The 70,517-nt window shown below is 49.8% G+C and overlaps 3 protein-coding genes across 3 annotated transcripts; all 3 read right to left on the minus strand.

The window, feature by feature from the left end:
• Positions 1-1,101: 1,101 nt before the first annotated feature.
• Positions 1,102-5,416, minus strand: RPS21 (ribosomal protein S21). The gene is made up of 6 exons (XM_082325813.1): positions 5,363-5,416; positions 5,083-5,177; positions 3,942-4,005; positions 2,052-2,123; positions 1,345-1,400; positions 1,102-1,164 (listed from the first exon to the last, which is right to left on the minus strand). Exons 2-6 carry the CDS (start codon positions 5,130-5,132, stop codon positions 1,155-1,157), a joined length of 252 nt encoding a protein of 83 aa, XP_082181939.1. The 5' UTR covers positions 5,133-5,177; positions 5,363-5,416; the 3' UTR covers positions 1,102-1,154.
• A 250-nt stretch (positions 5,417-5,666) lies between these two features.
• CABLES2 (Cdk5 and Abl enzyme substrate 2) lies at positions 5,667-30,428 on the minus strand (the record flags this gene model as incomplete). The annotated part of the gene is made up of 9 exons (XM_082326205.1): positions 5,667-8,852; positions 9,326-9,530; positions 10,863-10,969; positions 11,381-11,484; positions 12,253-12,418; positions 13,065-13,173; positions 14,676-14,753; positions 15,480-15,572; positions 29,920-30,428. 9 exons carry the CDS (start codon positions 30,426-30,428, stop codon positions 8,712-8,714), a joined length of 1,512 nt encoding a protein of 503 aa, XP_082182331.1. The 3' UTR covers positions 5,667-8,711.
• Positions 30,429-39,342: 8,914 nt separating this feature from the next.
• On the minus strand, positions 39,343-53,108 carry RBBP8NL (RBBP8 N-terminal like; the record flags this gene model as incomplete). Its single annotated transcript, XM_082325700.1, has 13 exons — positions 39,343-39,461; positions 40,725-40,851; positions 41,160-41,221; positions 43,305-43,413; positions 43,845-44,667; positions 45,712-45,875; positions 47,340-47,422; positions 47,952-48,112; positions 49,414-49,486; positions 50,587-50,699; positions 51,066-51,161; positions 51,688-51,730; positions 53,042-53,108. 13 exons carry the CDS (start codon positions 53,106-53,108, stop codon positions 39,343-39,345), a joined length of 2,040 nt encoding a protein of 679 aa, XP_082181826.1.
• Between the last annotated feature and the right edge of the window lie 17,409 nt (positions 53,109-70,517).

Genomic DNA, 70,517 nt, shown 5'->3' on the forward strand with positions numbered 1-70,517 from the left:
ATGAGCCAGAGACAGGGAACCGACAGAGAGGACACGCAATGTGAGCAGACACAGTATCAAACAGCTTGCATCCTCCCTCGATTCTGCTAGTAAGATAGCTAAAAAACCAACACATCAGCAGGTAGAAAGTCTATCTAGGGCTAGAACTGCTGATACACATTAAAGAGAGGCAGCTGCAGCGTTTAATGCTGGTAATGAAACGTACACCTTCCACAGATCGCTACATTTTATACGCACAGATTAGCGTTTTCAAAACAAGCCATTAAATTATTTGTCATTCTTCAGAACAAGAAATAGTTTTAACTTGACAAAATATACACTTGCATTAACAAAATATTTTTCTGGGTAAGCAGACTTCTGATGAACTCTAGGAAGCTTCACGCCGCGCTTAACACATTTAAATCATGGTAGTATCATCTCTAATAATAATAAACAACAGAGAAAAGCCAGATCTTAGTAGCCTGGCACATTCTTAAAAGAAAAAAAAAATCCACTTGCATCCTTCTAGCCCTTAAAGGGCTAGATAAGTAATTTATTAAAATATTGCCAAATAGTCAGAAGTATTTCTCCTTTATTGCCCTGCTTTTCAGCATCAAGGTATTAAATAAGAGTAAAAAGGTAAAATTTTAAGAGTCTCTCTCACACGGCAATCATCTGCTAGCATGTCAAGAAGTATTTCTGATAAGACAGTTATCCATGAATTCCAGTTTTAATAATTCACTTAGAGAACATGTGTCAATGGCAGAATAAATATTGTGAGCCTCTATCACCAGAAAAAACAATGAACTTTGATATCATAACCAAAAGAATCCCCTCAGTTTTTCCAGTGAAAAAGCAGCAAGCTGAATTAGGTTGCTACATTGCAAAATGTTCCATTACAGATCAAAAAAAAGGGTTGAGCTACAATTGCAAAACTTATTAAATCTGGAAAAGAGCGAAGCGGAAATTCTTGATTTTCAACTCTGGCACTGCTTTACAAGTTGATTTAAGAACTCATATGAATCTGTATATCTTTTGAAGACACACATTTCTAACTCTTTTAAGACTAGCTATAATAAATCCACCGATGTTTATGACTTGAACAAAAGACACAGCACAATATAGGTTTGAACTGTTTATTTTACATCAGATGTTCCATACCAGAGTTTCTTCAGTTAGAAGTTCCTAGAAGAAAATGAAACAAACATTGTTACAAACCAGTTTGCTTCAACAGCTCAAGTAAATATTTTTGACCAACTGTGTAATCATCCTATAAATACAATGTATACATTTTCATCCTAAAAGTTGGATTTGGGTATGGAAGTTACCCCTGGAAGAGCTGGAGGATAAGATAAACATACGTACTTGGAAACAATTCCATCATTTTTTGCCAGACGCAGAATGGAGTCATCCGATTCACCCTTTAAAAAAATAAAAGATGATTCTGAAGTGACCAAATAATTGCTGATATGCCTTAAAAAGAGAGGCAGCTGCAGCGTTTAATGCTGGTAATGAAATGTACAACGCCTTCCACAGATCGCTACATTTTATATGCACAGATTAGTGTTTTCAAAACAAGCCGTTAAATTATTTGTCATTCTTTAGAATAAGAAACAGTTTTAACTTGACAAAATATACACTTGCATTAACAAAATATTTTTCTGGGTAAGCAGACTTCTGATGAACTCTGGGAAGCTTCACGCGATGTTTAACACATTTAAATCATGGTAGTATCATCTCTAATAATCATAAACAACAGATAAAAGCCAGATATTAGTAGCTTGGCACATTCTTAAAAGAAAGAAATCCACTTGCATCCTTCAGTGATTTTAAAAAAAAATATAAACATACATAATTCTACAAACCAAAAGATTGAGGAAAAAACAGAAGAAACTGATTCTTGCAAGTGAATTAGCTCACATCTTCACTCTGTCTTCATTATCACCACAAAAACTCTTCCTCTAGAATGAGCTGAAGGCACAATGTGTTTTCAGGGCCAAATATAAATCTAAAAAACTACTAATCAATATAAAAAGAAGCACAATCATTTTGTAGCTCAAGAAAATACTTACCATTCTACGAATTGCTCCACAAATGGCGTATGTTTTGAACTGGCCATTTACTCTGCCTGTTACCTTGTCAACCTGTAATTACAAGTAAGTTACTCCATACAGATTCTTAGAAAATTCTATGTTCTTACATCACACTTGCCAAGCACTCAAAGATAAAAATTACTTGTTCAATTTTGCAAATATTTTCCTGCAAACTACAAAAACCCAAAGCAAATACTGAAGTTAGAAAGACAACTATAGAGTATCTTTTCATAGCAAATTTATAATTTCATAGTGCAGCTACAAAATGTAATGAATCACAAAGCATAACAAGAACACAGTACACAATGGTAGCTAGAAGAAGAAAATGCTTGAGTTCTAAAATAAAATGGAAAAGTTCAATGTAAAGTTTACTTGGGGATTTTACTGCCTTTGTCATTTTTTCATTTTCCTTTTAATTAAGGCCACTATTATGGAAAACTGAAGTGAAGGGGGGAAGGGGACAGTCTTGTTACACAGGTAGAAAAATGCCCAAGTTGAGAGACACAAATTGTCTCACTTCCTCCAGTTGCTGAGAAATTTAACAGGAAAAAAGACTAAGCCATATAAATAATGAAATTAAACGGTGTAGTCAACCCTGTAATACCACAAGTTTCTTTTCGAGTTCTGCTAATCCTGATCCTTTGAAAGCAAGAAATAGGGATCACTGAAGGAATGAAACACAGCGAACAAGAAAAGTATTTGCCTTAACATTTACAGGAAATTGCAAACAGAGCATTTTTTAAAATGATTTCTTAAGTCACGCAGATAACACGAGAGACTCAGTTGTTTAAAAATACAGGAATGTAGTCTTGTGGTCTCCCATTTAAGAAGAAATAAATCAAGCTATATAGCTCATTAGCTATAGGAACACTGTGTCCACAGAATTCCTGCGAGGTGAATACCAATAAACACATGGGAAAAAAAACCCACGCTAAAAGGAGTCTAAATTAACCGGAACCCACGTGCATTAACTGGGATCCTGCAGGAGTCAAGGTCTACTGTGGTTTTCTCAGCATCTATGTTAAGCTTCCTGGGATTCGCAATAACACTTACCTTGAGAAGATGAAATTAAACTTAGACAAGAACAAGTTCTTTATGTTACAGAAAGAAAACTAAATGTACAATACCAAGCCAATACAAATAACCAGCATGCCTCAGAAAAAATTCTAAGCGTATAATATCCCAAGCACTGAGTTAATGGAATGATAATGCCGCGCACAGAACACACGAGCAATCTCATTTTTCACCTATTAAGAGCAGCAGTGTCAAGTACTAATAGAAACGATTCAAGCAAAACACGGAAGATGGCATTTCAGTTAAGCAAAGTAGAACAGAAATAGAGTTCTGCTCTGGAGACTGTATCTTTCTTAAAGTTTGGACAAACTAGAAAAAGCACAGAAAACGTCAACAAGAATAAAAAAATAAAAAACAGGCTGCACAAGGACAGACTGAAGAACGGTACTTTCTTACAGACAGGTGAACATAGAAGGAATAAGAATCTCCCAGAAACAAGCATTTCTTCTCCATCTTTCCTTCAAGACAAGGAATTCTTTAATTTATAACTCGAAATATCTACAGTTAGGAAGTTGTATTTAGTCAGTTAAGCACCGGAACAGACTGTACAGAGCTTTACGACATTCCCTCTAATAAATAGTTTCCAATAGGCTGAAAAATAACCAGGGGTTACACAGTAATATACTTGTATGTTTGCAAGCCCTCCAGCTCTACATTTTTATGGTCTCTACTGAATTACTTGGAGACACATCACAAGCTGTTGTATTTCTTAACTTCTACCAGAAATTTAAAGGTGTAGCTTTCTCCTCACATACTTACACTCCTCACATACTTTCATACTGTTATGAAACTTACCTCAGAAATATTTATCTGAATAGAAGCATGATCCTTAGCACCAATTATTCGGTTGCTAGCAGAGCTACGGAATAAAACAACAAGATGTATTTAAACAAAAGGAAACAGACAGCGACAATGAAAAAAAACCTCTTAAAGCCAAATCTACATGCAAGTTAAGCTACACAAAAAGTTTAGACAGTAACAGTTTAAACTTTTAGTGCTCAGAAAATTCAAATGGAGTTTTAAGGACATTTAAAAGAGACTGTCACTTGGTAGCGTCATGCTAAGTTGCCAACTCTCCCTTCGCTTTGGTTTTTATATGTCCAGTTCGCCCCTGTACAGTGCACACAGCAGCACAGGCCTTCAAAACACACCGAATATCAAATTTTTCTTTTCTAAAGTGCAAAAGTGCTTAGGGACATGATTTAGTGGTGGACTTGGCAGCGTTAGGTTAACGGTTGGACATGATGATCTTAAGGGTCTTTTCCAACCTTAACAATTCTATGATTCTATAAAAAATACAGCAATCAAGCTAATTCATGAGAATACAGTTTCCATGCCTTTTTTATTGGGAGCCATTACAGCTGTCAAAAAGCACTCAGGTTGCAAACCCTCAGAAATGACAGGCTGTAAAAAACATTCAACTTAAACCTAATAAAATGCATACAAATGGTTTATTTTTTTAGTCTTTTCTTTTAACACACGCATCTACAAAAAGCTTCTCACTGTCCATTTACTATGATCTCAAAATTGCACTTCCGATGTGCTATCAAGGCAACAAGCGATCACTTCACAGGTTCGCTACGAGAGCCGGTAGCCCAGAAGCACTAACGCACTAACACACTACACTACACTGTAGGTAAGGCTATGCCAACACTAACGTCCTACAAACGCGCATTTACTGCTGAAACGAACCACACGAGCCGTCACTGCTGCCGTAAGGCTGGCAGTTGTGCGGCAGAAGATGCACAGTATTCTCTTCGAGTTTTTGCTTCACGTATTTTACATAAGATATTTAAAAATACGGAAAGAGATAGAAAACAGGGTGGTTTTTTTTTTCCCCCCCCAGATATCGGCTACTACAAAACCCCCTCCTTTCGCACAGACTGCGCCGGCTGCAGCCCCGCCGTCCCCGTCGCCGCCCAAGGGAAGCCCTCACCATTTCCGAGGGACGTAGAGGTCCACAAACTCCCCGGCGTCGTTCTGCATCTCGTCCGGGTTTGCCGCTGGGGCACAGGCACCAAGCGCTCAGACCTAAACGGACCAAGGCCGGGCTCAGGGACCGGCCGCGCCAGCGGGCCCGGCCCCGGCCTCATGGCGGCCCCGAAGCCGAGGGAAGAGCCGCCCCCCGCCGCCCCCAGCCCCCCGGCTGCCCCCCGGCTGCCCCCCGGCCCCCCCGGGCGCTCCCCTCCGGAGCAGCGACGCGGCCCCGCTCCTACCTCGCGTGCGGCGCGGCGGAAAAGGCGGCAACCCACCGGAAGCGGAAATAGGCCAGAGCGAGCGGGGGTGCTTCCGGCGTGGCGGCAGGACGTCAGCAGCGCGGGTGCGCGGCCGTTAAACGTCAGTTAGACGTCAGCTAAACGGTGGCCGTGGGGCGCCGTCTCCCTCCCTGCCCCGCTGAGGCGGCGGCGGGAGCAGGGAAGCGGCGCCGCCGCCCCTCGGCCTTCGCCCCCCCCCGGCGGGGGGCCCCGGCCCCTCAGGCCGCCGCTCGCTGCGCCGCCCTGACAGGACCCGAAAGACCATTCCGAAACAAGACGTTTGGTTACAAAACGTGTATCAAAACAGTTTTTATTTCACAGCATCTTAATTTCACAAGTTCATGGAGGGGAAAAAAAAAACAAACCAAAACCAACACGGAACAGGCTACAACTCAGACTTTTAAATAATGGAGTAAGACAAAAAACCAGTATTGTTTACATAAAAATGTACAGCCACCTATGAAGAGCGTTCTCCGTGCATCCTTACAGGGTACACAGCGCTGGAGCGCCCCGCGGCGAGAAGCAGCGTTTCTCTGCAAAGCAAGAGGAGCTGGGCTGCAAAGACGTAAAGCTGGCAGATCCATGTATTATTTTGTATTTTGCGTCCCACTTTCAGTTTATTAATTGGTAAGGTAGTAATAGTCCTTTGCCACATGGTGGCAGCTTTTAGGCGAAAAGATAAATACTCCCACACAGGACTGCAAGCTACGCTCTAGAAATAGAAAAATCAACACGTACACACACACGTTACCGTACCTCCGCAGAAGGACTGTTTCTGCACAGATACCACAACAGAAGTACCGACGGACAAGCCGCAGGCTACGCCTCTGGCCGGCATCGGCCCCAAACCCACGCTCTACCAGAGACATCGGCGCAGCGTCTGCTCCACCGCATTGTTTTTGGCCTGTGCTCCAAACAGCTTTTGAGCTCAAAAACACTGCATGTGCCCGAGCCAATGTTTAGAGTAACCTTTAGACAACATTCAGCATTCTGTAATTTAATGCTCCTTATCCTCACTTGTTCTTCTGAAAGAGAAAACAAAAGCTTGCCTTTCTATGACGTGAAACCAGAGTTTCTGGGAGTGTAACTCCAGCCCAAATGCCCACTGCAACTAGACAAACTTCCACTGAATAGAGACCACAAAAGTGTTGCAAACTAAAGTGCGGTTTTTTTCCTTAGATGGTGAGAAAGGAAAGTTAATTTTGTTACAGAAAACTCTTTATACGCTAAACAGAAGTTCCCAGAGAAAGACATTTTCTGACTTTGTTCACGCTAACTGAAGTGTTTTACTATTTCTGGAAACACCGTGTGAGAAATTTCTTTGCTCAGTTCTACCTCTTTCCCCTACTGACTTTAGGAAGTGGTGGACCGCTTTGTCTTCACCACCGTTTGCTAATTTGAAGGCTCGTTATACACTAGATGTTTAGTATTTCACTATTTCTTGCATGCAAGGACAGTTATATTCAGTAGAAAGTTTAACTAGTAGGCAATTTTTTTCAACCTTTTGGAAGATAACTGGCAAGCTTATCGTCTAACTTATTAGCTACCATCTCACTTATGGAGACTGGAACGTCCTTCTGTGTTAGCGAGAAGTCACAAGCATTTAAATTTTACACAAATAACTTGAAGCTACATACCGTTGAACACAGTTACAAAAGATTTGATAGTCACTCTAGTTATTACATATGAAAAATACATTTTGAGCCCTACTTAAAGAGGAAGGGGCTCCAGTAAAGTTTGCTGCAATTCTAATGAAGCCAAATGAGCTTCAGACAAAACACAGCTGAAGAGCAAAGACTCAGCTTTGTTTTTGCCTACAACCAACATTTAATACAAGGAACAGGAATTTACATTACTTTACATATTAGATAGCAGGTCCCTCACCTCAGTACGAGGTCTAGTATTTCATTTAGGAGTCAAACTTAAATCACAAATTTCTCAGTCGTAATAGCCAAGCATCAGTTTTGTTCCTTGCAAGTGGACACAGTTACTTGTATCATAATATTGCTTCAGAAAATAAACCCAAGAGCCAATATCACAGAAAGTTCCACATAAAATCAGAGTTCATTCCCAACCCGGACATTTTAAAAACAAATGAAGGAATAGCCAATGGTCAGGGAAGTTATTTAACCTCTGCGTAAGCATCAGAGCGCTGCTGGCACCAGCCGTGAAGTGGCTGTTCAGATGTGCAACGAATGCCAGTTTTATGAGGACCATCACAGTGATGCAATGCTTGGAAGAACGGAGTAAAAAAGTAGCATTTTAAATACTGAGCATGCTTTGTTTCATTGGCTTAGTTTGGCAGCAGTAGCTCTACTGACTTAAGTATTTGCTCAGAGCACGTAAGACCATATATAATACAGTCGTACTAAAAAGGTGCTTATTTCAGACTATGGAACACCGAAACAAAACCCATAAATGATACAGTTGACAGCAAACTGCTCTTAGTCAAGCGCTCATCTTCCATTGAAGAGTGAATTAGGATGGCAATCGCTTTGCTGCAACCACCTCGTTCAACACGTGGTATTTCATGACAGATTTTCAAACCATCTTTCCTTTTTAAATAAAATGTATATTTCTAAGGTATTAATAGTTAACTAAATTGGAACGGAGTAATTTCAACCTTGCTACTTACAGATCCATAGTACAGTAGAGAATAGATGCTCTGTGTATCATTAGTGCAGATACACTGGAATTGTTTTCCTTATATGCAAGGCCAATGCAGGTAAAGAATAAACGCCTATAGAAATTCAGGATTCCCCACTAAATAACATAACTAACTTAAAAAGCACTGGTACCAGACCAGCCAGTTTTAGGCACATCTTTAAAAAAATAAAGTATGCATTTCGTTAATGTAAAAATGCGAGAAGATTCTTAGAAACATCTGAACGTTATGGTGCACTGGAAGTGATGCTTCCTTTAGTTTCAAGGAATACAATAAAGGCTTAAAAAAAAAAAACCAAAAACACAATACCATAGTATTCTTCATAGGGAAGAACAGTTTTAGTAAAACCGAAAAGATAAATAAGGAATAATAAGCAGCCATGACAGCTGACTGGTGAATATTTGTGCTTTAAATGTCCAAAAGAAAATAAAGTTCAATAACTTTTCTCGTACCATCCCCCAGGCTTGGCATACGTGTCCATACTGCACACCTCAACAGTTTCATAACACGCTGCAGGCTTCAAAACTAGCTGTAGCCATGGCAGGACGCGCACAGCGGCACAGGAAGCCCAGTGGCAACTTCACCAGCAGCGTTCGGTGATACGATCCCCAGCGCCACTGGCTGTCGGCTGGAACGTCGCTTTGGTTAAGACTGTTGTGTGAGCCGTCTGTAATGAGGTAAAACTTGGTTTTCAGGAAGATAGAGAGCCAGTTCCAAAGCTACAAGGACGGTGAATTCAAAACCAATGAGATCTCTTCTGTTGAATCTGAATCTCTCTTCTAGTTTCTACGATAGTAATTAAAAAAAAAAAAAAAAAGAGGGGGAGAAAGAATCAGTTAATCCACAAGACACCAACGTGCTGTTAGATTCAGTCAGCATAAAACAGGAATCAGTGATGCACGGCCAGAACGATACCTACAGAACCAAAAGCGTTGCCAGGATTCAGACAAGTAAACCAACTTACCAGCTCAGCTGTGACACCCACACAACAGTGACATATGTTTGCCTGAGAAACAGTAAGCGCAAAAATAACCTCACTGTAGGATCAGTGGGACATTAGACTGCAGTCATGTAGTTTTAATGAATTAGGGAAAAAAAAAAGCATCAAGGAAGAGCCCTAATGAGACATAAAAACGACTGAAAGAGCTGGTCTTAAATGCAAGCATGCACTGCTGAAGTCTTGGCTTTAATCTTTGTCTTGTTCTATGAGCTAGAGAGAAGGTTCTGGCAACACCCGAAACAAGTCTCACGGTACTTACATCTATAAGGTGTTTAACTTCATGTTTCCTGAGATCACTGCTGATCTTGGCTGCAAGCAGAACGCAAGCACCAGCACACAGTTTGCGGTTCTGTTTGTTGAGTTTGCCTTGGAGGACGAGCTTCTCAAAGTAAACATAAGCCATGGAGACAGTAACCGGCTCCAGACTGCACTCTTCACTCAGGTTCCGCATCTCTCTCTTTAAACTAGGAATAGGAAAAAAGACACACTCTCAAACACGACAGCTTTTATGAAATGCTCTAGAAACACTGCAGGATGGGAACTCAGAAGAGCATATGGGCAAGACTCCTATTTGGAAAACCACGATGAGTATTATCCTAGACTGAAGAAGCCCAGCTGGCAGCAAGCTGGAGCTGATGCACAGGCTGATTTAACCTGGCTGACAACATCCGTTGTGGAAGAACAGTTCTGTGTCTGCCCATAAACACCTGGGGCTTAGCTGCCCCACTGACACACAGGCTGTTGCTGTATCGGTCCCTCTGGGCTCCTGAACGGGTTCATGATTCATGTCATAAGACTGAACCACCCTGACCTACAGAACACCACATCAAAGCTGTGCAGATCACAGCAGCTGCTGCACAGAGACCCGTCTACTACACACCTCGCCGAAGAATCAGGTCCGAGGGGGAAGGCAGACTGGTTTACACACTTCCCACCACGGCTGGCCCTTCAATTCAGCATACAGGCAAACTTTAGGGTGGATGCTACCTCTCAGGGCTGCCATCCATGCTACACCTGCAAGAAGGTACTGTGCAAGCACACTACTCAAAACAGCTACAAGGAGGAGTAGGCAGGATGCTGGCACAACACACTCTGACTCAGCAAGCCTTCCACTCAGAGTCGAGAGTTACACATAGCCCTGGTGATTCAGCAGAACCGTGTTTAAGCTGGCTATTTCAGAAGGCCCCGACTGCATTAACTGCCACGTAATACCAGCAAGATTACAGCTCTCAGAAGGCACAACAGTGCCTCTCGCTGATGAGCGGCCAGATGCATTTCCCAGAAGACGAGGAATTCTGAGTGGCATAGTCCTGCCTTCACGAAATGCTTTTCTTTACCGAGACTCCCCAGACTTAACACTCTTCTTTATCCTAGAATCTTGTTAGAGTCCACAATCATCAGTAAGTCTGGTAATTGAAAGGCAAAAACAGCCAGAGGGTCCAGAAGGACAATCCAGTTAGAGTGGGACTGCTCTACAGCCAAACAATCAGGTTACGAGTTATCTGTTTCAAGGCTAACACTGCTTCACTGTTAATTGGCTATGAGTGTTAGTACACCACAGTTGGTGAAACAAAACCCTTTTAGGCTGAACTATGAAAAGCAACTGTTACCCTTTCTCAGCATCCTAACCATTCCTGTACAGGGCTGTCATCCTACCGTCAGCTCAACTGGCAACAAGAGATTAGTGTTTAATCATATATACTATTAATAGATCTAGTATTTGCTCCATACAAGTGGAAGATAAAAGCAGCCTTGTACAGCGTAGATGTTCTCATTATTCAGTGCTTGTTTCTTACCTCCTAATTTTGCTCAGTGTCAACTTGATATGAGGAAACTTCTCTCTAAAGGTTTCATTCATATCCTTTTTAAGGTCCGAGGGTTTCACATATTCTATGACTGTAGTCTGAAACACACGAGGCAAAATTTATCATTTCTCTTGTGAACAGTACTGACAGCCAAACAACTGTTCCAAAGACACTAATGCAAAAGGCAAACCTGAGGTTTTTTATTCATAATTTAACATTTCTATAATGTCCTAAGTAACAGACCATGTTGAATCTCAACCACGACAAAATCTTAAAAAAAAAAATAGTAAGCAAATGGTTACAAGCAGCAAATGATAACATGGAGATACACAGCACATTGGTCCTCAACTTTGAGTGTACAAACTGAACTCGTTGTATTTTTCCTAATCAATTCTCAAAAAGCCACAACTTTTTCTTCCTAGAGGAACTTTTCTTCCTCGGGGAAGTTTTTTTAGGAGGATCTTCCAGACACTCACTCATTTCTCTGTTCGGGTAGGCCAGTCACTCACCATGTAAGAGGCAAAGATGAGAACACGTTTATGTTTCCCACAGGGCCACTGAGGATCATCCAGAAGATTTGGATCGTACTCTGCAGCCTCCCCAGCTTCACTTCCTGAGTGGAACAAGAAAAGCACAACACCGGGTCACGAGATACAGAGCCTTAAATTCCCTGCTTCCTCTTTAAAAGAGGTTTTCAAAGAGCAAACAGTAAAAGTGTTGGCAGACCCCATAGCACAGGCAAACTGCAGCTACAGTCACCTGTTTGCATTCCATGAACGCACCAGTCAGGTATTAGAATTAATAAAAACCCACACAAGCTCCTTCTCCAGCATGTGCCCGACGCACCATTTCAGACTTAGTGCAAGCTAACAGTTTGTCATCCACAAATATGCACAGAAAACACCTGCACAAGACTGAATTCTTTTGCCTATACTCTAATCTAGCAGAGAGCAGAGCTGTTAGGTTTGCTCTTTTACACAAGAGAGGGGATTCTTGTCACAAACTCTTTGGCTTATGCATTGTTACTGTGCTAGAAGGCAAGGAGGACCACCTATGTACACCAGATGTTTCTTGTGGAGTAATACAAAACTTCACATTTCCAAGGAAATGGCTTTGCATGCCTTGAATTGCACAAACAGAACTAGCCCAGATATAGAGAAGATGTAAGGAATGTGTGCAAGTCTCAGTCTTAAGGCTCATCGTTTATACCTCATTAACGAGCCTTCTTTGCTAGGCTGTGCTAAAAAGAGTCTCCTTCCAGCCGCAGCACATCCTTCCTAACAATGCACTTTACCATTTGCAATTGTTTCAGACAAATATATTCCTTTTATGTTTTTCTGCTGTGTGCACAAGTGGTGACAACGCTGACGGCTGTCCTTACCAATGTCTGTTCCTGCTGGTATCGTTTTTGCTGTCACAGGTTTATATCTTGATCCAGGCAGACTCCGTGAAGCACTAGCTCGACATGAGGGAACAGCGCTATGGCTGTCGGCTTTGCGAACAACTAGGGCATTGGTCGGATACAAGAATTTTGCATAGGATACAACCTTAAAGAAGAGAAAGTTGTAGTAGTTATAGGGGAAAATGTATGACAAAGCTTATTTCCAGACATCTAGGATTTTCCAACTCTGAGAGTCCCCTGGAGTTTGTATTTGGGAGTGGTGACCTTGAAGTTGTCGGACAGGAGGAAAGGGAAAATTTGGATGAGGAATGCCTTGCTTCCACAACTTCAGTATGGAAGTGTTGTAGAAGCAGCAAAGAAAAGGGGAGAATCATATCAGTAAAATTCCGGCAGTATATAAATTTAAACTAAAGAGGTATAAATTTCACCCATATTTCTATTAAAACATCACTCACATGTGATTGCCTGAGATACCAGAGTCAAATCAGTTCTCCAGAAACAGAGGCAGAAGTGATCACGGGCTTCAACAGCCTCCTCAGAAGAAGCTTTATTACAAGCCAAACATTTCAAATTTTAAGAATCAAAAACTTCCACTGCTCTGAAAAGTTACAGCTCTCACTTAATTTATGCAGTGCTTTGCCATCCATAAAGTGATTTGCTCCAGTATGAAATGGTCCCAGGGTGAAAGCAGCCAGCTTACCCATCCGCCCTCCCTGGCTCCAGTCAGTGGTTTGGTCATTGGCGTTACAGATCAAGAGACAAAAAAAAAAAAGAAAAAAAAATGTCCTTACCTTGCCATCAGCACCCAGCTCTACTCCTTCCAAACCAAGCACCATCTCAGTGGAGACGGAAACTCCCCCAGAAGGATGTCGTTGCTTCTGTCCTTCCATTTTTAGATCACTAAATGCAGATAAGAAAATGCACTATTAGAAAATGCGGCATAAGCCCAGCTTCCTCTACGGTCAACACCAGGTCCATCCGCTAGCTACAGCCAACAGCACCAGGTCAGAGTTCTACGTGAGAACGGTGCACTCCCTCAATCCCAGCTCCGAGAAAGCATTAATTTTTAAGCACTCTTTTCAAAATGCAGAGACATTAACTGAAGAATCAGATTTCATATCATTTTAACTCACATCTGTAACAATATACCTAGCAAATGTAAACTTTTTTTGATATGGTCTTTCTGCGTAAGACCATACCATTCATTAACACACAAATGCTCAAACACTGAACAGCAAACATGATTCATATTACTAGTTTTCCAGGATTAGAAACTTGCCTTTCAATTGCAATTTTCCAACCACTGCGCACACAAGTTCAAATTAAGAATTAAGGCTGCTAGCAGAACTCTGCTTCAGCGACGGCAGCATGCAGCTTTGTCACCTATATTCCACTGCGAAAAAGCAGCTTTCAGTTAAAGAACTGCATTGCCAGCTTACACACAAGCAAAGCAATCCAGTGCTCAGAACTGCTCCAAAATAGCTCCAGTGACCTTGCTGCTTTTCAATGAAGTGAGAGAGTATTTTCCCATCAACTATTTTTATGGCAAGGGTATTTGCATACAATACAATTCCCACCACTAAACATCCGTTTCCTTTGTCCATAAGTTATGTACAGGACACAAGTGACAACACAATTGTTTTGCCAAAAGTGCATTAGAATAAAATTAGTATTTTCTATGGTATACTTTTAGATCACAGACCTTTACAGAATCAACTTAGACATAACAAGAGACTGAGCAAAGCTGCAGGGAAATCCAGTTACCAGGTTCAGTTTCTTGTAAGTCATCACATTGACAGTTCTATACAAAAATGTAGTACAACACTAAAGGCAGTTTCAATCAGTCTAAACTGTTTCTGTTTTCCTTGGACTGCAAATAGGGACATTCGTGGCTTAGAGCTGAAAACCAGAAGAGCATCTTAAACTTATTTAGATGTAATTTCACTGTAAAACCTTGAAGGTTTCCAGTAAAGGCAACAGCATCCTTCCCTGATGCCCTGTATGATTTTTTGCAGACACAGTTGTTTGTTGCACTACAGATGGTTGATTTCTGACCACCTGAGGAGCATAGGAAATCCTACACAGCAACAAATCACATCATCTATTCAAAGTTGGTTTTAGGGATTTCACAGGACTGGAATGCTTTAAAACGTGAGGGAGCACCTGAAAAGTCTACCTTTTCCACTATTTTTCTCTTGGAGTCTGAATGAACGCTTTGACACTGTGGCAATGTCTGATTTTACTGCTCTGATAGCAAGCTCTTGTCCTTACACGTAAATGGTAATTTAAGTTAGTTCACCTGCTTCAAAACACGAGACCTACACCAACCACACTCATTTTAAAAGATCTTTTGCAAACAATAGACCAGACATTTCACAAAGCAGCAGTTAAAGATGACTCACCTGATCCGTAAACTCTCCCCGTAAGGTAGGATAGAAAAAGCCACACACAGTGTTCGTTTAGCACAGATTAACACTATCCTGTAAGCAGATGGGAAGAGATCAGGATAAGAATTAAAGATTCAGAAGTTATAAAGCAGCTTTTTATGGAACTTGAACACGGAACTCCTCTTAAATTGCTCTATAGGTTACACAAATACTGCTATGGATTTTATGTTTTCAGAAAGCAGCACAAAAGCAGAGGTTTCATTCTGACCCTGTAGGCCCTTAGAGCCAAGTTCTGTATCAAACGCCAGCGTTCAGTAACTGCCATCACCTTGGGAGCTCCTCGTCTTTAAATACATATATCTATATTTACGTAATTTTTACATAAACCTCGTGAAAAGATGTAGGTAATATTTTACATTTAGATGAAGTCTCACACCTCTATTAATAATAAATATCAACGCGCCCCCTCCTTTCTCTTCTGCCCAGTAACTATGAGCCACGAATTTGGCTACACCAAGCCATTCTCCTTAAATCCTCCTCAGCTCTAACCTCTGTGTGCTGGAGATAAGAAGGGCGTTAGAAGCGAGTGATTTAACCTCCTCAAAGCAGGATGGCAGAACCATCAGAATATTGCTGCAGATGTAGCAGATATGAGCACCTACTGCCTTCGATAGAAGTATGTATAAAATTAACAAGACCCCAAGGACGTCACGTTATTCCCACTGACATTAAATGGCTAACTGCATTGAACTGGAGCCTACTGCTGAGCACAGCCTATTTCACTTGAGTCCAGGAGGCACCTTGATCTCCAGAAGTTACCTGCTGTTCTTGGTGTCATACTGCCTCATGTTCTTGATGAAGTGCATCTTCTTCAAACTTTTGTGTCTTGGAGACCCAGATATATGCTTGGTTCTGCAATGATAAAAAACCACCACCACCTGTTAAGTGCTCTGAAAAAAGAGTCATGCCAGTTGTATGATCAGATGGCAGCACTAGCATGCAGGACCTCAGATATTGGCGTGGAAGAGGGTGGAGGGAGGAGAGGACTGCATGCAACGAGTTGAGATTAATGCTGCTTTTGAAAAAAGTACCTTCGTACACTGGCATATTCCACTATGTCTTCTAAAAAGTCTAGAGAGCAGCGCTGGGAGATAAAACGCCTTCTGTAAAATGTACAACACCACGAAGAGTGAACAATATTAGTTCATGGCCTCTGAGTTTATGAACTGCAACAGATCTATGAGCTCTTAGAACAAATGGCAGGTTTTTTGGATTTTTTTTCTTTTTTTTTCTTGGAAGAGTGCTTAACTAAGAGTTTCAAGTTCTAAAAAGGCCAAGAACTTGTCTCCCCCTCCAGGGCCCCTGAAGTACATATTTATACCAACTTCATTAACAGGAGCATTCACTGTCTTCAGCACATAAAAACACCTACCTATAAATTAAACACCTAAAAAGCTTCCAAATACTCATTTAAAATCTTACAAGAAATATTGCAAAAAGCGCCCCCTCATCAAGGCAAGGGAGTGAGTCATTTTATACCAATCTATGGACAGATACAGATATCTGTATGATGACCAAATATCTGTGTATTCCCGATTCAGAACACAGTTGTCTCCAGCTGTGTTGAGTCGGCAGACTGAGAGTCTATGACGGTAGCTCAATAAAATTGACGGATCTCTCCGGAAAACAATAGAGAGGGCTATTAGAGGAAGCAAAGAGTATTCGGTACCCATCTGAAATCCCAGAATGGAAGATGCAAGGAGAATAATAGTAGGAATCATGTGAGTTATTGTAACACTAATAGGATATTACATTTAAGCAAAAAAAATAGACTTTGCCAAAGTAAGATACATTACTATTGTCAAAGTCAAGACATTCTTTGTTGGCAGAGATTTACAAATGAATTGTGAAGCTATGACTGCAATTTCCATAGGAACAATGCACCCAGATTCAACTGCCACCAGCAAAACGCTGACACTACAACTATCAGATTCCATACTTTCTGCTTGTGTTCAAGCGTAGACTGTGCTACATTTTTAGCACAAGCCACATGCATTCAAGTCTAAGGTTTTCTTCCAAAGTGACATAGTAACTCAACTAATGGACAATACTGCCATGGAAGTCAACGTAGAAGCACCGTACGAGACAAAAGTTGCAGGACTGTGGTTTGACAAGATCTACCTTTGGAAAAAAATTCAAACTTTAAACTGCATCAGAGCTCTGGCACCCACGAGCAGCCAAACCGCTCAGACAGACTGAGGCCAGGCTCTCACGCCTGGAAGTTAACATCCAACACCAAAGCAAAAGCATGGCACCTCGGGTGGGTGAAATGGGGGTGTGGGGGGAGGTGAGGCCAAGAAAAATGGGATTTATTAACTGTTAACAGCTATGGAAGAGTTTTTACACAGCAAAGTCATTTGTAGCTTCACTTGATTCAAGTTAAAGATCAAAAAAAGCTACCTGGGATTAAGTCTGGTCTTGGAAGCCCAGCACTTCAAGATTTTGAAACAGTTGGACAACCTGCTAATCCTAGTGACTTTGCCTTTCCTCCTCTCCAGCCTGAGATGGGTTAGAAAGCAAATCATACTATTTTCTCGCTACAGAAGAGCTACACCAGAGTTCTGGACACGCACAAAATCTGTCTGCTTTTTCTTAAGCATGGTGTCTAGAAATGCAAATTGCCTGAGTGACAAAACAGGGGCTTTCACCTCTTTTTCCCCTTCTTGCAAGTTATGTCTTCTCTTCTGAGCTACCTGGAGCTATTGCCAGAGCTGCCTGCCAAAAACTGTGCCAGTGCGATGCATCCCTCTGCATGGCACATTGCCATTACAGGCAGCGTCGCCGATGCACAGGACTTGCTATAAAATTATGGATTTCTGCAACAAGCGGATTACCAGCAACAGGAGCACTTGCCCCTCTTGCTTCAAGCTATACCAGGAACACAAAAGCCAGCACTTTCCTTACACATTGACATAAATGTTACTTAAAACTGCTGATCCGCAGACAAGCCTCTGCAATAAGGCCTCTGAAGTTATTCCTGTAGTTGTACCTACCATATCGAGAGGTTTTGCAAAATGACACTTTGGTCTGAGTATTCCTGAAACCAGGTTAGTTCCTCATTCCTCACTACAAGTTCATGAGAAACAATTCACCATTTTCTCTGTATTTTCAAGTACATAAAGAGAATGAACGCCAAGCCAAACTAATGAACATTTTTCTTCTTCCCAAAGTCTGCTTACAATCTCCTTAATAAAATATAACTAGTGCCCTTTCTCTGTGAATTTCTAATAACTTATACTCCCATATAAAACTTAATTTTTTTCTCCTAGAAGGAAATCGTCTTCAGATTCTCAGCAGCGCTGTTCAGGCATTCTTAAAAGAAAGAGAGACCACAACTCAAACAGGTAGGAGGATGCAAAACTACTGTCCCTTTCTGTAAACACAAGAGAGGTGAATCCTCCCACAGGACTAACACCTTCAGTACTGCTAGAGACTGCCTCCTACAAATCAACAGCTATTAAGGGTGCTACTGAAGAACATTCCTGGCACAGCTTCAATGCCCTTCATCAGCCCTTCAGTTTTAAAATTATTTTTTTTTTGCTTTTCAACAAGAACTGCACAGGAAAGTCTAACGCTCTCACATACACATGGTTCTCCAGTCTACCTTGGCATCTAACCTGCAATAAAAAAACACCCTTCATGAAACACAGAGACCAATCTCAAACCTCCTGGCATGAATGCAGTTGGTAACGTCCCCAGTCTCCCTCCCTTCCTAGGGGAGACCTGGCTGGATGCAGACAAAGAGGCCAGCAAAGGGGAAACACAGCCAACGCCAACGACAATAGGCACTGGTACAAAAAAAGCACGTAGTTCTGTAAAAGGATGCAGGTGTAACTGGACGGATTGGGCGAGCCACGGCTAGACCCTCACTAGTAACTCCACGGTGCTGTAGGCACAACTGCCCTCAGGGCCAGCGAGGGGGTGCTCACCACCACGGTGGAGACCCACCCGGAGCGGTACGCCTTCTCAACACCACCTCGTCTTCTCATTAACGGGGAAAAAAGTGACAAACACCTGAACCTGCCACTCCGTAAGAGCGTATCTGGAAGTAAAAGCCTGCTGAAGGCAAGATCCTGCCCCTTGACTCAAAACCACAATGACTCATCCCCACTCTGCCAGCAGGAAACTTCATTTTTAGCTACGCTTGTAAGTAATATTTTCTGTCCTCGAGTGAAGCTGTCACCTTGGAGGAATCCCAGATGCTCAGCAAGTCACTCTCCCTCAAATCTCAAAACAGGGTGTACATAAAGAGGTCTCACTAATCCAGTTAGAGTACCTGAAACAGCTTGTATGCTCAAGGCAACGTTTTACAGCAACACAGCTCCCTCACTGCAGTCCAAGAAAGACTTGCTAGATTCCTCAGTACGACTAATGTACAGAACTTCTTTATTACGTAGTGCAGCACTTGGAGTATGCTGCAAAACTTAACATTTTTTGAGTAGTCTGCACTTGTTGTTATGTATACACACATATATATATTTTCTTTAGCTTGAGTGCTCTTCTCATGCAGCCGATCCACACTTCAACCACAGGCAGCACTGGATCGCTTCGCGGCTGCTAGCTTCGATGAAAAAATGTCGAGTCACGTATCCCATGCTAAGCAGCTTCACCTAGGATAACACTTCTTGCTTGTGCTCTGATCCACCGGAACGCAAAGGATTTTAAGTAGTTTACACAGGACGTTTGTTGCCAAATGCAACAGAAATACTAAAACAGAATACCAACATCTATACGTGCACTGCAAGTTACCTTACACACACCCTTACCAACATGCTACCTAACAATTAGAAATCTAAGTATCCAATATTAAAATGTTGATGAGTTCTGTGGAGCAGGCTGCCATTTCAACCGTATCCTAAAGAAAGTTCAAACACGCCTGTTCGCCAGTACCAGCTACGTCCTTGACGAGCCATAGAGGGCTTGCTTGTTTGTACGCCCTTGGCCAGGAGCTCACTTTTGGGTGCTTGCCCCCCAGCATTTCAGGAGTCAATACAGCAGGACCTTCCTAGAACTTTGACATTAAAAACAGCAACTGTGTTTACAGAGCCAGCACCTCCGAGGGGACCCACCAAGAGGGAAAACAGACGCAGCACATGCTCAGAGATAAGGGGCTATCAAGCAGAGTAATTCTGGATTACGTCTTGGCTTGTTATCTCCGTGTGCACACATGGATGCACACAATCCAACACCGCTGCCAAATCCCTGATGAGCTAAGCGTGCACTTAAAAAAAGCCCACAAAAAAAAAATCTTGTGTTCAGATAAAAACCCAACAAATTATGTTCAGAGTTGCATTTTGACTCCCACCCTGGGCAGCAGGAGCCAGCCCACACAAATATCCTTTCTGATGGATTTCCCACTGAGGAAACTCAACTTGAGTGCTTCCAGCTTCAGAGTTGTCCTCTTCTGGTCCTGCCAGTGTCCCACCGAGCACTGGCAGAGAAACTGTCTGCAAAGGGTGAACAGCAACGGACAAACAGCACACGGCATCCCCGGCTCCGAGGCTGACACAGCTCTTAAGTGTTCCCAGCAGAACAGGGCACAGCTAAGATCAATCTATGTATAGCACCGGTAATCCCTACGTGTCCCATCTTACGAATTGAAAGGAAAAAGCTGGTTAATTCACAGCTCCAGATTAAACAGCGACCTTTCCGATGGCTTGCCAAGAGTGTTTCCCCCCTTCCCGTCCATGGGCTGGGCTCCCTGCAGACACCCAAGAGGACAAGGGTAACGTTTCAGGATGTTGCTGTAGTTGGAAGTGTCCAAGTTGACCATTCTTTAGCAGATATTAGAGTTGAATGCAAAAGAGATACCAGCCCTGTGCTATCAGACATGGCTTCAGGCAGAGGCAAGCCTCTTCCACGCCTGCTCCTGGGCCACCGTGTCCTCTGAGGGACAGCGGGGCAGCTCTTGGGGCACCCGGGTCCCTGCTCAGCACTCCCAACAGCCCTCATGAACCTCATTGTAACTTCTAATGTTGGTCTTCAAATTGCAGTGGCCAACGATCCTACTTAAGCTGCTGCATGCAGTTGCCATTTGGGCATTTTGAAGCTTTTCTCTGTTTCGCCCTTCTGATTCCCGCACTTCTGCTACAGCAGGTGAAGGGACTGGCTTGTCTCGCTCCTTCCTGAAGGGTTACCTCAGAAGTTTCCAAAATCTTACACGGATTCTCCTCCCATCCCAATTAACCCCCACCTCTCAGACAGAGAGGTTTGCACTCTGAGCCAACCACGCAGCCAGAGTTCAATCAGCATTCAGCCATTTTCACCAACGCAGCACCTCGAGTTTGTCTTCTGCCGTGACTTCTTACCCTCACCACTTCCAGGGTCGCCAAGCCCTGCGACACAAGCGTTCAAAGGTGCTGCAAATCCAGACAGTAACGTGACTTGAGACCTCCTCCAGCCAAAGGGACCGGCGGGGCAGATTTGTTTCAGATGGAGTCACATCCATCGCCCTTCTGCCGGGGGAAGGATGCCACGCCGCGTGCGCCCACGCAGGCACAGACCCCTCGGGCACTGGGCTAAAATTAGCAGCAAGGCTTATGTCCTCTGTTGCTATTTAGCCGTATGTACTGCTAATAGATGGGTGGATTTTTAATTACTGTGTAAAATTAGGCGCTAATAAAATTTGGTTTCCTATTTCTTACTTGAAAGAGTTTTATTTAATATGGATGTCCCTTTGTAAGGTCCTTTACAGGCCTCAGTATAATCATAGCTGTCAAGGGACTGAGTTATTAATATAACAAGGACAAAAATCATTTATTGGTTTTTGGAAGCACTAGCTTAGTAACAACTGTCAAAGGTAATCTGCACAAGAATCCAGATCCCAAATCCTGTTTACAATAGGAAGACATACCTGTCAGATTTGTTTTGCCAAGACATATTTTAAAGATTAAGCTGTATCGTTTTCCTTCCTTACGGGCGAGCCAACAACCCGGTATGAACTGTGCTTCAGTTTGACTAGGTAAAATACTGCCATCAAGGGATTAAGAAAACCAGTTTCAGTTTTTAAGCTTAATTTTTCACAATTGCCGTTACTTATGCAGCCCAGGAGACATTTACTGTTTTCAGGCTTGCATTTCAGAGCGGACGGGCGTGAGCATCCCGGTTCTCGTACCAGCGCCCGTGCCTAACCACCCGCGGTGCTTACATTAACGAGCTTCCTGCTCACAAGCAGGTTGAGTACAGCTCATCAGTAGCAACAAGTTCTCAGTAATTAAAGGCAAAAGAAGTCAGAGACCACATTTATACTGAATCACCTTCAAAACCACGTATTTGGTGAAATAAATGACTTTAATGAAGAATTTCCGCCCAGCACCGAGCAAGCCATTTTCATGGACAGATGGTTTCAGCCCTGATGTTCAATGAGAGGCAGTGGCAGAGAAGATGATATCCCGCACAACTGATAGTAAGCATACAGCTAAGCGCTCCTTCTTTACGACGTCAGCTACTCACTGTTTTATGGCACCGCAAACGCGCAGTTCGGATTGCAGGCCACCGTCCCAAGAGCTCGTTCTGACATTTGTTTCAGTATCAGACTGCCAGAGAATAAATACAACTCTCACAGCGGGGCTAGTTTAATTTATTCCTCTGGTAATCTTCATTTTAAAGAGTAAACCCAAATTAGCCACGTGAGCATGGAAAGAACTTTTATGCTTCAGAGCAGGTCCCCCTGTGAGACCTCAGGAGGAGGGGGGAGGCCCAATTCCCTCACCTTTGTGTTCTTATTCAAGGTTTGTTTGCAAAACTGAAGGGGCACCGGGGGCTTTCCTGCTGGTCCCAAACAGCCAGGAGAAAATCCTGCGTTCTTCAAACACCAGTAAAGCCACGTGCAAGGAAAAGAATATGTCACGCAGCCTACAAGACAGGCAAGAAGGAACAAAAATGAAGTATAATTTGAATGAAGGTGGAGGCAGAGTAAGTGGGAAGCTCACCAAACCTGGAGAGTTTTAAATACTAACAAGGAAAGATATTAGATACTCTTCACAGCAGCTGCTACTTCACTGCTGATTCACAACCACAGATGATTAAGACCTAATGCTGCTAAGAAACGAGCCTTGTATTCATTCTGTTTCATAAATCGCATTGTTTTGGTGCTAAGAGTGTTTAGACAATTCAAGGATAAAATAATGCCTTCCAGGAAGTATTATGAAAGCCATCTGTTGCAACAGAACCACCAAACCAGATGCAAGGTTTGCCATGCCCAGAGCCCACTCCTAAAATCCCTGCTGCTTCTCACAAAGCAAACTGGATGTGCTGGCCAGGACACAACCAGTAACTGCATTTCTCCAAATTTCTACCAGTTTCTGGAGGCGTTCCTAGCTCACCAACCTGGTTCCCTCTGTGCTTTGTGCTCTGCTCACTAAGCACTGAACCGCTGACCAGAACGGGCAAGTGAAATGCAAAGTGTCGCCCTGATAACACTGGGGGCATTATGCTAGAAATATTCATGCATTTTTCTGAGAGATGATGCTGTCATTTCATCATGTGCCTTGTTAAAATAAAAGCCTTCAGCACAATAAAACTCCCAAGTTTAAAAAAAAAAAAAAGAAAAAGAAAAAGAGAGAGAGGGGGGGAAAAGAGAGAAGCTTTTTACTGGGAAGGAGAAGAAAATCCAAAACAGGTGACTGGAGGAAACCCAGTCAAAGAAAGTTTAGGGAGATCTCCCAGTGTTTTTATGGGCACTTGGTTCTTCCCACCGCAACATCTGCCGTCCCCTCCAACCCACAATCAAGAGGCTGTAGCCTCACCAGGGCAAAATTTTATGCTTAAATTACAGCGACCACAACAGAGCAAGTGCAAATCTGTCCATGCTGTAGAGCAAGCAGCTTTGACTGGCGTTCAGCCCGTGCTGTGGCTGGCCAGCAAACCAAATGGCTACCCAGGTCCAAGGCAGGTCTGCAGGCTACGCTGAGCTCGGGTACCACCACGCTGAGCGAGAGCTGGCACAAGAGGAGCGCTCCCCGGAGAAGGCGGCTGCACAGAGTCGGGGGCTCGGAGCTCCCAGGATCACAGCCTCAGCAGCGCGGGCAGCTGCAGCAAGCTTTTAGTTTTAAAGACTCATCTCACAAATCAGAAGGCTCTCTCGTGAAACACTTTTGCTTGCACTTACGAGACCAGTTAAAGGTTCTTCATTTAACGTCTTTTTCAGAGGTTAGACTATAATAATGTACAGTAAATTATATATACAACAGCTATAAACCAAAGGTTAGGAGTTTAAAGCTCTGCATTTTAAGAGGTAGCATGACAGAGTGGCTTTAGCTGAGCACCCTGCATCTGCAGTCACCTGCTTTCTCAACAATACCTCGTGCTCATTCAAGAATCCAAATTTCATTATGCTCGTGTGCATGTCAGATTGTGCATTTTTAAACTCAAACTACAGAGCCAGAAGACTTCAGAACAATCTTCAAAAGAAGGCTCAAAAGCATCTTCAAGCTCACTCAGCCTGGCAGCCTCACAGCTTTAACTGATTTGACAGATGGAAAAAAGGAGGAACACAGGACAGCTGAAGTTAAGTCTTCAAGATTTAATATAACTAAAACCCACATACTGCAGGAAATAAAAGAAAATATTTAAATAGAGAATTTTGTGAGAGTCACTTCCCCTCCCTCCACCTTTTTTTTTCCCCCCCATTCTAAACCGAACAGACCATACCCAAACCCAGAGCAGAAGAGCTCACCTCTAGCTCAGAACTACTCTTTAAAATGGAAAGCAAAGATCCTTCCCTCCCTGCCTCATCCCACAGCTCATAGTAAATTGCAAAAAAAACCCGAGAACCGCCGCTAGTAACTCTTCTGAACCCGTTCGGTCACGGTGCCAAGAGCACACAGCAGCCCCGAGGAAGATGCTTCACCCACAGCTAGGCGAGATCGCTGTCCAGTCAGCTGGCAAAGCAGATGCAAATTTGGGCAGCTCACATCTCTGCAATTATCAAGGACTTTGGGGCTAAGCAAAATTACGGTCAGGAGCACCGACAACCTAAACAGGTCCTTCTCACCGACACCCACAGCACCCAGCATACAGCTGCTGCTCAACATGAGCTTTGGGAGCTCCGAGCGCTCAGACTCGGGAGGTGGCACTTGTTCACCAGCTGAGATCTGGGGGGAGGAAAGCAAGGAGGAGAGAGGAGAGAAGTATTTTAGACTGCAAATCAAAGAAACAACATTTTAAGCCAGTACACTGAGATCCTGCAGACTTCAGAGTCGAGAGTTACGTTTGAAAATAACGGTCCAATAAGGCTTGCATTATTCTTCCTGACTTGAAGGAAGTTTGCAAAGTAAATCTTGGAAGCAAAACATTAGAAAACAGCCACGAATGCTGTGCTGCTACACAAGGTTTTGGCAGTACATTCAGGTCCACAGCAGAGGAGCACCAGGATAAGGAAGCTCCGGCTGTAACACTCCTACAGGACTTGCTTACTGGAGGTCTGAAACTGGACCCCACCAATTCCTCCCCAAAGTTAAGCTATTCAGCTTTTTACATTTAATTTGGTAGCATTTTCCCTCCCAGCTGATGACTCATTGACCTGAAGAAGCAAGACAACATCATTCTGATCACCCTCATTGCCTCCAAAGGTGGAAACGGCGCTTCCCTTTCCTGCAGCATCCCGAAACCCGGCTGCTGGGGCTCCGGCACAACTGCTTTGAAAAGCTACATAATCCGCCCGCAGGTGAAATCAACTGCAAGTACAGTTAATTCTGTACAGACTCCTTCTGCTTGGAGATCAAAGTTACTTTAAAAGCCTCTGGACTCTTTTAAATGAAGAGGTCAAATAACCTTGGTGTTAAAAGTGTCTACAATTGTTTGACCCAGACCCATTCGCAGAGATGCGTGGGATGCAAGGATGCGGAGTTTCTGATCTCCAAGTTTCCTGCTAGGCATACAGCTTAGTACTTCTGATTCCGATTAATATACCTGGCTGGGAATGACAGATAATAAATACTACAGGCAGGTATAAATTAAAAACATTTAATATTAGACACATGCAATTCACCTGCAGTTGCAAATACAAGAGAAAGTTGTCGAAGCAAACTGCGCTTGCTGAGCAGACCGCAGCCTGAACATTTCAGCTGACTTAAATAAAGTTCAAGTTTAGAATATGTTCATTTTCAGCCCCGAGCAGCACACCCCAGTCTCCTGTTCACGCCTGAAAGGTCAAAGCTCGCAGACTCTGACAGATCTCGCTGCTTCCTGCAAAGTACCACGTGTGCTCAGGTTATTCCAAATAAGGCTCCGAAATTAAAACTAAGACTTTTAAACATTATATTTCATCCACCTCAACAAAATCTGTTTATTAGAAGAGGGCTGGGTTTGGTTGTTTTTTTTTTTAAGTATTTATATTGCTTGAAGCAAAAACAGTAGCTAAGCTGACAGGATAAAACACCACATTAACCATCATAAGCATAAAAGCCTGACCAAGCATTTCTGTCATTCCACCCAAGGAACTAATTTGATCCCACCTATGTCAGCAATGCAGCATCCAATTAACACTTAAAAGCAGAGTTGGTCCAAAGTGCTGCTGTTATCAACTGTTATTTAAACTCCCACCCTTAAAATGACCTAAATTAGCTCAGTCATTTCTGATTTATCAGCAACCGTGAGCATTCAGTTCAGCTCCCTGACCACTGAACACCAAGGACATTAAAGCATCAGTTGCAAATAATTTAGTCTCCGTATTTATTCCTAGGCCAGAAAAATGCAGCAAATATATGGCAAAAAGAGCTGCTTTACATTACGCTATACTGAAACCTCAGAAGCACAACAAGCACTGACATTCAGGGCTGTTGTTCCCATTCTTTATGCTTTCATAACCTGGCTATTTTCAGGGCCCTCTGTTATCTGTGTTTCCCCAGAAAGCTCTGCCAGTTCCAGACCCAGCTGCAGAAATTCATTAAAAATGTGTGAATGCCGATTTGTTCGCTGTTTGCTGCCTCCCTCCACTGCTTCTTGGGAGGCTTGTTCTTTGAAAGAACAAAAGAACAGAGCAAGATGGAAAAGGAGAAGGGAGGAGGGATGGCAAGCAGATTAAGCAAGCTGGTAGAACACAGCATTGTCATTTAAGATCCTGTAAACAGAAGATTCCGCAGGAAAACAACAGGGGAAGGTTAAAGTTTATAATGCTCAGCCAGCAGCACAATGAAGCCAAGCATCCAGATTGACCTGTGCCTCCGAGGGAGCGTGCACCGCCGGAGTTTCCATCCTAAAGGACCTGACAGCTACCAAGCAACTCCAAGAAACTCCACGTTACATCAGCTGAGCGGACCATTTATTCCCTGGGCTGTACTGAAGATCCTGCCTGTTGCTAACAAATAACCACCAACCCGAGCAGGGGTGCTGTCCCAGCCTGCCCTGAGCTACGCTGGCCGGTCTCATCAGCTTCTCGCAGCTTCTCAATCAAGTCAAACAAGATCAAGTTTTGTAATAAAACTCTGCCCAATGAAACTGCCAGTTCTAGATAAAAGTGATCTCCGCGGATCAGGGCGAGCCCCAGCACGATGAAATCCCTGGGCATGGCACAGGACGGCAGCGGCACTGGTCACCGAAGACGGACGGAGCGAATCTTGGAGACCCTTCGGCCCGTGCTTCTGGTGCATTGCTCCACGAGGGCAATTCAAAGCAGCTCTTGACAGTGACTAAAAAAGGACTCCGAGGAGAGCAGCTGCCTTAAGCAGGCACCAAAGATTAGATGTCCAGAGTTGCAGCGCGGATTCCACCTCCCCCTTCCCTCTGATGACTTCATACGCCTGTGTACTTGCATGATGCACGCAGTTAACATATCTAGAGCAGCAACATTACTGTATGGCAAAACGATACCCAGATTCCCGAGTCCCAAGAAAAGGAAACCATTCTGCAATTGTTTGTTTAGTTCTGAATCTTGTTTTGCAAACAGCACGCCACACACAGAAGGGGAAGCAGCATAACCACCGCTGTCCTGCGGGAAAGTCAGTCCCCGAATCACTCCTTGTCTGTTTGCAACAAGAGGAGACGCCGCTGTTCTGCAGGGATGAAGGGGTGCTCTGTCGCAGAGCAAACCATGGAACCGTCCAGCGAAAAAATAGTGCTCCAAGTCCCTCACCCTGCAAGTCGCAGGTGAAATCGTAATTACAGAGGGATGCTCCGCCTCACCCGCTCCTGTGCCCAACGTGGCTGCGAGTAGTACATTGGGTCTCACGCATCCCCACAGGCAGCGTAAAACTGCCCTTTTGTCAGAAGATGTGTGTATCTCCAAGTAAAGATGTGGATCTTCTGCCTGATAGTTTCAGCAGATGTTCTCCACCCACTGTTTTCTTCTTTAAAGACAAAAAATAGATGATTTCTCACTCCAAATCACCCTCATAAGTAGTACACAAAATGATTAATGCAATACAATATACCCTTTCAGCCACCTCTTCCAAGCTGAGAAATCATGGCCTGTTTTGTCAGTACTCACACAGAAGCCCTTTCATTCCTCTGAGTATCCTCATCGCACTTCTCTCTACCTTTTATTTCTGATTTATCACTGTTTTCAGGTGGATTGATTAGAATTACAATAGCTGAACATAACATCTAAAACCAGATGCCAAGGAAAGAGGCAGGAAGGACAAACGAGAAGACCCCAGGAATACGTATTAAAGACTGTTTTCTTAGTGTTCTCTTGACTTGGCGTGGGAAGGGGAAGGATTGAACCGTTTACATGAACTCCAGCGGTCCAGAACCAAGTACACACAGAGCTGACTGTGCTTGTAAAGCTCCTGATGCAAAACTCGCCCTCAAGAGCTTTACCTACAATATTAAAGCAACAAAACGAATAGCACCGCACTTAGGGCGCTGGCTTTTGTGGACCAGGAGTGCTAGGAAGGAGCCATGCCACAGCAACACCCTGACTTAGGGCTTTCCTGCCCAACAAGCTGAACACAACAGTGCAACCTGTGCGTACAGGACATCCATCTGGCAGGCCCAGCTTCAATTTCTCCAAGAAGTGAGGAAAGAAAGGTCCTTTCTATTACAAGAAAGAAAGCAACGAGTGATAAATGACAGTTGAAGAAGAAAAAAAACCAGGAGGGACGACACACAAGAGGACCCCCACAGCTCACAAACAGCTACTTTTCTTTATATTCACTCCAAGTATCCAACTCCAAGTAGGTTTCCTGGGGATCAAGGGGACACCTCCGTTGTGAGAGGTACACCGAAAGGGAACACCCATCAATTGCATTAGCAAAGCTCCCCAGCTTTAAAGTACAGGCAACATCTCTATTTCAGCTCACTAACAAAGCTCTGGAAGCCACTATAAAGTCCACGAAGACTTAAAGCCTTTGATGCTGCTTTGCCTATCTGCAGGCTCAGAGGGCCAGCTCACCTTACAAAGCTGTTTATGCAAGAAACGGCCTGAAAAGAGTTCCTTCAGAGATCAAATCCCGAAGATCTGAGCAAAAGGCAGTAGATTAGAAAACCAGCACTTTCAGGCTGATAGAAGTCCCTTGGAAATACAACGGTAATCCCGCGCTGAAGGCCAGAGCATCCTCCCCTGAGGCTGGCTCAAAGTTCCCAGCATAAAAGCATTTATTAATGTACAGAGGTACTGCATAGACAAGCAGCAGAGATAAGGAGAAGGCGCTACATCAGCAGTGCGCGGAAGAAGAGTCCTACCTAGCAATGACCCTGTCGGCTTCATCTGGAAACAGCAAAATGCAAGAACTGGGCTAAGGAAAAGCAGGAGGCAGGGTTCAGGATACCGCAGAACTGCAGCCAGAGACTCAGCGAGGGCAATACTCTGCAAACCCCCCTCACCAGGCGCTCCCGCAAGCCGGGGCATCCTCCGCACCGGCAGCCGTCTGTCCCCAGGGCTGAGCCGCGCACCCAGCGCTTCCAGCGGCAGCGGGCAGGGCAGAGCGGGCAGCCTGCGAGGCTGAACGCCCTCCCCAGCCCCCGGGACACCTCCGGCCGGGCTGCCCCGGGCCAGGGGCTCCCTCCCGGGGCGAGGCCACAGCGGGGCCGGCGCCGCCTCCCACGGCCGCTCTCCCCGGGGGCGGCCGTTTCCCATGCCCCGCTCCCCACCCCCCGGGGGCCGCCGGCCGGCCGAGGGCCCTGGGAAAGTCCGGTTCTTCCCAGGGCCCCGGGGGGTCGCGCCGCTTCCCACGCCCCGCGGGGTCAGGGCGGCCCCGCCGGCGGCCGGGGCGGGGGGCGGTGTGCGGGCTGGCCCGGCGTGCCCCGTCCCCTCACTCACCTCTGCCGCTGCGCCTCCAGCGCGAAGCCGCCGCCCGCCGCGCTCTGCGTGGGGCTGAGCAGCCCCGGGGCGCCCGGCTTGGCGGCCGCCAGCATCCCCGGCAGGGCGGGCGGCGGCGGGGGCGGCGGGCAGAGCGGGCCGCCCAGCAGCAGCTGCGGCAGGAAGATGCCCCCGCGGGGGGGGTCCGCCTCCCCCTTGGCTCCGGCGGTGGCGGCGAGGGGGGGGACGCCGGGCAGCAGCAGGGCGGGCGGCGGCTGGCAGGCGGGCGGCGGGGACAGCAGCCGCGGGGGGGCTCCGGCCGGCTCCGCCGCCGCCTCCTCCCCCTCGCCCGGGCCGGCGGGCGGCGGCGGTTTCTCGGCGGGCGGGCAGGGCGGCCGGCCGTCCAGGGAGATATTGTTGAGGAAGAAGAGGGCGGCCTGGCGCCGCCGGGAGTCGCCCCGCTTCCGCGGCGGCGGCTGCTCGCGGGGCGGGCGGGGAGGCGGGGAGCCGCACGCCGTGGCCGCGGCCATTCTCCGAATGAGCCGCGACCGCCTCGGCCGCCCGGGCGGGGCCGCTGGGAGCGCGGCGCGGCCGGCAGCTCGCGCGCTCATTGGATGCGTCGCGGCGGAATGTAAATGAAACCGGCGGCGGCCCCGCGCTGATTGGCTCGGCTTCTCAGCACGGGTAGCCCCGCCCTCCCCTCGCCGGGCGGTGGGGCTCTGCCGGGTCCTAGCGCCGGCGCGCAACGGCTCCGTCGGGCCCAGGCAGCTCGGTGGTGCCCCCGCCGGGCGGGCAGGGGCTGCCCCGGCAGCAGGGCTGGCCGCGGCCCGGCACACCGCCTCCCCGCCCCTCTCCCCGGGGCCGTCACGCAGGCAGCCTCTTCTCTCCCCTACCAGAGCCGCAAGCCTCCCACGTCCCCACCCAACCGCCTGCCGTGTCCCCACGCAAACACCCGCCGTGTCCCTTTGTATGATTTTTTAAAAATTTCTCTTCCCCCCTCCCATCTCTCCACCCAAAGCCCCAGTGACTCTGCTGGTCGCCGTTTCCCAAGGTCTCCTGGCCTTCCTGCAGGCAGGGAGGACACATCTGCTGAAACCATCGGCAGGCGGCTGTGCACATCAGACAGCTCCTACAAAAGCAGATGAAGGTGGTTGCTCCTCTTGCTCCAGCCCGGCAGCCTGGGACACAGCCCTCCGGCTTGCGGGGCTGCGGTGGACCCCAACCCACTGGCCTCGAGGGCGCGGATCCCCATGCATGGCGTGGATCCCCGTGCACGGCCCTGAGACTCACCAGCAGCCCCTGAAACCCCTGCGGAGGGATGAATCCCCACGCCTCCCGGCTCCTGAAGCAAAGCCAAGGCAGTGCTGATCGTGGGCCGTATATGGGCAAGGCAGACCCAGATCTGGGAAAGCATAAACTTAGTATTTATCTCCACAAAGTGACTCAAGGCATTTCTGCGTGGCACGCTGCTTCCCAGACTGGTGTGTTTATACTGCACAGAATAAACATGTCCCGTAGGCACTTGAGCCGATGTCTGCCACGTCCCGGGATGATGCTCTGACAGCTTGCCGAGTCAGAAAGCTCTGCCCTTTCCGCCATCCTTGGCGGACGTCGATGTGCACTGATGATGTCCATGCCACTGGGCCTGGCGGAGGAGGTTTGGGAGCTTTGCTGGGCGTGATGAAGCCTCTGGCACTGTGAACAGCAGGATGCCGGTGCTGGTGGCCTCTGTGTTCCTCTGAAACCGAAACAGCCCTTGCAAACTCCCGTGCTTCCCACCTCCCATGCTCCGAAGCAGCTTGTGCTCCCAAGCGGGATTTTGCCCATAGACATGGACATATCAGACCAAATTTGCCACTAACGAGGGACTACTGAGATGTTTACAATTAAGCAGGTATTAATGTACTTGCAACACTGGATCCGCCCCTTAGAATGGTAAATGCTTTTGCCAAATATGTTTAAAGAAGCTACATGGCAACTCTTAGTACTGCTTGCAGTTTACATCAGCAATCAAACTGATATCTGAAGATATGACCTGAAATGTGGGCACTGAATAGAAGATAGATTTTGAAACTGTACTATAAAACACACACATGTTCTACGTCTTTTCAAATAGCTGTTTCATAAGATCCTTTTTTGTATACTGTTGCAAGTGGGACATCAACACTTGTCTTCTTGTATTAACAGTATTTAATAATAATAATAGGATTAGGATAGGAAGCATAAGACAATGTTTTCTTGTAGGCTTCCATTAAAAAGCCTACAGTGAAATATAAACTCTCCTCTTAAAATCCCAAGAACATCCTAGTATCTTACACTATTCAATATAAGTCAGATTTTGAGCCTAAATTATTTGGCAGAATCATCTCATGTCACAGCTGCGGAAAAAATGATTTGGGATAAAAAGGAATTAAAATCCTTCCTGCTGGCAAGCTCATCAAATAAGCTAAGGGATAAATGGGCATGGAAACCTAGCTAGGCTTGCTGCAAACAATTCTCTAGAACCCAAGATTGCATTTTAAAAAATAAATGGTGGGGTTTTTTTTCATTCTTTCCTTGTAAAAACAGCTGTAGGATGTAAATCGTCCCACTGAATCAGCACAGGATGAAGCAGAAAGAAGCCAGCCTCCATAGCTTAGTGGGTTGCTAAATTCAAAGCTGAATTTAGCTGTTTGAATGTTGTTGTTGTTAATGTTGGGGAGCTTTCATCTGTCTGACAAGTGAACCAGCTCACAGTGCGTGAGTACAGTGGGCATGTTGCTGTGTTTCAAGGAATCTGCCGCTAAAACAGATGGGTGGCGCATCGGCATCATTTCCACAAATGGCAGTGACTGGGTCCAACCCCGAGCCACCTTTTCTCCCTGTTTTCTGCAACGAGGGGGGACGGAGGGAGCCCAAGCTCCGTTTTGACTGGAGATGCTCCTAATTCACACACAGGGGTGCTGTTCTGGAGAAAGGCCATCATGGTGCTGCTGCACACTCCAATCTTAACCACTGCAAAACCCCCAGAAAACACGGGAAGGCAGGTAGTTTTGCATTTCCAACAGCGTTATTGCACAAATGTAAAGCATTACTCTGAATCTCCAATACTCAACTCACGCTCATTTTGCTCCTGGAGCTCCTGCTCTACCTTAAAAAAACCCCTGGGCTGCATGGGTACATGTCTGAGCAGTCAGGGGTTGCTGGAACAAGGAGCTGGTCTGGAGTGGGCCAAGCCTGCAAGCCCTTTTACAATATTGTGTGGGGAATAGAGTCACCAAAGTCACCAGGATTTTTCTACATGCAAGAACTGCGGGATTTGGTCTAAGCATCTGATATGAGGCAGCATTTTAAAGTACATATGTGGGCTGGGTGTTATATTTTTTGCAAAATCATGGCCCAAAATCAAGCAAAGATAAACAGGTCATGAATATATTTAGGCTGGGAACCAGAAGAACAGCCTTCCAGTTGGAGGAACTGCTAGCATTAAGATAAGGCACCAGAAATCTCTGTACACATTTTTCCAGCCTAAGCGGGGTGTGGATGGGGATCCAAGAGGCCTCCTGGGGGACCAGGGTGGCCTCTGGAAGCCTGGGAGGATGATGGGTAAGTACAACGTGCATCCAGAGCTTACCGTCCCCTCTCTCCTGCACAGGCTCTAAGCCAAGGTCCTTGTCCCGGGGATCCTATCACAGTTCATCCCTGTTAAATCCTCTCCGTAACTCAGTGCACCCAGGGGGACCAGCACTCTTTGGAGCTAAGCTTCACGCTCACCACATCCATCTAAAGACCAGCCACCACATTTTTGGGACTATGCATTCTCCTGAGCATGTCCTCCCCCTCCTATTTAGCATGTCTCAGAAAATGCCAGGAGGTATCATTCCCTACATGTGTTATGTACGTAAGAAATTATGAAACCCTTCCTAGCTACCCTCGCGTTGGACCACTCCTGCTCTCTGCTGGCACATCCATCTCCCTCAGCTCTCCTACTGCATCCCAAACCCGTGAGCTGGGTTTGACTCAAGCTATTGGCCCCACCAGTACATTAGCCATGCAAACTGCAATGGTTTTCATTTGCCTCCAGTCAGTTCCAGTTGGGAGTCCTGGTTTCTCTTGGCCACCGCCGGAGCGGAGTGGCCGTGTCCCTTGGATTCCTGGATTCCCGAGTGCTCCCCTGCGGCGGGTGACACACTCCTCTGCTCTCGCTGCAGATTTCCAGTTACAGCAAAATAACATGCTGAGCCCCAGGAGGCAAACGTTACCACCAGACCTCTGTGATGATAACTGTGTGCCTTGGAAAACGACTCAGGCTCTCCTGCATGACACGAAGTATTTAAAAAACACGGAGCCGATTGATTTAATCATATAGCTCGGCACTTGGGAGGGCCGTGTGCTCACGTCATGAAAAATGTATGTGGCGTTTACGCGAGGATTTGTGAATGAATGAATCAAACCCGCTCCTCTGAACCACGTGGTGCTCCACTACATGGCGTTATTAATGGATCAATACATTTCATGGGAGTATCTTGTAAAATGTGTTTTATGGAGAGGTCCCACTGGAGATCAGCACATCTAGCCACGAGTTTGGTAAAAGCAGGGTGAGCAGCACAGCTCTGACAGAGAAAGAAAGACAGAAAGCCGTGATGCCCAAGGGATGCGGGAGGAACATGCACTTTGGCTCAAAAATTCCTACAATAACCTTTGCTCAAGATAGAGGAGCAAAGGAACTCCCCAAATCTCTCCCTTCCAAGAACCACCACTGCATGCTGGACTTGCTAAACCTATCCACGACTTCACAGCCTCCTTTCGAAAGTGTAAAGCCTTGCCCCTGGGCTCTGTTCTGAACACCCAAGTTGTCCCCGTCCCCTCCGAGCTCCCGGCTGTGCACTGCATTGCTGCGTGCGAGGCTGCCTGGCTGCGTGCTGCCTTTTTCACACGTGCGGGGTGTATCTGACCTTGGGAAGGACCTACACAACATGCCCAGCCCACTTAAATCCCCAAAACGGGACTTAAGCAAGACTTTAGTAATGCCTGGAATGGGTTTTCCTATGGTGAACTGAAGAGTGAAGAGTGTTTCCAAAGCCAGCACTATAAATGGGAATTACTTACTGATCAGATCTCGGTTAAAAGGATTTCACTACAGAGAAGGTGGTGCTCAGTCTCATGAAAAGGGCATGAATTAAGCCACCTTCAAAATATTTATTGCCATAGAGGCAATAGCACTGCAGAGGATTGTAAGGGGGAAGAATCTGATGTGCATTTCTCTATTTTTGGTGCTTTTGGTTCCTGCATTGCAGCTTGCTGTGTCCCCAGCACAGTTCCCTTTTGCTTTGAGCTCGTTGGAGTTCCTACTTTCCTGCACAGCCCCATCTCCGTTAGACGTACAAGAGAGGAGCTTTTGTGTGGTGGCAATTTTTTTTTTCTGAGGTGAAGATTTATACTCATGGCTAGAACTGCATAAACTTATTTCTTAGGAAATTTTACATACCAAGCCTAGAGAGTAGCTGAAAATGTCAGTTTACTGCTGAGTTTAGTGGGAGGCTGATGCACAGGGAGGACTGGGGGGGGTCTGCAAGCTGAGAGCAGCGATCTGTGCTGGGAGAATGATTCAGCATGGGCAGGTGCTTAAGGATCAGGGAGCAAAAGAGTTGCGATGGTCTGTTATCGGAATTGTTTTGCATGACGGGCAATAAGGGAACCAGTTGTTGCTATTTGGATGGACTAATAGGGAACAGAAATGCTTACACCGTTGCTCTTGCAGATTTGTGTGCAATTTCAAATCCAACCCCTGACCTGAGCGAACCCAAGCTGTGCTCTGAACCCGTTCCTCTGGGAAACCAATTCACTGGCCCAGACGCCCTACCTACATCACGTCACTGATGACATCAGAGCTATAATTTGTCTGAACAAAACAAACATGAGCTGCCAGTCTCCCAGAAGGACTGATCTCTTCATGGGACAGCTTCTCTTCTGCTTTGTTGCTCTGTGGGTTGTAACTCTAAGGGTAATTTCAGTGGCTTTTTGGGGATCATTGTGTAAAGCAGTCCTTGTGCTGAACGGAAATGTGGCAACAAAAATGGTTTAACTCTGCAAACATCATAGATCGCTGGGTCTGGTACACACATGCCCTTCAGAGTCATTAGCCAGACTCCAGTGAAGTTATTAAACGGCTGCCGTGCTCTCAGGAAAGGCAGGATCAGCCCAAAACCTGAACGCTGCCCGGTGCGGTCCTGCAAACGCATTACCTTGAGCAGAACTGAACCTGCAAACAGAAAACCTCTGGGAAGCGCCGGGGTTCCTTTCAGGTCTCGGATTTCTTCCTTACAGCAGAATAGTTCCAGTCTGAGGCTGCCTGCATATCATCAAATCAATACGTGCATTTATCTGTCAAGAATGACTTGAACAAGAGACTGACAAGGCATAATTACAAAAATTAATGGACTTCAGCAATTATCTGTGTTCCTGCAATGTGGTGGTGGGGTAACAGCAAGCCAGAGGCTGGGGCAGAGGCAGAGTTTCCAGGGCTGGATCGAGTGCAGCGTATAAAGTTCATTTCACTGCAGCAACTTGCTCGGAGGAGCACTTCGCTCAGAGCTGACAAAACTGTTTTTTGTTTTTACAGTTATGGGATTGCCCTAACTATGAAATATGTGTCCCTGCCAGCCCCTCAAACACATCCTGCACGGAGGTACGGGGCATCAGCTGAAAATGCTGCTGGAAAAAGCCAAGAAGCAACATGAAAGAAAATACAAAAGTCCAATAAATGAAGGTGAAATCTGCTGTGGTCTTGTGCAATGGGAAAAAAAAAAATCTCTTTGTAGAAAAAAAGGAAATTGAGGAGTTCATTGGTTTTGGCAGGACTTCTGCACATTTTGCTTATCAAGGGTTCGTCATAGGGAGGGGAATATTTTATAGGCGCATAAAAGTTCCCTCCCTCCTTCAGTTCTCCCGAGCCCAGGCTGCCTCCCTGCAGTCTGAGGGGCCTCCTTACAGGATTACATTTCCACTTCTTTTTTTTTTTTTTTCCCCCTGGATGGAGTATTTTTAAAAGGCAGATTCATCCCGTTCACCACGTGTGTTCAGTGCTGCTCTGGGTATTGCTGCCCCCTGCAAGTCAGTCCGAGCAAGGGAGAGCCGCGGTGCTGGCTGCCTGGGACCGAAAGGGGAAGGCGTCGGCTGTGGCCCTGATCCATTTTCCGCAGCCGTGATCCCATGGACGCTTTGACCTGGGATGAATCAGCCCTGCAACCCTGCACCCCTGCCCGTCCCCTCCTTGTGCCAGCTCCTGTGCACTGCGTCCACATCACAGCACCGAGATGTAAAATGAGAGATGGGCGTTACCTGGGCTGAGCTGGTCCCCAGGAGAAGGTGCTGTGTAAGTTGGGGGCTGCCTGTTGGGTGGTCGTGCCATGGGAGCCCCGGGCTCCCTCCTGTGCTGCCTGGAGCCTGCGGACACGGGGCATCGCCCGCGCAGCTGGTGCTGGGGATGGAGGTGCCGCTTCTTTCTCCGTTAGACCCATTCCCACTTCATAACCTGGACGTCTCAAGCATTTCTGAGCACAGACCTCCAGGACATTGATTCCCCGAATATCCACTGCCAGTGGATAACTCACAAGCTGGGATTTTGCTCCTTGGCAGAGAGCACGACTAAAGGCTTGAGCCCAAAGGAGCTTCTCCTGCTGAGCACAGCCTCTACTGCAAGTTTTTTTCAGGGGGAAGCGGTTGCCACAGCGGTGCAAGTGAGATACAAGTTCCTGCTGCAACTCCAACATGTTAACCCTCACTCCGTTTTTCAGATCTGGCCTGGTGTTAGGCAGAAGCTGCTGCGAGATGTGATTGAATATGAGGAGGAAAAACCCATCAGCAAGGGACGTGATCTCTGGAAAAGTCCACCTGGGACACAGTGAACGTAGGAGCGTGTTAACCCACGTTCTCTGCACGACACATAACACCCCGTCCTGCCCCGCTGCTCTGCCGTGGCTGTTTGGAGGCTGTGCTTCCACAGCCAGCCTGCTGCTAATGAAGATACCCCGTGGCATCCAATGAGGCCTGCAAAACTGCGGAGAAGGGAGGAAGATGAGAGCCGTCTAAATTAATTTTTCAGCTTGGGAAGTTTAGCTGCTCTGAAATACTCTGGCAGCAACCGCTCCCGCATGGCTGAGCCTTTCTCACTCGGAAAAAACATCCTCCTCCCCGGCTGGGAGCAGGGCTGATGCCCCCGAGACCTGCAGCTGCCCCGGGCAAGGCTGAGCCCGGCTCCCCAGCCCTGCTGCCTTGCAGCTGGGGCTTTTTGGGGTGGGATTTTTTCTGCCTGCTTGCTCTGGAGAGGTGGGAATGAACTGTGGGGTGTGCAGAAAGGATGCTCTTGACGGGCTGGGCACTTGGCTTGCTGCACTTTGCCCTTTGTTCTTGTAAATGGGCAAACAAAACCACATTTAAATAGAAATACCACGGGTAAAGGAAATGGTGGTGCACCAGACAGGGCAGATACCGTCTCTGGCACTTCTCCTCTGGCCTCCCTCCATTTCAGCCCTGTTTTCCGCACAGGCACTAGGAACAACCCAGCCTGGCTCCTGGTGTAATGCTGTGGCTGCAGGGATGCTCACTGCAGCCCTTCTCATCCCATCCCTGGCTAGAAAGCCCTGTCACTTGATGCTGAAGGAAAACTTGCCCATGCTTAACACATCAGAAAAAATTGTTTAAGAACAGTTTATCCACATGAAAACAAGGTCCTAGCAATCCTGCCAAGGTCAGTGTGAACTGCTGAGCTGGTGCTCTGCTGTGAGCCACAGCTAGGTCTCACACACCTGCCTTTTCCAGGCATGCAGGACACCCTGGGGAGAGGGAGCACACAAGCCCTCCCTTTCCATGCTCTTCTCCCTGCCCTCTCCAGGGACATGCCCTTAACTAGCAAAGAAAACCATGGGCTTTCTCCAGGTCAAACAAGATCCACACATGTATGAAACCTGGGTGGGGATTTAATCAATGCAGGTTCGTGCATGGGGTCCTGCGGTGTTCAGTTTGGTCACCACCCTTCGGCCAGCCACCGGGACATCGTACATGGGGAGAGGGGTTTGGGTAGTTCGTTCTCCTTGCATGAAACCCCAGGGCCGAATATAGTCCCGACCCAGGGTGAGTGCTGCAAAGAGGGCGTCTCCTCTTCCTAGCACTGGTCTGAGGGTCTGCTCCAGCGCAGGGCTGGGGTCAGTGAATGCGCTGCTCCACCAGCAGTGACCTGGCTGCTCCAGGTATCACCTGCACGGCTCTTCCTTGCCTAGCCCCTCCCGGGGCACCGAGTGAGGATTTTCAGGGTGCTCTGCTCATTAATGAGTCCTTACGAATTCCCCACTGCCTGGCCCAGCCTGGCAGGAGGAGTTGCTCTCCCAGTGTGGGTGGGATGCTGAGGTCTCCAAGCCCTCTCCTTTGGTCTGTAGCGTCTGTGTCGCTTCTCATCCTGTCCTGCTGTTAGCTCTCCTCGGAGGTATCGTTGTGGGACGTGGAACAGTTCTCCAGTTCCTTTGTGATCCCTGCTGAGCACTGCTCCACTTTGACTTTCTTTCTTCCTCTCATTGACTTCTTAGCTCCTGTAAACAGCAAGACGACCGCAGGAGTTAACCACAGAGCAATGGATTTACATGTACGAGGTCAGCGTGGCCTCATCCCAAAACAGGGAGAGGGCAGGAGGAAGGACATTTCAGCAAAGGAAAGATGAAGAGGAACGCCTCACACACGTGAGATGCACGGGTACCTGGGGGAGGCTGTTGTGACCCTGGAAACAGAAACCACATGTGAAGCACAGGCAGAGAACCAACCTGGTGCAGGAGTGTACCTGAGAGGGTACCCAGGCCAGCGGGATGCATTTCTTGGATTTCTCCCCCTTCCAAGGCACACACCACATGCTGAGGGAGGGGCTGTGCCTCTCCATCACCCCATTCCTGCCACAACTGCATCCAGCCCTCGCTCGGGACATCCCCATCCAGCCGCGGAGGGTGGGATGGTGTCCGCCCTGGGGAGCACAGGGCAGCTTCCTCCCCATTGCTCCCAGTAGCTGGTTTTGTAGAGCAAATCCTCTTCTTGCTCAGCTGCGGTGGTGTCCCCCAAGCGAGCAGGCACCTCCGAAGGCCAGGCAGAGAGCAAGGGGCAGTGCTTGCCTGTTAAACAAGCTCCCTTCATGCTTAAGCAACAGCCCTCTACATTTATAATCGGGTCAACATCTCCCTGTCTTTACCGACAGTACAAAGGGGGTTATAGTAGTGGGGTATTTCTGACAGAGCACTTTTTAAGACTTGACAGGCATGCTGTCTTATCCTTGCCCTTATCAGGAGCAGTTTTCTGCTTATTCACCTGTAGGAAACACGGGTACAACACATTCCTCTGTTGGCAGGGAAAACCTCCACAGCCGCACTGGAAGAACAACAGAGTTGGCAGAAACCTTTCTCTGAGTGTCAATAACTCACCCCTGGGAATTTGGCCTTCTCCAATCACCACCTCCCCGACCGGCTAAGCAAACACGAGGGACTTAGCCCTGTTAGCTTAGGTGCTCGGGAGGGCTCTCCTGGCCACCCTGCCCAGGCTCCTCTGGCTAACCTTTACCAGGGGCTCCTCTGGCTGCAGGCACAACCGTTGCCAAAACACGGCACAGCGTGTCTTATCGCAGGGAAACGAAAGACTCCACTGTATCACCTTGGGCAAACATTTGTTTGCAGCGTGGCATGCACTCGGCGGAGGAGCACCCTCCTCTGCAGGGAAGGCAGCTGGGGCCCTTGGGCGTTTCTCACAGGAGCCCCTCGGGAAGCAGCAGAAGTTGTAGCCCTGAGCTGATGCCACGAGGAACTCCTCCTCCTTACCTTTTGTCCAGGGATCCTGTCCTCTTTTTCTCTTCTTCTGCAGCGCATGAGCTTTGTCTTTGGTGCAAAAATATTTCCCATCAGCCTGGGCTTCTTGTAGGATATCATCTTCATATGGGGCAGCTACCTACACCAACGAGAAGAGCAGTCTACAAACCACCGAGGCTTTTCCAGGGAGCTGATGGCCCGGCTGCATTGCCAGGGACCTCTGTGACCATTGCTACGGAGTGGTGACAAATGCTGCTGTTCATAAACCCTTTTGACAAGCTGGAAAGAGTGATATCTCTATCCCTCAGCAGCAAGTGTGGGAATGGGGTTTGGCACTTCGTGTAGGAAGAGCCATCACCTTCTGGAGTGAGCTCAGGCAGGGACAACCTGTCTTACGCCTCTCGGACCCGACAGCCTAAGCTAATAGGCTGAGGGGAGCAAACTAACCTCACTGTCCGTCGTGTCTGGCTCATCAGATTCCTGCTTCCCAGACTCAGCATCATCGTCATCTAAGGAAACACAAAAGGAAGGTTTTTTTTGGCTGGCAGGGGGCCCGACAAGCTCACGAACAGATGCAGAGCCACTGGCCCAGGCTCTGAGAGCCATTGAGGCAGAAAATTGGTTCAGCAATAAACTGTGTTGCAAAGGAGAGGCACTGTGAGTTATGTGGCTTGAAATGAATGTCTATGGGAGATCCAACAGGAATCTGTTGGGAAACCAGCTCCCAATAAATCTGTATCTGTAGGACCTTCCTACCCCAAGGTTGCAAGCACTGCCCCAAAGTCCATGGCCACATGCAGGTTGGGAAGCTGGGGGTATTTAAAACCCCAGACTGCACCTTCCCATTTGAGACCCAGGTGGGGAGAAGTGTGTCTGGGTAGAGGCCAAAAAGGACAATCCTCAGGTTTGCTGCTGGTGCCAGTCGGTGGCTCTGGGCAGGGAATATGTGCCAAGGGGCAGAGAAGGGAAAAGCGGCGAAGCTTTTGGAAAGGATTTTGCTGCACAGAGGCCCCGAGGCTACACAACCCCAGACACGTCCCTGCACACACCAGACACGCACCCGACCTTTGCACAGAGCGAAGCTGCTGGGGCCAGGGACCGAGCCTTGCTGGCGGTGCCATCACCCTGTCTGCACCCACAGCGGCACAGCTGTGCTGGCCGCGGAGGGGCAGAAAGGGCTGGGGACAGAGCTGTGCCCTCTTCCGAGGGCCAGGGGCGTTCCAGGACCTCAATACTTCTTGCACCTGACACCCAGGTCCAGCCGGGCTGGGACCGTCGGCAGGGCAGCCTCCCTTGCTGCCCCTGCCCAGGTGGGAGAGCAGATGGAGCTGCTTTCAGGCACTCCTAGATTCCTTGTAGTCTGATCCCATCCTCACTTTATCCTTCCGTGGGTTAAGGTTCACTAGAAAGTGCAGAAGTATTTGTGTATTTTTTCCTGGGCTTTGTATCAACCTTAAGGTGAGAACTGAAGAAAGTCCTGTATTCCCACACCCAGAATGTAATCAGCTGAAATTCTTCTGCTATGATGATATCTCCCGAGCATGTAAATCACAGAGGACTCCCTTTTTTTTTTTTTCCACCGTGCAAAATCCTGCTCCGGAGAGTGTTCCTAAACCGCTCCGACACGCCCAGACCAACTAATCCAGGTGAGCTCAACTTTCTGGCCAAGCCAGTAAGGCCAGTACCGAGCAGCTCTCAGCAGACGTGCTTCCCGCTCTGCTCCCCATGGCTGCTGCCTCCCACCCGCCGGGCAAACCTGGCACCCACAGCCCGTGGCGGTCAGGCAGGGAGAAAGCACCACGTGTCCCCAGACTAAGGACACTGCTGGTTTTGGGAATGGAAAAGGCTCTTACAGGGGATGGAGCAGGGAAAGGGAGGGGAGTACCCCATCCTACCTGCTGCAGGTACCAGCATCCCTCGCTCCGTGCTCAACCCTACGTGCTGTGCCAGCACAGGGCACGCTTTGGGGCAAGGGGGCACAGGCAGGGGTGGTTTTTCCAGTGCTAGTCCTGAAAACCTCTTGCATTTTCCCCATCTCTGCTGGGGCAACTTCTGAGCTTCTGCTTCCCTGAGAGGCGCAGATAATGCTGGAGCAGCAACGTTGTCGCAGCTCACTGTGGAGAGGGTTTTGCCAATGGGCCAGTGCTAAACTGACCTCTTCAGCTCCTGGAGAACTCTGTGCCACCCAGCAGCTGAGTGCAGGGTGCTCTGCAGGGTGTGCAAGGGCACCCATGAGTGGCTCCTGGTCTGTGCTGGGCGGAGATACTGGGCTTTCTCCCAGAACAGCCAGGGTTATTTTCTCCCTGTAGCTACTGAGCCTGAATTTTGGCCATCCCAAGTGTTGAAAATTGGGCCCTCAAGGATGAAAATGTGAAACCTGAAGTTCCTCCAATGGCCCAAAAGAGCTGGGATCCAGCAGCACCTGGGTCCCCGGAAGGGTGTCCCTTGCTGGTTAGCTACTGCTTTGGTTGGTGGGGATTGCAGGTGCGGGCAGAGCCCAGCACAGAGAGCTCCCAGCTGTAAGATACCTTCACCAAAATGCACCTTTTGCTCTTGTCTTCTCAAATGTCATGTTTGCCTGGGGCTTCTTACCTGCTTCTCCCTTCTGTGCGCTGACAGCCAGTCTCACCCCGGTCTCTGGAAGGGCCTCTGGGTCGCTCGGCGTGGAGTTGTTTGTCAGATGTGCCCGTGAGAGCGTGAGCTGTGGGATACAGGGAGCACAAACGCTGCCTTCGCCAGGCAGGAGGAAAGGGCTGTCCCCAGCCCCTACGCGATCACTGTGACACCCGTGGGGATGAGCATCGCAGAGGCATTTCTATGCACTGGGGGTGTGTTGCCGGGGAGCCCAGCACAGCTCTGCACCAACCTGTGGGACGCGGCACAGGCGCTGCCTGTCCTTGGCCCTGGATGGAAACCCCACGGGCATGGGAGGGGAGGGGAGGTGGGGAACGAGAGCCAGGGCTGAGCGGCTGTGGCTTTTGGCATGGGCAAATATGTCCCCGTTGGCTTCACACGCAGCAAAGCCATCCTCCCATGGGACATTAATGGTGGTCATAACAGTGCCAGCACCAGTGCCGGCCACCCTGGGGAGGGGAAGGAGCCACGGTTGATGCCAACATGAGCTGTACTCACCACAGCTGCTTCCTCCTCCTCCTCTTCTTCTTCCTCCTCCTTGACAGCACCAGGCAGTGCCCGGGTGGCATTGGGCCAGCAGTAGGGGAAGCGCAAGTCATCCTGCTCTGCCCCGTGTCTCCCGCAGGGTCCGCGGGCTGCCGGCACAGTGGGGCTCTCGCCAGGGCTTGGCCGCGGGCTGCCGGTCCCCAGCGGCTCCCGGCGGTTGTGCCAGCCTGTTTCCCTGCCACGGCTGGAGTCCGACAGATCCAGCGGCACGTCTGCGCCATCATCCCTTGCTGCTTTTGCCTTTTCTCGGAGCTTGGAGCTGTCCCGGCTCAGCCAAAGCTCCTTCTCGTCCTTCTCATCTGCAGAATCCTCCAGGAAGGACCTTTCCTCCTTGTATCCCGGTGTGATGCTCAGCCATGGGGAGAGGGGCCGCTCCTCGGGCACGAGCTTTGGGTCTCCATCTGCCCGCTGGCCTGGCTGGCACTGCTGCATGAGGAAATGCTGCAGTCGTTCCCTGTGCTTGAGGAGCTGCAGCTTCTCCTGCAGGTGCTGATCCCTCATGTACACCATGGCAGCAGGGAGCTTCAGCAAGGCTGCGTGATCTTCCCAGCCATCATGCGACCGCGTCCTGCCGTCAGCATCTTTGGCCCTCAGCAAATGGCTGGAGAAGCTGCCGTCGTCCCGGTCGGCTGAGGTGCAGTTGCTCACAAGCCCCAGCTGGTGCAGGGAAAGGTGCTTGTGGAGGAGGCAGAGCTGCTCTCTCCGGGCAGTCAGTTTTAGGTTTTCGTAGGATGAAGCAACCTTGGGGGAGTCTGGTTTGCTTGCTGTTAAATAACTAAAAGAAGCAAGAAAAAAATAATCACGTTAATTAGAGAATTTTCATGTGATTTCCCAGCTCCTGCAGGTGATGTGTGTGGTTTCTCCTGCTCTTTCTGTGCCCTGTTGCAGCTCTTGGCCCATGCGTCACGCCTTTGGGTGCTGTGCTGGGGAGGAGGGTCCCGGTGGCCGTGGGGGTCAGGCAGCCGGCAGCAGGTCTCAGCACTGCGCTGACCGCAGGAAGCCATCACCATCCCACCATCCAACAGCGCTCTCCTGTCCCTGGGCCACGGCGGCTCCAGACAGGGGGCTGAGCGAGTGGGGGGATGCAGAGACCGCTCACGTCAGCACTGCTGCTGAGAAGTCACTTGTCAAACCACGCCTTACAGCCAGAAGCATCCTAACTACCCCGCGCTGGGCTTTCTTAGGGCCTTGGTGGGCCTGAAGACCTCCAGGACAGAGAAACAGCCCACTCTCCCCTAATCTCACTCAATGGGAGATTTTTACAGCCATGCTAAGGTTGTATGGTGCATGAACCTGCCCTGCAAACTTTGGCAGCTTCCATGTGTGTGAGCTTTTCCCGGGAATGTTTGACAAATCTACTCCCACTCTGGGAAACTTGCTGTCTCTACAGGTGAACTCACTGGCTTTGCTCAGCCCTCTGTGCTTCTGAAACCCACAGGGAGGATAAGCCTGGGGAAGTGCTGAGCCCTGCAGAAAAGCCTATTAGAATAGATAAGGAGGAGCAGGGGCTGCTGCCTCCGTGAGGCAAGTCCCTCTGTCCCTCTCCTCCTGGCTGGAGGTGGGGGCACTCGGTTCGCTTTATGGGTCTGTCTGATGAAGCTGGAGTAACGAGAGGCTGATCTCGTCAGGCTGGATTCCAGTCATTTTTTGCTGGTGTAAACTGGGAGACCCCCCCCTCCCCAAGGCTGTGGGAGAAGTCTGGAGAAGAAGGTGGGCAGATACAGCGAATACCGGCCATCTCATCACAGTCTGCCCGGTGGTAGAGCTGCAACGGGCCACGGATCAGGCCCACACCGCGACCCACGAGCAGGTAACTCACGCCTCAAGGCTGGGGCTGTGCTCGCGCTCCGGTGGGAGAGGAGTCTTCCTTGCCGGTGGGGACACTGCTGCCCCCGAAGGACTTTTTTCCAGGAGGCAGGGTCTGGAGCCGGGTCTCACCAGGGCAATGGTTCCATGCAGCTGGTTGGCGATCCTCTGGGACGCCTGCGGCAGAGGGGAGAAAGTCCAGGTGAGCTGTTCTGCTATGCGCCCCGGGCAGCATGTGGCTAAGGGGAGCCCCGCTGAGCAGAGACGCAGCTCTTCACCGGCGTGAACAAGACAGACAGCGCCGAAGTGCTCCGTTTGATACAATTCTGGTCAACAGCTCAACCATATTTTTATTGGTTTTCCCAGGAAATTTCCCCTTCATGTTTTCTAGAGGGATCTACAGTACTCTTTATTTTCTGGCTGCACTGATTTGTAGCTCAGGAAGTCTTGTGCCTGCTCTCAAGTCAAGCCAAGCCATGATTCAGCGGCTTAACTAAGATAAGACCCTGTAAATTCCCTGACCCCTAGTCAGGCCACTAGACTTTATTCATGCAAGCTCCTGGCATGCACTGATTTGATGGGTGTATTTCCCGCAGAGTACCTGGCTGTGAGGCCAGGACATCATCATCTCCATCTGCTGTCATGAAAGGCTCGCCGCATGTTCTGACTTGACTTTCCCCTGCCCATCTGGAGATGTCACCAACCCTTCCTGCCATCCCTATTAATTATCCTCACAGCCTGCCTGCAGCCTTACCAAAACCCCTTTTCACCTGCTCTTTCAAGTTTTCTGTGGAGTTCAGGTAAGCGAAGCCTGTGCCAAAACAGAAGCATCTGTGTGGGTGTGTATGCGGGCTTGAGTTCCCACAAACAGGAACAGGGCTCCAGGTCCTGCAGTCTCATCTCCCAGTGCCCAATATCACCATATCACTCAGCATCCCTCGGCTGACACATACTCTCTGTGTTTTAAAGGCATGGCAGGCTTGCATCAATGCACAAAATAGCAACCACTGAATGCCAGGCCCTCTGAAAATACCAATATTCATTATGCTGCAGGTGGAGAGACATCTGTGATGCTGTTGGGCAGGGCTGCTGTGGTGTATTTGTTCTCAGTACCCACAACTCCCACAGTTTACATGTTCTCCAGGCTTTTCCAACACTCACAATGCTCCAGCTTCTTGCTTATCCAGATAATGGAGAGCTGACTCTATAACTCAGGATAAGCTACACTGAAATGTGCCTCAGCACAATCTCCCCAGGTCCTTCGCACCTCAGAGCTTTCCCCAGCAAGACGTCTGAGAGAGGAACCAGAGCGATGGGCAGAGGACTCAAAGATGCTAGACGTGTTGTCATGGAGGATAAACACAGGAGCAAACAAAGACGTGCACGCTCACAGCGGGGACAGGAGCCTGTGCCAAACTCCGAATGCTTTGCTTGCAGTGAGTGGCAATTTCTGCAGAGAGCATGCATCTGGCATTTGGTAGGCGCCCTCCTTGGCTCTGGGAATGGCAAACTGCCCCAAGTCCGGCTATTTATTTTACCCCCTAAGTGCCTCCTACTCATTCTCTATCCTAGTCCACCCGCCTTGATCCAGTTCAGATGACCACAGTGGTAGGGGACATCAGGCAACCTCCGGGAACTCACAATTTCTGTGAGGCTGACTTCTTGGAGGACAGTGCTCGGGGAAGTCCTATTGCTTGGAGAGCTTCTCTGTCCCGCAGGCTTTTCTGCAAAAAAAGACACAACCAGCCACCATGACGGTCCCACAGAGCTGTTGCAGGCTGCCCTGCCCTGCCCCACTGCGTGCCGGAGTCTCGCAGCCTCCCGAGGATGCTGCTGGCTGGCACCAGCCACCTCCTATTGAGGATTTTGAGCCAAAATTTCCATCTGAGCCAAAATTTCTATCTGGCTCAAGCCACCACCTGAATGAACGTACCCTCCATTGCATGTGTGGGTGGCGGCAAGGCAACGACATGGTCTCTGCATGAAATGGGCAGCAGGTCCACACCTGCACAGCACTCGTATTGCAGTGGGGGCACCCAAGCACCCTTCTGCTCTAACGCAGAGGAGCGTGTTTCTCCCTTGACAAGCAGTTTCCCTCCCAGCAGCTATTCTGGCCATGGCAATGTCCATCTGAGCTGTCAACAGCTTGGTCTTTGCTCTCCAGACCCTTTCCCAGAGCAACTTTGCACTGTAGCTCAGTCACTCTTCCCATCCCCAGGTCCCTTGAGTGCAGTGGGAGCCAGCAGCACCCACCTTCTCCCAGGTCGAGGCCTGGCACATCGTGGTGGGCTTCTTCTGCTCCCCGGTGAGCTGCTTTCTCGCTGCCAGCGTTCCTGCTCGCTGGGGACAGTAAAGCCAAGGGGGAGCTGGGGGTGGAGCTGCTCTCTCTGGAGGTGACTCCTGGGGGCTTTGTCCTGTCCCCGTCGAAAGGAGAAGGACACGAATGAATGAGAAGGGGCAGGAGAAGGAAATCACCAGTTTGAGACCCACTTCACTGGGAGTTCTGAGTTATAGAGCCCGATATATAAATATACGTATTTATACATATATGTATGTGGACATACCGGATCCTCACTCACCTCCTGCCATTGCAGCTTATCGCTAGCTCAGCTGCAGTCTGGAGCATGGGACAGAGCCAGCACGACAGCTCAAGGTCTGATTTCCCCACTTGCCTGTGGGTAATGTCGCAGGAAGCCATGATGTTGGGTAAGCCAAAACCCAACTGCGGCTATTGCAAAAGATCTGTGAGAACCTGTATGTCCCTGGCTGGGCTTTCAGCCTGATGTAGGGGTGGATGTGGCGGCTGTCCCCCTTCACCATAGCGAGCTGGTGGGGCTGATGCTCTTGGTCACTACGAGGGGGTCACTGAATCTCAGAAACCCACGCTTATGTCATGGACAAAGTCCTGGCTGGACCCTGATGCTGAGACATGGGTGTTTGGCTGGAAATCTTCCTATCCAGCAGCCCAGGGAAGAGCAGAGCAGGAGTGCTCGGTGCTCAGCAAACCCAGCCCGACCTACAGCTCTGAAACTGCTCAGGCGTTGGGAAGCATTGGGGAGTAAAAGTGAAAGATTCTCTTTAAGCGGATGGTGCTTCTGTGCCCCAAAGAAAACACATTTCTAAACTAATCCCTCAGTGCTAATTCCTCTGGAGTTTAAACCGTTGAGGAATGAGCTGATTTGTGTATATTAACCAGCCTGGCAGGTTACTTGGCTTTCAGCACAGTGCTCTACTGAGATATGAACCTGTTGGTGCAGGTTGCTTCTCCCTCTTAACCCCATCTCCATCCCTTGCGTGTCAGTCTCCTTCCCCCAAAACACAACCTGCTTCCTGCAGAGCCTCTCTGGTGGCTGCAGGAGGGGAGCTGGTGCCACAGAGGAGCCATGGAAGCCCAGGTTGAGGTCCGTGGCCAAGGTGATCAGCCCAGGGCTTTGGCTTCCAATGAGCAGTCCCCCATGGGGGGGTGTTGAATACCCTTGTTCCCCAAAAATTGAATCCTTGGATGCAGGTGAACAGGGGAGGGAGCAAAGGTCAACAAGGACTTAGAGACCATTATAGGTGTTTCGGTGTCTAACATCTACAGGAATCCATAGGAATTAGATGCTAAAATACCCCTGAGGACGCCGCGGTCTGGACATAGCCCTGATCAGTTGTGGGGATGCCTCTGTCCTTACCAACACCCCTTGTAATGAATGAAACCCAGGAGAGCACTTACTCCAGGCTCCGGAGCCTCTTCAGTTCTTCCTTGAGAGTTTTGTTCTCTTCCCTCAGGCGGTTCGTCTCGTTAGCTGCAGGGACACAAGTTGTGCCGTGGATTCAGGCATCGCAAGGAGAGAGCTGGTGCTCCTTGCAGCTTGCTGGGGTGCACGGGGGAGGAGGAGGGAATGGCACCAGGTTTCGGAGGGATGCCAAGTTTCCTTCCTTCCCTGAAAACATGCTGGAGGCTAAGGAATAAAAGGGAGCAACTTTCCAACTCGGATTTGGTCAGGACTGGGGTCTGCTTGCAGCCCGTCCAGCTCGGGAGGAGAGCGCAACGCAGACGGGGCGGTGGCTGCGGCACAGTGGGATGGACACAGTCGGCATCCTGCCCGCGAGCACCACGCTGCCTCCGACGAGCAGCGGAGGGGAAGGGCTGGGGGCCTCGAGTGGGATCGGATGAAGGCCAGAGGGAGCTGTGAGCACCCAGCAGCCGCAGCGAGGAGCAGGCAGGCTCCTGGGCAGGGTGGGCTGCTGCCTCGGCTTGCTCCTGCGCAAAAGCAGCACTCGGGGAGAAACGGCATAACAGGGGAGATAAACCAAGGGCTGCTGGCACCTCTCTGTCCCTCCTAATGCCTTACCTCCTTTACCCCCACAACCCTTCCTGGGCCAGCCAGATCCCCAGGGAAAAACACCCTGAGCCTGAGCGGTGCCGGGAGCTCTGCCAAAGGCTCTGGAGAAGATCTGTCACACATGTTGCTTGATTTCCATTTACCCGTGCTGAGCTGCTGCTGTGACTTTCCTGTCTTTGCCAGAGTGTTGCTTCTGCGGTGCCAAATGCATCTTTTTACCAGGCAGCTGATGTGGTCTGGCCAGCTCGGGGCTGCTCTCGGCGTGAGCATCTCGCATTTTTCTGGAGGTGTGGAGGGCTGCAACCCCCCCCTGCTCTGCCACTTTGTGGGAGCGGTCACCTCTGCTTGGGGGGGACGTGGGCTGCCCTCCGCACTCCTGGTCAGATCTGATTTTTCAGGCCCCTCACACTTGCATTGGCTCCCTCCCTTCTCCCCATCCCCAAACCCCTCCTGGGTGCCTGGTCACTGGGAGGGCTCACATGCAAGTATCTGCGAGAGGCATTAACTGAGTAAAGACCCAGCCAGCCAAAGCTGAGCTTACAGCAGGCAGCGGTACATACTGAGGATGAAGATGTGCTGCAGGCTCTGGAAATGGGAGGTCTCGTACTCATTCTGCTTCTTTTTCGCCAGCTCCTGGGTGACCATGCATCTGTCGCAGAGACCTGCTCGCAGCCTGGAGGAAAACCCACGGCCGGCAGCTTGTTACCACAGGGTTCCCATGGGGGAAATAGGGTCCTGCCATCCCCACGGAGAAGTGTGAACACCCAGCCCATCACCCAGAACTGGTGAGAGGGGTCATCACCCGTGCAGCCCAGCCTTGGCCCTTCCACCCCCCCAGATCCAGTCCACCACCGTCAGCTTAGGAAAGCTCCTCTGCACGTTCCCCGGGCTCCCCCAGCTCTCCCAGCAGCTAAGTATCAGCAAAAAAGAGGTTCATGTGCTACACCCCACTTCTGGGAAGACAGCAAACCCCAGACTCTCCCCCAGGAGGGGGCATTTGCTGCCACCAAACAGCACCCTATTGAAAAATAAATCTTACCTGTTTTCTAACACCTTTACATTTTCTTTAAGGACCTTCTGTTGTTCCCTTAACTGGTGATTTTTAGCAAACAGCTCTTCAATTCTCTGAGCATCACTAATTGAAGAAACAGAGCAAAGAAAAGAGGTTTATTAGATTTTTCCCCAAAATCTGTGCCTTTATCCACAGCGCCCTGTCAAGGAGAAGGATTTCTGCCCTGAGTCCGCTGCACTGCTCACACTGGTATGGCTGAATTGCTTTTGCTTGTGTGGCAGGAGGGGAAACAAATGTGTTAGAGCCCAGACGCTGCCCTGCGACACCCGCCCTTGGAGTCAGCAGCTTGCTTCATCCCGTTTTACTGCTTTCCAAGAGAGCAAGTGCCTGCCGGCACAAGCATCACTTGGTAGTGGGAAGGTAAACCGGAGGTGGGCTGGGATCACCCCAAGCCTGGCCTGTGCTGGGGACTTGCATGGTGAAAGTCACCAAAAGGTTTAAATTTGGCAGAGCCAGAAAGACAAACTGTGCTCTCTAGATCAGGCAGCCTCGGAGGAGTGCCTGGGAGGTCTGCAAATGAAGTGGCACAACCTCTCCTCCGCCCCCCGTCCCGCCGCGGCGTGGGTAGAGCAGACGTGGTGTTGCTCACCGGCACTTCTCCGTCGTCAGCTCCGTCAGCTTGCTTTGCAGACCTGGAATAATTAGCAGAAACGGAGAGGTGGGTATTTGTTGCCAGTTCCCTGGCATTTCGGAAATAAAATGCAATGATGGAACTTCAGGAGGGTGCCTGGCTTTGCAGAAACCTCATCAATTTACAAACCTTATTTTTGAGAAGGAATAACAGACTGCCTGTGTTAAACAATATCAGAGTTCAATATAGCTGGAAAAGTTGTACAAAATGTGAGCACACGTCGTATTTCCACTATTTAATGAGTCTGCATTCCCCTCCCCAAAAAATCTGGTTCAGTTTTGTTTCTACTTATTTCTCATTACAGCATGCATTTCCCAGGTGGGCAGTATTTTACAGCTCTCAGGGCTGCAAAGCATCTTGGAGGATATTTACAGCTCAACAAGAATGGCTTTCCTTGATGGATCTGCAGACGTTACATCTTGTCAAATCCATTTTATGCAAAGTAGATGTAAACATGTGGTTTAAATTGCTCAACAGTTTCTTCTAACTCTCACACGGCTTGAAATTACACAAGAGAAGAATGAATTCATAAGCCAGAATCCTCCAAAAGTGCTGTTGTTTTGTTCATAATATTGATACTGGGAATTATACTAATAGGAAAACAATTGGATTTGGCATTTGGTTGCTTAACCTAATGGTTCTTATTTTAATAATGTATGACCCGAGGAATAATTTATTCCCTAGAGGAATAAATTATCTAACCTGACTCTAAGGTTTTCTTTAACAGAGCCTCATACTCCTGCTGCTTCAGTCTTATAGATTATAGCATCTTTCCACTTTCCCTTTGATCCCTCAGTATACAAATATACTCCAATTCACGTTGCTCGGAGAAGATGCCCACCGGGCATGCGTGTCACTTCTGCAAACCTCCCAATTCACCTTTATCACAGACCACAGCAGCAGGAGCAGGAAAAGAGCCAAATCCTCCATGATTAATGCTTGGAGCAAGTGGGATTCCCGCAGGAGGGATATCTCCAGGTATATCGGACGCAGGAACACTCTCTCTCTCCTGCTCCTCCTCATTGTCCAAAAAGTTACTGATTTTCTCAGTAAACTTTCTTCTCCACCAGGATAAGATGGATAAACCATACCAAGGTGCTATCGGATGGTGTGGTCCCCTGAGGGCCAGGCTGTGACCCTCCGTCCCGATCCATCCCCTGAGGTGATGCTTGCTGAGCCCTAATTCCCAAAGCTCCCTAATCCACACCCTCTCCTCCTCCCTTTGGGTTATTTCAAACCAAACGGATCAAGGCGGTATCACAAAGAAATGGACCTCCACTAGTTTTTAATAAGACTTTTCATGTCTCCTTACCTTGGACCTCTTTCTCATGGATTTCCTTGAGCTTATTCAGGAACTCTGCAAAACTCTCTGTGGCCATGCTCAGGGCTGTGCTGCACGCCGGGCTGCTTCCAGCGCGAGGATGTCCTTTCGTTTCAAATTATTCAGGTTTCAGCCTAAAATAGAAACAAAAAGTCCAGTAAAAGAGAAGTGTCTTATGTATGTGGTGTTCTGAAAAGTCTTGGAAACAGGACAAAGCCCAAATCTAGAAACTGAAATCATGTGCTAAACCACAGACAAGCACAAAGCAGCAGCATCTGGGGAGGCATTTTCAGCCCTGTCCACCCTGCCTCAGCCCCGGGCTGGGGGCACGGGCAAAGTGGAGAGCGATGTCTCAGAAAATGGGAGAATTGAAAGCCCAGCTGAAAAAAAATCAGGCTTTTCCTCTATTTTTTTAGCTGTTTAAATCACATTTCTCTGGGATGAGGTGGGGCAGGGCGTCTTCTTGAGGAAGGGATTGCAGGGCTCGTGTCAGGACCACATTGCTGGGGACTGATGATGGGAAAACTCGTGGCAGCTTTGGTGCTCAAGCCTGATGGACCCATCTCCCGCTGGGTCCTGAGATGCTCCTGTGCGTCCCTCCTCCCTCTGGCACCACACACCGCTTCTACCGAGGCAACACGTACTGCTCAGCCGCCCTGCTGTCATTGCCCAGGCTCCCTGCGTGGCCTCACTGCCTGCAGCCTCTTCAAACTCTTGGGAGACACCAAACCGAGTGTTATTCACCCCATTTTACAGAGAACCCTGGAGAGGTGATGCTCAGAGCCAAGCCCCGCAGGAATCCTGGTGGGTGCAGAGCCGGTGTGGGCACATCACCCGCGGGGCTGAATGTGAGCTGGGGCACCCCAGGGTGCGCTGGCTGCCCCCAGCCCCTCCGTACCAGGAGCAATGTCCCAGCTCCTGCCCCTGCCTCAGCTTCCCCATTGGTGTCACGGGGTTATTAATGCTCATCATGCTGAGTGCCAGCACTTAGTGCTGGCAGTAACGTTCTATAATCCCTGAGAACAGATAAAGTACTCTGCTTTCTAAAAAAAACCTTGCTTTTTCCTTTTTTGGTTGAAAACTCCCCCAAAAAACAGGAGAGGTGGAGAGCAGCCGACGACACCCCCAGCTCAGTAAGCTGGGAAAGACAGGAGGTAAACAAACAGCCTGAAAGTAGTTGTTTTTTAAGAATTTTGCCCTAATTTTAAGAATTTTGCGCTAATCCCGGTGATCATAGATTTTGAAATTACTAGCAGGGATGGAAAGAGGAAACTTTGGAGATGAGAAAGCTCATTACATCAGTGATGACTTCATTCCTCCCTGGGATGCTGATGCTGGGAAAAACTCTTTCCTTTCCATCAGTCAAAGCCTCAGGCAGTCTTGGATCCCCCGAAATAGCTGTGGGCTCAGGTCCCTCCTGGACCATGGTGGTACCGGGGAGGGACGTGTGTCCGAGCATCCCTGCAGAGCATCGTGGAGGGGGTTTGGGCAGGAGGGGTGTGCAACTTCCCTGACCCCCCGAGCAGGTCAGCAAAGTCCTGCCCACTCCGGGGTGTCCTCCAGGACCACCAAAACCATGCTGGGAGAAGAGGGACTTCCACGTGAGGGCATTCAGCATTGCCACATGGGAGCTTCTCCCCTAAAAGTCACGCTGGGTTACTGAGTCACGGCTGGTAAACCCTACAAAGCACCTGGGCCTTCAACCATGCAGAGATGACCAGGGAGAAAACCTCCCCTCTGTTGTTTGAAGGTGAAAGGCTGGGCTGGCCCCTGGGTTTTGCAGCCCCACGGCGGCAAGGGGAGGTTTCTGCCAGGCTCCGGCACGCTCCCAGCCGGGCTCCCTGCCTGCAGCCCGCCTGTGCCTTTATCTGCATGCAGAGCAGAGGTGTGCCGGATCGCCTGCATATGCAAGATGTGGGCACGCAGAGCTGGAAGAAGAAACTTTCCCCTAAAGCATCTGATTTTCAAAAGAAATGAGGCACGCGCCGGTGAGCAGAAGCAGGGAGCTCGGCTTGCGTGCTCTTACCATGCTTGGATCAGCAAAACAGCTTCGTTGCCTTTTGAGCAAACAAGCAGGGACCTCACTGTCTGGAGAAACAATTAAAAAAAATATTCATTGCTCCCACTTCCCTGGGCATAACCCACCCTTTCCCAGGGCTGTGTGATCTCTCACACGAGGCACGGCGTGGCTTGTCACGGCTCGTGCAGCTTGGGATCAGCTGCCCTGAAATGGGATTGGGAACCGATCTCTGCTGCTCAGCCCCAAGAGCCGTAGCTGAATAACGAGCCAGGTGAAATAACACCCGGTTCTACTTCAAAACAACCCCCAAACCCCTGATGAAAAGATGGCAATGGGAAGCACTTCCCGGGATTGCTGAGTCCTAAAATCGGCTCTGCCCTGGGCAAAGCAGCTCCCCAGGGCTGAAGGGAGGTTGTGAGACCCACCGCTGCCATCATGGGGCTGCAGCCCCAAGTGCCAGCTGGGAAGGCTTTGAAGTGTTCAGGCACCAATTCCCATTGCATTCCCCAGCGCTGTAAACTGGGAAGGGATTGCAACTGGGAGCAGAGCCAGTGGCGGCCGCGTGGGCTCCCTACGATGCTCTCTGGAGCTGGATCAGCCACACCTCGGCGCTGCCCTCTCCCCAAGGCTGGTGTCTCGGAGGGCTGAACAGCACCCCGCATTTTGGGCCATAGGGCTCCAGCTGGGACATCCCGGGAAGGTGACATCCAGGCTGGGGCTCGTGCCAGCCCGCGGTTTGGGGAGATAGGGCTGGGCTTGGATGTGGTGGGAGGCGGAGGGCGCTGGGCAGCCCAGGTGCTCAGCGCCGGATCCGGATCCCTGCTGCTGTGACTCAGCGCTGCGGGCAGAGCCCAGCAGATCAGGATTTGGGGCTGGGGTGTGGGCAGCAGCTTTGCCTTCCGTGCATGGCTGCGGCTGCGCTGCCACCAGGGTTGGGGCTCACTCCTGTTTTTCTTTTCCTCAGCGCCCCCAGGTCAGCGGGGATCTGCAACCTGCTGGGGATCTGATCAGTGGGGAAAAGCTGTTGCCTTTTTCGGTGCTTTTTGAGCTGCTAGCATCCGTCCCTGCCTGCAGACGGGACTGCCACTCTGCAGCAAACCTGGCGAGGACTTTGGGTCTCTGGTGTGTACACACACACGGTTACAGCGACGTTGCACGAGCATCGCCCCCCCGTGTCTCTGTACCCAGGATTCAGCCTTTTGCTGCAGCAGAGCAACCCCGCAGACAGCCCAGGCTCTCCGAGGGGTTCGGCTTTGCTCCCTTCTCGCCCAGTGTGGACTGGCCAAGGCGTGAAGCCACAGCCCCCCGCTCCTCCACCCTGCTCAAGAGGATTTATTGAGGGAGATTTATTGATGAAGACCAGACCACAGAGTCCCTCAGTGTGGAGCTCACTCCCTGAGACAGGGATTTCATTTACAGCCCTGAGCTCAGAGCTGTCACTGTAATATACACCCGGCGGTGCTGGATGCGGCCCCGTGGCAGGGCCAGGAGCAACCCTTTGGCGTGCTGGTGGGGCCGGGCGTATTTCAAAGTGACGGGTGCCCTCTGCAAACAGAGCCCCAGTGTTGGGGACCAAAGGCAAACTCCTCATCCAGGCCCTAAATCGGGTGGGTTTGGAAAGCCCAAGCCCCTGGAGCAGGGCTGTTGCTGATGGCCATGGCTTTGCTCACCTGCTCTTTGCATCCCCCGATGCTCAGCTCAGGGCGGGACAGAGGGTCCCGGTTGTGGCGCAGGGTCCCCGGCACATCGGCTCTCACGCACGGGGCTGGGGCAGCCCCTGGCATCGCCTGGGTACCGACGGCATCGCTCCGTGGGGTGGGATGCTCCTGACTGCGGCTGGGGAAAGGAAAAGCAGCAGGGAGGTTATTTCCTAGCCCGTGCTGGGGGCTTGGGAGGGAATGGACTTGGACAGCCGGCTCTGACAGCACAGCCGTCCCCCATTCCCTGGTCCCTAGGGGGTTTCTGGCCTCTTGTTACCATCCCCGGTGCTGCCGGCCATGCTTGCATCGAGCCACAACACATCCTCACCCTCAGCACTGTTTCTTTTCAGAAGGATAAAGCAGCTCATTAGCTAAATGAGCTTAAGATGTTAAAAAAAAAAATGGCAGGACTCTGAAGTTCTGACACCGTCAGATCAGTGAAGCTTAATGGATTTACAACCAGATATTTCCCCATTAGCAGTGCTGGAGTTGTTCAGCTTCAGGCTGGATTTATGTAATATACCTTTTGCTGGGCGATTGCCGGGCAGGGCTGCTTTCACCAGCCAAACTTTCTTTTCTTGGCTACTGTACTGTGTTCTTGGTCTAATTTTAGAATTATAAATTGAATTTGTACTCAGAAAAGCTGCCTGATCACTCATGGAAAATCTGCAGTGCCAGGAGTATTTCATGGGCCAGCGTGAAGCTGATCCATTTTGCTGATGTACTGCGCACTTGGCAGAATGGAGAGGGTTTTTTCTGTGTGTTAGGGAATTTTTTTGCTGGGCATTTCTTTATTTGTATGAGTGAACATGGCACAGGCTGTCCTAAAATGGAGCCCAGCGCTTGCTCTCCACCGCGCTGGTTTTGCACACGGGTGTTGGATAGGAGCTGGCAGATTGCAAAATTACCCCCCAACGGGTGAGACAGGAGGAGCAGCTTTGGCTCTCACCTCACCCGGGAGGAGGATTCGGTGCCTTCCTCCACCTCGCATAACCCGAAAATCCTCCCTGAAGCAGGGCAGCCACTCTGTGCTGCTCCGCCAGCCTGGGGGCCGGTTTGCAGCGAGCCCTTGCTGCAGACACCCTGCCCCAGGGTTGCCTCCACCGACTTAGGATGGGGATCCCACCCAGGCGGTGCGGAGCTGCAGCGGGGCTACAATCTGCCTCACCAGCCCTTTGGGTTTGCTGGGGACCGGCGCTGGTCACAGCCCTCTGAACAAGCTAAACAGGACCGGCAACACCAGGGAGATGCTGCCCCGGCTCACGTGTGTGCAGACATGCCCCATTTCAGGGAAAGGAGAACAAGAGTGAAGCCTCCAAGAGAACCTGCACACGTATTTACTTCAGCCGTACAAAGTCTGTGTTGCCGTAATACCGCGCAGCCCCGGCTATCGCAAACCCAGCAGCTCAATTTCTCCCCTGCCACCCCAGCCCTTTGGAGGCAGCTTCTGCTTCTCTAACCGCTGTGGCAATCACCAAAGCAATGGGGATTTTCTTCCATTACCTTATGTCTGTTTGAGAACCCCTAGCTGGGAGGGTGTCCCTGTGTCCCCTGGGGACGGGGACATCCCTCCTCCTAGTATAGACTTTTTGCTGCCCTGGGCTTGCAGGATCACTAAAGCAGGAGAAGTTGGTCCTCTGCAATACCTGAATATACCCAGGAACTAGACTTTGGCTTTTATATAGCGGGCTGAGCAGTTAAGGGGTCTTTTCTTGCACTATCCCCAGCTGCGACGGTGGCTTTGTCCTCCTGCTCCCCAGCTCCCTGCTGCTTTGCTGAGGTTTAGCCATAAATATTTGCCCTGCTCCCAACTTGAGGAGGAATGGCATTTGGACCCACCAGCCATGCTGTGATGCTCCCCAGCGCGCCGTGGGCTTTGGCCGGATCTGCGAGCAGGTCTGTGTGCCTGCACAAGGATTCGGAAGATGATGAAAAGTAGCCACTTATCTGCCTGTGCATCTCGGGGTAACCACAACTTCTATAAACATTACTTAATTAACACCTCAAAATGCTCTGGGAAGTGGGTAATGAAGCATTATCGCATTTTTCAGGTGCTTTAATTGAGAAGTGGTGAGGCTCAGGGAACAGCTCAAAGCCCCGTTGGGAGCAGAGGCGTGTGGCCGCCGTCTCCTCCCAGCTCAGCCAACACGCTCCCGCTGCCTCCTCTGTCCCCAGAGCCCTTGGCTGGGGAAAGCGGGTGGTAAATACCCTGGGAAGCTCTGATAGATGGTGGTATCACCCCACGCTCTGCTTGTGATCCCGTTACGCTGTGCATGGCGCCTGGAGAGCGTCTCAGTCTCGCTGTCTCTTCCTCCGTGGCAGAAGACCTCAACAGCGTCATGCCTCGGAGTCCCCGCTGCTCCTGACAGATGGAGAATCCATCATTCGTGGTCCTGCATGGGCAAGCAGGTCTTGCGTGGGGTAAGGGGCATGGAGATCCACTGTAACCGTGCTCACATAAACCGGCACCTCTGTTCCTGCTGTGTTAGGGTGTGTGTGGGCACCCTGAGTCAAGCTAATGGCCATGCAGATGAAAAGAATAAATCTCTCTCCCCTGGATATGGTGCAGGTAATGAAGTCTTTAACTGAATCAGCATTTCTTTTCAGCACTATTTAAAAAAGGAGTTATGTGCTAGGAAGATTCAGTCCTGCAAAACCATCCTGGGTACTTTGGCCCCACTGGTTGAACCAGGTCAGCCAGATGGGAGTGGGACTCCCTGCGGCACTTCTCCTCTGTGGGAGCTCGCAGGGCCTTGGGGTGCTGGATCTGGCCCTATCCCCATGGCCAGGGCAGTTTAAAGCCACTGGTGTGCAGGTCCAAAAGCTGAACCAGGTGGCTGGGACCCCTTGTCGATGGGGATGCCCCAGCGGGGGATGCCTTGGGAGCCCCTGCCAATGGGGATGCCCCAGCTTTCAGGGGGCTGGGAGACCACGTCAGGCTTTTATCCACTGCTGTAAGGCTGAAGTCTCGGTGGTCAGTAAATATTTCTCTTTTATAATAGCAGGAGCTGCAGGAAAGGCTCCGCTTGCTTTGAAGACCCAGGGCAACATTGCTGTGTTTGCAGTTATTCTGCCAAACAAGCTCCCCACCCACCCACAGGACACCTGCATGGGGCACGGTCCCCTTGGCCACTGGTTGCTGCGAGCTGCCGGGACCATGGTGGTGCCTGGTTTGGGGCAAGGGGAGGTCAGGGGGGCTGCAAGGGGCCCTTTCATTCGCCACGCTCACTGCTCCAGTCTCGGGCAAGGTCTCGTGCCTCGCGTTTCCCTGCATATCCCACGTGGCTCTTTTAAGGCAGTGACGGAGCAAATCTCTGGTTGCTGCTTCTCTGCTTTCAAGGCTTCTTTTGGGCAATTTGAGCAATGACAGGGTTTCAGGCATCATTCAGCTGGGGCATCCCCAGGTTGAGCACAAGTGGGGCAGGAAGGGTGGATGTTTCTCTTCCCAGCCTTGGCCTCTGCTCCTGGTGAGGTTTGGGATCCAGGTTCCCATCGCCGAGGTGGTATGGGAACATGCTCATGGTGTTGGGCAGCTGGAACAAATGACCTGCCTCCGAAAGCCCTGGAGAAACTTTAACAAAAGATGCCAAGGACTAATTCCACTAAATCTCCATCCCTCAGGAATTCCCGCAGCTCATGTTGAAGCAGGTGGGAGGTCCCGCTTACCTCCCTGCTTCTGGGGAAGTGCCCAATGCCTCTAATTTGGAAGAAAAACCCACTCAGCGTGGCTTCGCCTTCCTTGCAGCCATACGTCAGTCCACCCAGTTGCAGGCGTGTTTGCCAAGCAGAGCTAGCCCGCTCCTGAGCCCAGCCCCTAACACACCACGTATTTGCAGCCTAGCCGGGACATGTGCGCCCTGTCACCACTCCCGAGCGGATCAAGGGCAAAGCTCAGTGGGAGAAGCTGTATTTGGGAAATGTCTGCTTCTTTGATAGGCTTGCACAGGACCATGCTTCCCCATCTTGCTGGGTGGATCTCTACCGGCTTCATCCTGCATCTGATCCAGATCAAATGGTGGCTGGATCCTCTCCAGGGCAGCTCTGCTCCACCTGGGCTTTAGCCCTGCTGGTGCACCATGGATGGGTCCTCTCTTATCAGCTCAGCCCCACACTGTGCTGTCCAACAAGCAGGACAGCCACAGCCAGGCATTTTTATGGGCTGAGGCATCTCTGCTTGTCCCAAATGGTTGGTGACACATTGGTGTTGGGGACACTTTGCTGCACAGGCTGGGTTTTGAATCAATACCATGCATCAGTGTCCTGTGTCCTCCGCTGAAGCTATGGGAGGATCTGTGGCCATCTCCCCTGTAAGTGCTTCCAGGGCATTCCCCATCATGGCACTGTCCCAGCAGAGGGGACAAGGAGCAGGCGAGGGGGACAGTCCAACCCATGATCCCTGTGCAGGGAGGCAGCGTGTGTGGACACAGCCTCCCCCCTGCAGCAATCCCATCATTGATTCCTTAGACCTGGATTTAAGGTAGGGGAGAGCAGGGAGGGGGACGATGGCCCCCATCGGCATCACACCTTGTGCCTGGAGCTGCCCCTGGAGCTCCGGCAAGCTCCAGTGTTGCCGGATATTTGCACTGCCTGCAGGAGCGTATCTGCCTGCCCTGGGAGGGCACTGGCAGGACGTCCCATGGGGAATGCAATGGGGACAGAGGGTCTGAAGGCTGGGGGGACAGAGGGTCACCTTGCCCAGCTAGCAGGGGTCACCGCAACCCGGCTCCCAGCTGCCACAGAGGAAAAAAGCATTGTTCTTAGCCCTGGCAATAGAGATGCAGTCAGTTTAGGGTGGGAAACCAGAGGTCAGAAAGGAGCCCCACGACCCCACTGAAAGTTATTTACTGCCGAGCACGTGCGTGGTTTGGCGCAGGCCAGTGCTGCATGAGACGCTGCATGGGAGGTGGATCAGGCATGAAAGGAGGTGATGCCCCCCCAGTGCCGGGCACTAACACCCGGGTGAGCGGTGCTGCCTGCCCGGGACAGGCACCGCTGCCAGCCCACACGCTCCCGCGGTGCATCCCGATGCGCCCGCGGTCCCGGCTCTGCTCACACCACGGCTGTCGCGCACCCTGGATGTTTGCTCAGAGGAAGATTTGATGTTTGCTGCCTCTGGTCCCTGCTCTCTAGATGCAAATGTGACCAGACTCCCTGGTGCTCACACGAACCCTGACACCCGCAAACTGCTCTGACCCTCGCACAGCTAGAGCTGGCTGCCATTTCTTTGCATTTCAGGTTCCAGTGATATCTCATTACCTTTCATGATCAAGTGGAAAACGCCAGAGGAGGAGTTTTTGTTAGAGGAGAGGAGAGCCCCGGGGTCCCGGCTGGGCAGCGGCTGCACAGTCCGGGCTGGCTCAGCTCCGCTCCCTGCTGACCCCGCACGCCCGCAGAAGCAGAGCCACCGCTTTGCAATAAGCCATCAACTCCCCAGCTGCTAGAAAAATCCAAATTTCCTCCACGAACTCCAAGAGGAGACAGAAAAGCAAACCAACCCGTGACACGAGAGCCTCTGCCCATCAGATGGGAGCTGGAGCAGGCTCCGGCTGCCAGCACCAAGTGACAGCCCTCCCCAGCGCGCTGCTGCGTGCTTTTTGGGCAGTTCTCCATGCACGGCTCAAGCCAGCTCCTTTCCCAGCTATGTAACACAGCCGAGGATGCTGGGGACCGATAAAAATCAGTGCAGGCACAATACTCACATTGCGGGGCTGGCTCTGTGTGTCTCTCCCTCGACTCCTCTGGCTCAGTTAAGTTGTGATCAGGAGGCGGTCATCTGGGACATGGGAGACAGGAGGGAGCAGTGTGGGTGAACTTGCACAGACAATAAGCCATAATTTTTCTTTGCAGTCTGACTGGCTCTACTGGTTTGCGTTTCTTTACCCCAGCAGCAGAAAGGAGGCTCAGCTTAACTAAAGCTGCCCAACAGGTTCTGCTATAATAGAAAAAAAGTGGCAAGACCAGTATGGTTTGAACGCAGATAGAGATTTGATTGTTTTCCCATAATTACAGTTCAACCTGTGCTGTTGGTTGAAGTCAATCACATTAGCAAACAGACCCATTTAAATAATTCATCCACCATTAAGATGGGAATTTTTTCATTTTACATAACTTTGCTCTTTCAGAGAAGTAGAGAAAAAAAGAAAAATCAAATGTGACAGCAGCATCCTCCTACTAAACCCTTGCGCGCTTGTTTGCCTCGCTCGGAGGGATGTTGCCTCCATGGAGTGCTCTGCTGTGGCCTTCCTCGGAGGGTGATTTCCCAGTGGCGCGGCTTGGACAAGAGGCTGCATTTGAGCTTGGGACCCTGCTGTAGAGCGGCACAGCCCAGGGCATGTATTAGGGCTGTGCAGCAAAGAGCCCCCAGCCCAAACAGGTCGGGAGAGGGGAAGGAACGTGCCCAAATTGACACAAATGGCTACTTGCAAGTGCAGGATGAAAGCCCGTGGTCCTGGACTGTCTCTTGGGGGTACTTTGCAGTGGTGGGGATGCTTCGGGGACCAGTGGGGAAAGGTTGGATGACTTGGGTGCCGATCCTGGCCGGCAGCCCTGGCTCAGCCTGGGTTGCCTCCTGGCTCCAGCTGCTGACACAAGCAGCTTTCACCCCGAACCGTGGGCTGTCAGAGCCGAAGGCAACGTGGACACATCCTGAGTCTTTGAAGTGCAGCTATTTCAGCATCCCCAGGGAAAAAGCTGGCACCGAGTCCCCTGCCTGTCTCTGCCAAAGCTGGGCAGGCACAGCCTTCCCCCGCATCGCTGCAGACAGCGGCAGCATGCAGGGGCTGTGAAAGCAAGAGGTGCATTTGCTCACCGTCAGCATGGCACAAATAAAAAGCAATAAAAAGTTGTTGCCTATGTATCTGAGACCCAGATGTGACGTCCTGCTTGACCGAGAGCTGCCTGGCGAGTGCAGGGCCCTGCTGTGCTGGTGCAGCCGCCTCCGAACACGGCTCCGCACTCGGGAGGGACGCGTCTGTGTTGCTTAACAGGACACGTAAGCTGGGGAGGGTGGTTTCCCTGTGATATTTCCAGGGCTGGTGGATAAGGAGAGCTCCTGCAGAAGGGGATTTGGAGCCCCAAGGCTGAGCTCCTCCACCGAGTCATCCTGTGCGAGGAAAGCAGCTCTACCGTGCTGCGCATCCCTGGAGCTCAGTCCCCAGCCAACAGCTCAGACCCTCAGCCGGAGGAAAGTCACATCCATCCACCGGCAGCAATATCACCACACTGATTTACACCCCAGCTGCTGAGCTGGCTCCTTAAGTAAGCCTAGCGCAGCGCTGAGCATCCTTGGCAGCGTTTCCCCGCAGCAATCACATTGCCCATCTGCAGCTCTGCTGCCAAACGGTGGCTTTGAGCTTTGTTACCTGCGCAGGGACAGGTCGGGAGCAGCCGGGGCTCCCAGGAATGCAGCTGCACGCCCACGCTATGGAAATGGGCGGCAGGTAAACAAGCAGCCGCTTGGTGAGCAGTGGTCCTCGGCAGACCTGTAGGGACTGTTTGGTGGTTGCTCTGCGTGCATGAAATTCCTGGCTCATTCTTCTGCAAGAGGGACATAGCACGGGGCTAAGGGGTGTTATTTTCCATCAGAGGCTTCTCACGAGCCATCTGTAATGGGCAGAGGGAAGCTCTTGGTCTCTTTATTCCCTTTTTCTTTCCTTTTGGGCTTTTTGTTTTATTGAGGGATATGGCAATTAGAGATTGATTGCTTGATATGGTCCAGTACCTCAGGCTGATATTTGCGGTGGTGGAATTAAAAGCAACCACATGGAAGAGAGATCCTTGCTTGGACCAGCCCGGTGACATCATGGGAGCAGCAGTGGGGTAACAGGGAGGTGTGGAGCTTGGGGAGATAACCTGCAGCAGCCAGACCTCTGAGCAGCGGCGATGGGACGTGCGGCACAAGCCACGGGGGCACCACCACCGCCTCGCGCCTGCCTCCAACGGTTCGGTGACTGCTCTATCTGCAGCATCTCCCGCAGGGGCACTGGGAAGGGAAACACTAAAAGGAGGGCTTAATGGTAGTGGCTGCTTGTGGGGAGTGAGGAGGCTCGAGGCAGGAGCAGCTCCTGGAAGGGTTGCCCTGGTGCACGAGAAGGCAGAATGGACATTTCTGGGAAGCAGAAAGTGATGCACTTTGACATAATATCTACCTTGTTTTGCAGGTGTCTTTTGGAGATCACACAGACTGCTCACAGGAACCATGATTACACCAAAGATTGCTCTGCTTCCAGGCTGAAAAGCCAGAAGATCTGGACAAGGCACCAGTTTCTTTGCAACTGGGAACTTAAAATTAAAAAATAATTCCAAGCCATTTTCTAGAAGAAAAAAAAAATCTTCTCAGCAAAGAAACACAAAACCACTAATGCAACCTGGAGGTATCTGATCAAGACTGAGACAGATGGCTGCAACTGAAAAACCAGCAAGACAGGAGAGCGTTGCTGGACGGGCAGGCAGGGAGACTCTGCAGCACTGGGGCTGCGATGGGCGGCATGGAAGAAGGGGCCATCAGATAATTGCATCTGGGAAAGAACAATCTGGTTCAGAGCCAGAGCTGTCAGAGGCTGCTGCCAAAATGTATCAGCTGTTGAAGAGGACGATCACTAGCTGGACTCAGGGCAGAAATCCCTCCACAGTCACCATGGGCATGGGCTGCCGGGAAAGTGCCATGAACCTGTAAGAAACCTGGAGGAGGGTATTTGCCAGGGTGGGTGTCCAGAGCAGACTCCAAGCATTAGACTGAATGCATATTTTAAAAAAACATAATGTAGGTCCTCCCCTGAATTGACTCTTTCTGTAAGTTCAGGCATGTTTTTCCCTTTGGAAGCACACTTCTCGCCCTGACAAATTCCAGCTGTTACCTTTACTGCACAAGACAAGAAGGACCTTCAATAGATTTCAATCTATTTGCTGGATAGAAAGGACGTGGCTGAAATCAGAGAGGGAGCCCTGTCCTCCCAAGGCAGGCGTCCCAGCTGCAGGTGTGGGGGTCTCAGCCCCATGATGTGGGAGCCATCCCCATCCTCTGCCACGACCCACCCGAGCCAAGGCCCAAACAGCCGTTATTCCCAAAGCTGTTTGTTCTTTGCCCGTAGCTTTGAAGACTATCTCAATAGGAGCCAAAGCAGGGGAAAAATCCCTCTCCTGCTACCAAAGAAAGCAACCCTCATAGTTTTCCCACCAACTTTTTGTACCAGAGCACTTGATAACACATTAAAGAAGAGCAAGGCAATTGGTCCAAGAGCATCAGCTCAATATATGTAATAGGGAAACTGTTTTAATGGTGAGAAAACCCATTCCCTGAGTCAATTCATACTGACCCTCACCCAAAATCAGAGGACAAATGTGAGTTAGGCTTTCAGGGAAAAATGGGTGCCACAAACAACATTTATTACAGATGTAGGTTATCCTTCATTCCACAAATTTCAAAAGAATGGGAAAAGTTCCTATTTCATGGAAGAAGTCCATGAAAGCACATACTTGTTCCCACTGAAGGGGCCACCACAGGGGTTAAAGACACCCAGTGACTACAAGGTGGGGGGGGTCCTCCCCATGGGCTGGGCAGCAGTACCTGAGCGAGGAGCAGGGCAGAGCTGGAGCTCACAAGCAGGTTCATCCAAAAGCCCAGGTGAGTTCATGGTGACACGGCCAGAGCTGGAGACCAACATCCTGCAACATCACTGGGATGGGGTCTGACAGTCCCACGCTGGGCTGAAATGGGCTCCTGGGCCAGGGGTGTGGGCGGAGGCCCCAGGTGAGGCTGCTCAGGGCTGTTAAAGCCCATTAGTGTCCTCAGGGCCCTGACAAAAGCATCCCCACATCATTAGCAATCACTTATGGACATGAGGAATCAGGAGAACGGGAAGCAGAGCCCAATGCCTAATTTTGGGGTACATCCATAGTGCCAACTGCAGCACGTGTCAGTGATACTGGAGCCAACTTCATCCGCAGCAGCCTGGGAGCCGGTGGCCCCACAGTGTGCACCTTCCCACCTGCTAATGTAACTTCATGGGACCCCATTCCCATTCTGATGAGTATTTTGAGGCCAAATAAAATGAAATAGGAAGCCAGGCTGAGGAGCCAGAAGTGTCTGCCAGGTCCAGGGCAGGACGAGCAGCAGGAGCACCCACTGCAGTTCGTGGTTGCATTGCCCTGACCTTCCCACTCCATGGCATGGTCATCCAGCACAAAGCTTTCCTGCCCATCCTTTCTTCTATTTAGATGCTAGGCGAGGTCACAGACTCTATCCTCCACCTGCCTTGCCAACATCTGCCTTTGTGCAAGAAGTGTGGTCCTTATCCCTGTTACAGCGTAAGTAAATAATAAACTGCGATTAGGCTGATATCAGGACCTACTGGTGCAGCTTCAGTGAGGCAGGCAGTGCAATTAAAGCCCAGAGCTCCAGATGTCTTTGGTAATCTCAGGTTGGAGATCCAGCATAAAAAATTCCACGTAGAGTTTCTTGCCACCTCCTCTGTTCAATTTTTGTTAACAGTCATCTCAGCGCAGATTTAAGAAACATTTTTCCAGGCTTGCAATCCCTGTTGCCTTGTCAGCAGGGCTCTGGTGTTTTTGCAGCCATGCTGAGCACAGTTTCTCTGAAGAAAGTGTGTCACGTGAACAGGAAATTTTTGGAAATACATCCTCTCCCTCGATTGAAGGCAAGTGATGTGGGCTCTGCACGCAGAAACTTTGCTGGGAAGAGACTGCTCCATTGGCACGGGTTTTCTGGGAAGCAAAGTGAGTTGAACGCAGTTGTCCATGCCACGTACGAATCCATACTAACAGGGGAATAAAATCTTCCCATGGACGATGCAGGACTTTTCAACTCGGTCCAACAGGGGACCCCCACCCACAGGTCCCTGCCGATAAGCCGAGTGTGGAGGTGAGGCGTGAAACGTCCCCCTTGCTCGGGGCTTCCGTGGGGTTTGTGGTGACGAAGATGAGCCTGACCCACTACGACTGAGGTTGATGCCTCCCCATTTCTGGCCCTGACTGAGCGATGTTGTTAGCGGACATTCGGTATAAGCCTGAGGACACTTCAGAGCCTGATCCTCTTGGGCTTTTCGTAAAGCCCCATAAGAGCAAACCCACCGGCTGATGCCCAGAGCTCTCCCTGGCAGGAACAAGCAGGCAGGAGCAGCATCACTAGGCTTAGTTTGGGGGGACGCTGCTCTGCAGCAGACATGCAGAAACAAAGGCAAAAAATGTAAAGGGAAGCTATATAAATCCAACCAGGCAGACGTTGCAGTGAGACAACGAAATTTTCACTGGTTAAAGCCACTCCATCCCAACACCCCTGCCATCCCCTCAGCAGGCAGCCTGCAGGCTATGGCAGAGCAGCACGTATTGCAGGCAGCATCCACCAGAGGCTGCTCGCCGGCTTCAGAAAGGCCGCTGCTGCCTGCAGCTGCCTGCACAGGACGGGGCTCCGGGCCTTGCCTGGGGCAGGATCCCTCTGCCCACAGGCCTGGAGGGGGTCCCGGCAGACCGAGCAGCGCTGGGTGCCGGACCCGAGGGATGGATGCATCATCCCCTGGAAGAGCGGGCCGAAGAGCTTGCTGCTTGCTTTTCTTGCCTTCCAAAGGTGGAAAGGCCCTGCCAAAGTGGGATGAGGAGGGATCAAGCTAAATCAGTTGTTTGCAGGTGCTATAAACATTTAAATAACACTAAATAACAAAGGCATGCTGCTTTTGTGTGCTGTGGTCACATCATTTCACCCAGGGTTTGCATGGGGTGGCACTGGGTGACCAAGGCGCAGGCGAGAGGGAGCTGCTTTAACCCTGGAGGATACCCACAGATCTCTCAGAAATCTGATTGGAAAAACCTTGCTTTAAGGTGTTACCTACATTAAATTTCTGTTACTAAAAGATATAAAGACAGATCAGCTGGGAGAAGGGTGGCCACTGCAAGTGTACTGATGGCACAGACAGAATAAATTCAATTTTTACATACTTTTTCCTGCTGCCATCTGCTCCTGGAGAGCGTAACTCAGCTTCTCTGAGTCATCTCACTGATTTCAAAGCCAGCGGCTACCTGCTTGCAAGCCTCCTATCATAATTAGCAAACTGGAGCAAAATGCATATCAAGGCATGGGATGAACTTTGGGAAACCTCTAAACATTTAGACCCACAGCAAAGGGTGGGTATCACTTCCCAGACCTAGGAGCTTCACACTGACACAGCAGTGCTGCGGGCAGGGACAGGCTATTTCTGGAAGGGATGCTTGGTGTAAAGATATCAGTGCTTTTGGGGCAGGTCTTTCCTGAATTGAAGGACTTGCCTGCGTGAGACGTGGCCATGGAGACTCCAAGTAAATGGTGACAGCAATGGTGCTTACGCAGTCCCGCTCACCAGCAGATCGCCCGGCTCTTTCCTCTGAAGTGGGTAAATATCATTATACCCCCTTGCAGATGCAGAAGCTGCCAGTTTGAGAGATCAGAGCCATTTGTTCAAAGTAATGGAGCTCGCTCGTGGCCCTAGAAACTGTACCTGACGCCCCGCGGGAGGGCGGCTGCGGTGCTGCGGGGTCCTTCGTGGAGCAGGGACGGATCCAGCCCGTGGCTGGCATTGCTCCAGTGATGCCAACGCTGGCAAACATGCTGCGCAAAACCAGCAGAACAACTTTGAGTCACTCGGAAATCAAGCAGCTGGCCAATTTTTAGCCTTTTACCTCTCAAAATGGCAATGTATCATCGAGACTCATGCAGAAAGCAGGGAAATTTCCTGCAAAAAACCCTCTTTTCTTTCTCTTTGGACCAGCGCTGCCAGCTCTGGCCCTGGACACATGCTGGTGAGCTGTGCCCGTGCCCCAGAACTCCTCCCACTGACGCTGCTTTGCCCTTTAGCTGTAATTTTTCTCTCGATTGGAAGGAGAAGCAGATGAGTCCTTTCCACTTTGGCTCAGGTTTCCTTCACCTTCTTGAACCTGCACCATCTGGGTTGCAAACACCCTAGGCGAGCAGCTCTTGCCTTCCAAGGTGCTGCAAATGTGCAGGAGAGTACAAAGACACCAGCAAACTGGGTGGCAGCTGTTCTCAATGAAGCGCAAAAGGATGATGGAAACGTAGCTGTCGATGTCAGGCTTTGGCACAACTTGTCTAGTCAGGAAACACGTTGTAAGTTTTCGTGATCCCACCTAAATTCACCTGTTCCTATCGCTGTTGCTCAGATTTTCCCAATAGCTCAATGTATAAATATTTAATACCCTAAAAAATATAGTCTGGCCCTGTGGATGGGGTGGTTTGCAGGGTGCACTGGTGCCTGATGGCAAGGACCGGGCTGTGCCAGAAGTTATCCCCCTCTCTCCCAGCAAACCAGCCCATTGAAATGAGCATTTCTTAAACTTTACAAAAACCCTCTCTTTTTGGCTCATCCATCTTCATGCGACCCCTTGGCTGGCAATGGCTCGGTCCAGGCTGGGGAAACAAGAATGGGCTGCACGTGCTGGGATTCACCTCCCCTCCACCTCTGCCTTTCCCTCCTTCTGCAAGGAGATTAATGCAATTAGGGTTTTTTTAACCATTTCCTCACTAACATGAAAATGTGCAGGCAGCGATTGCAGCCGGCTCCCGCCTCCCGGGGATGGAGGACGGCCGGGCAGCAACTCTTCCAGCCTGCGCTCCCATCCGAGCTGGACCAGGATGCTGATCCTGCCCAAAATTCATCTTTTTTTGCACAAGGAGAGAGGAGCCGGGTCCATTTTGAGCTGGCTCCTGCTCAGCTGAACTGGGGAGGACCCCGCTGTCCTCTGA

This window comes from Platalea leucorodia, assembly GCF_965183815.1.
Source record: "Platalea leucorodia genome assembly, chromosome: 13".
NCBI classification, from domain to species: Eukaryota; Metazoa; Chordata; class Aves; order Pelecaniformes; family Threskiornithidae; genus Platalea; species Platalea leucorodia.

What these genes read in the sequence shown, in the direction of transcription:
- RPS21 (XM_082325813.1), bottom strand. Translation starts at nt 5,132, where the DNA reads ATGCAGAACGACGCCGGGGAGTTTGTGGACCTCTACGTCCCTCGGAAA. An exon ending in CTCTACGTCCCTCGGAAATG is followed by an intron (nt 4,006 to 5,082) that starts GTGAGGGCTTCC and finishes TTTATTCCGTAG; the next exon opens with CTCTGCTAGCAACCGAATAA. An exon ending in TTCAGATAAATATTTCTGAG is followed by an intron (nt 2,124 to 3,941) that starts GTAAGTTTCATA and finishes TTGTAATTACAG; the next exon opens with GTTGACAAGGTAACAGGCAG.